The 60,948-nt window shown below is 38.7% G+C and overlaps 1 protein-coding gene across 1 annotated transcript; it reads left to right on the forward strand.

Moving 5' to 3' along the window:
• The first annotated feature begins 13,480 nt into the window (after positions 1–13,480).
• LOC128663435 (dual specificity protein phosphatase 26-like) lies at positions 13,481–55,279 on the forward strand. The gene is made up of 4 exons (XM_053717754.1): positions 13,481–13,595; positions 39,604–39,786; positions 47,099–47,313; positions 54,857–55,279. The coding sequence occupies exons 2-4, from the start codon at positions 39,620–39,622 to the stop codon at positions 55,048–55,050; spliced, it is 576 nt and encodes a 191-aa protein (XP_053573729.1). The 5' UTR covers positions 13,481–13,595; positions 39,604–39,619; the 3' UTR covers positions 55,051–55,279.
• Positions 55,280–60,948: the final 5,669 nt, after the last annotated feature.

The following is a 60,948-nucleotide window of genomic DNA, read 5'->3' on the forward strand; positions in this document are numbered from 1 at the left end:
ATGGGATGTATACCCGGTCCAGTCTGGATGTGCTGTCCTTTTTCCTGATTTCGCTTATGCCCAGGGTGACTACATAAGTCTGTGAACCCTGACGTGTTCCCAGTTTGTTTGATATTTGTTTGATTATTAGCTTGCATTTGTTTGCTTGGCTGCAGTTCTGTGGCTGTATTAGTTACCCAGGTATGTGGAAGAGACCTTGACGTGGTACCCAGGGCCGGATTTACATCTCAGGTGCCTGTAGGCACAAAAACCTGAAGCGCCCCCCCCACCCCCCCACCCCCCCTAGAAAAAAGTGGAAAAAATGAGGACTTTTTTTTATTATTATTTAGGACAACTAAAAATAAATATTAGATGTAAAATTACATTTTCCCTTTTATGGAGATACACAAATACACACACCAATTGCAATATTTGTTGTAATGGAAGCTACACCAAAAATCAATATTCACTTGACTCAAATGGCCATACAATTTCTATTATGTATAACAAAAACAAATCATGTTAAACTTTTAATGCAAAATATTCTAAAGAAAACCCTATTTAAAGGGACATCAAATGTGACAGTTTGCTGGGCATTTTATTATTGCACTAGTGCTTGCAGAGAAGTGTGTTAGCCTCTTGCAAAAGAGTTAAACACATAGTCAATGTCAGTTCTGAGACAGCAATACACATCTGTGCAGACCCAGATGGGCTCATAGGACATGTTTATTGACAAGCCATTAGTGTATTGCTTTTCTGGAGATGACTTTGACTATGTGCTTAACATTTTGTTGGAGTCAAACACAGTTTTGTGTAAACAATAGCAATATTAAAACTAGCAGCATGCAAGCTCATCACCATCAACAACCTGTGCAGCCAGTGGAAGAAAATATAAAATGTAGGGAAAAAAATCTTGTAAACTCTGATATTTTTGGTACAAACACACACAGATGTTACATTTATTTTGTTCTGAAATATAAATATCATATGATGTTGCTCTCAAAGGAAAACATGGAATGTTGTAGATTATATGTAATCCAGGGGTCAACAAATGTGTTTAAAATTAGAATTTAGAAATTCAATGGGAGGGGTTTAGTTTTAATCTTTGCCCCTCTCTCCTTCATGGCTCCCTCAACTGCTGTAACATATTCCCAATGAAACACTCGACTTTGTAGGCACCTGGCAGCACAATTCTTACTAAAATAAATGCCCTCATAAAAAAAAAAAAAAAAAAAAAAAATTTTTTTTTTTTTTTTTTTTTTTTTTTTTATTATTGACAGGCAGGCGCCCCTCACTGCAAGGCGCCTGTAGGCACATGCCTACTGTGCCTAATGGGAAATCCGGCCCTGGTGGTACCTGGGCTTGTCCCATTTGGCCAAATAGTAACTAACTCTTCCAGTTTTGCTTTTTTTTAAAAAAAAATGTATAATTTTTATTGAGGACAAGAGATATACATAATACAATAGCTTAGATAAAACAAATCTTCAAATAAACATATCATATTAGGTCATATGTTTGCAGTTGATTACAGTCCTCTTTTTCTTTTCCCCTTTTAGCAAAGTAATAGATCACTCTTGGACCTGGTGGTATAGTCTGAGTTAAATCCAGGGGTTTATACATATCATTATTGAAAAATAAAGAAAAGCTTTAGCAGAAACAAAACAACAAAGAAAAACAACATAATTGCATCCTATTAGATCCTAATGCTAAGGTAGTTATTCTATATAACAACTATTTGATGCAAATGCCTAATTTGGGTATTCAAGTAAAGGGTATTCCCAGACCATGGAATTCAAATTAAATATAGAACAACAGTAGAACAACAACATCAACAACACTTGACAAATCTAATAAGCCGATGTACTGTATTTAAGTAAAGATATGTTAGCAATTGGATATAGATATATAATTACTCTATGAAAATATCTGAGAGTGCTAGGCACCGTTCTTGTATATCGAACTAGTACGCTACTTTAAGGCTGTTTTAGTTTATCCACATGGTCCTATTTTGGGTAGTAAGTAAGTCATGAACAATAAGGTCCATGTGGCTAGGAACTCCCTGAGGTTTCATTATAAGAGGGTAGCAATACTGTCACTTTAACAGTACGTGCCTGTTTTCTTGGCATTAAGTATACAAACTTATAAAGATTCAAAAGGCTCTCCATATTGCCATAAAAGCATCATACTCCTTTCACATAGAACTCTGCACTCCTCTAGAAATTAAATTTATTTATAACGCTTTTTGCATATTTATTTAGTTATGAATAAAACCTGGCAGTACAGATAAAAACTTTCTGCCCAGTCTGCGGTGTCGGCGGCAAGCCGCAGGGCATGGGCTCAACTAGTGGGATAGCAGGTTAGGTAACTGTCTGATCATTATTAATTAAGACCTATTGCCTTTCAAAAGAGAATAATATGACACATCACTAACACACAAGCATAAGTTGTACAAGGGCCTCTAAATATGATAACAATGGCTGAAGAAAAAAAACATGTTGAAAATACAAATAAACTTAACCAAATGTAGAACCAGAGAACGGACTGTAAGTCCAATTTTCAATTTAAGGCCTTAGTGGACCGTGTATGTAAAGGGAGAGCTGGCAGGTAACTTCAAACACCCAGAGTTAGTCTTTAATGGGCGCAGTGTCTTAGTGATTTTTTCCGCAAAGTCCGATGTATTGGTTGGCCACTCAGGATATTCCAAGTAGAGACCGTCTGGTTTAATGGGAGCAGGTGAGATGCAATCTGTCTTGGAGGTCCAAACTACACGGGAGCACCCCCCGAACTCCCGCTGCAGCACGGAACCTAGCGACTTCCTAACTGAGAGCATTTTCTCACAAGCTCCGTTGCCTGGTGTCCGCAGCTCTGCTACAGTTGTATGCGGATCTAATACAGCGTCCGGTAGGTTTCCAGCAATCAGATTCATATAGTTGGTGTAGGTAGTACAATGCCCCTTCTCAGAAGTCGTCTTGTAGTAAGCCTGCTTGTTAGGTAGTGATTGTTTCTGCAGGTGAAAAGGCTTTATCAGGGTATGTCTGTTTTCATCCTGATCCTGCATGGAGTCAGCTTCTGAAGTACCAATAGAGGTGTTACGATCACTGTGCTTATCGCAAATCTCCATCAGGCGATCCCAGGGAGCTTTATCAATCAAGCTCTGAAAAACACAGTCGAGTCTCGCCATGCAGTAATCTAATCTGCTCAGAAGGCCTGCTTCTCTATCAGCGGCCATCTTAGTGGGTCTGTGACGTGCCTTGCCGGTCAAGTTTTCTCTTGCTTGGGTAGCGATCCACTGTTATTCCATCCAGATAAGTAGTGCAGGGATTGTTTTAAGTTTTTAACACCCAAATTAGGACAAAAAACCTCGGCGTGCCAAGGGGGGTAGCGCTGCCTGTTATGAGCCGCCGCTCCAGGCCTCAAATTGCCCGATCTTGCCCTCCTGCCTCAAAAGCACAGCTAATATCCTGGCGTACAGTGTGCCTCTCTATAGCACAGAGATATATATTGTTACTGTGGTGTATATACTGTAAAATTATTCCGTTGCCGGCGGTTTTTCAGAACTTCAGCTGGAGAGCTAAGAAAATGCGACCATTTCTGATCGCTGCACGGACACGCCCCCCCCCCCCCCCCCGGTTTTGCTTTTTAATCCTAGCTGAGAGCTTGTAAGTGAGTACTGGACTTTATCAGGCCCATTTATCAAGCTCCGTATGGAGCTTGAAGGGCCGTGTTTCTGGCGAGTCTTCAGACTCGCCAGAAACACAAGTTATGAAGCAGCGGTCTAAAGACTGCTGCTTCATAACCCTGTCCGCCTGCTCTGAGCAGGCGGACAGGAACCGCCGGAAATCAACCCGATCGAATACGATCGGGTTGATTGACAGCTCCCTGCTGGCGGCCGATTGGCCGCGAGTCAGCAGGGGGCGGCGTTGCACCAGCAGCTCTTGTGAGCTGCTGGTGCAATGTTAAATGTGGAGAGCGTATTGCTCTCCGCATTTAGCGAGGTCTTGCGGACCTGATCCCCAGTGTCGGATCAGGTCCGCAAGCCCTTTGATAAATGGGCCCCCATGTGTGTTGTATTATATATATATATATATATATATATATTTACAGTATATATATATATATATATATATATATATATACACATACACACACATACATTAAAGCCTTTTCTAGTCAAATACCTTGTCATATACCATATACATTTTAACCTGTAAAAATGTTTTTATTAATATTTGTATTAAATAATTTTTATCAGAAAGTATATATATGAGTGCAATTCTTTACATTAATGTATTTATGTTATGTTTTGTGCACATTTTTTTTAACCCTTACACTTTACAGTTTTCATGCATTTTGTTTGCGCTAGAGCACTACCATTTACTTTCAACTTGTAATATGCACGTAAATTAGTGTAGTCTCAATATTGCCTATTGTGACCCATGCTAACTTTAGTACACCGCTTGTAATCTAGCCCCTAGTTATTTAAAAGAGATGACACAGAGATTCACACTTAAATGGATAGTCCAGTCAAGATTAAACTTTCATGATTCAGATAAAGCACTGGTTTTCAAACTTGTCCTCAGGCCTCCCCAATAGTCCAGGTTTTCAAGATTACCTAGTGTGAGAGCAGGTAAAATAGCCATGTTTAGTAATCATCTGATTATTTCACCTGTGCTCCAGTTCAAATAGGGAGACTTGAGAACAGGTTTGAAAACCAGTGAGATAGAGCGGGCAATTTTAAGCAACTATCTTATTTACTCCTATTATCATTTTTTTCCTCATTCTCTTGGTATCTTTATTTGAAAAAGCAAGAATGTAAGCTTAGGAGCCGGCCCATTTTTTCTCCAGCACCTGGGTAGCGCTTGCTAATTGGTTTGAAAAAGGCCAGTGTAACGCATCACTGTTTTTCTTTATTTTGTCCTTTTCACTTTTGGGACCTCTGGGGGTCTGTGAGAGATGTCCCCACACGATGCTGATGTCTCCTGCTATTGACCGGGAAAGTGGGGGCATCCGTCTCAGTCTTTTCCTGTGGTATTGGTGTTTTTCTATACCTATAAATGTGTGCAACCAAATCTCCTTTTCCGTTTTTTTTTTTTTTTTAAATACCATAGTGTATGTTTGGAGCAGGTTAGCACCAGGTGGGGAATAGGTACATACCTACCTGAAGTTTCTATGTAAATACACAGTATTAACCCTAGAATTCATACTAGATAGTGCCAACTTCAATATCTAATTAGATATTGTTATAAGTTAAGTCTGTCTTGGTTTCTAGGAACTTTCGCCTCCACCCACAACACTACAACTCCAGCCAATCACACCCCTGTCACCCACTGTCCTACCCTTAGTACACCCATAGCTCCCTCCTGACCCCTATTGGCATGGCTCTGCTCATCAAACACTGGCGAGCCACTACCCTTAAAGGGACATTGTACACTAGATTCTGCTTTGCATAACTGATTTGTAGATGATCCATTTATATAGCCCATCTGGGAGTGTTTTTGTAACAATGTATAGTTTTGCTTATTTTTTAGTAACATTGTGCTGATTTTCCGACTCCTAACCAACCACAAAGTGTCATATGTATACAGGCATTTACAGACTCCTGCTGGCTCCTCTCTATGTAATCTGTCTTTTCATATGCAGGGAAAGCGGGGATGTCTGCTGTTTTTGTTTCCCCAGCCCCTTTCACTTGCTTCCCCAACCTACCCTCATCAACAGTGCTAAACTGGAGCTTCTAAGTACGTTTTGAAAAGGTTTAAAACTGGATTTTTATATCAGTATCTGTGCATTTTCTTCTTTATAGTAGTGTCTATTACATGCAGTTATATGAAAATTGGTGTATTGGTGTATACTGTCCCTTTAAGTCCCCCATAGCCAGAGGCGTAACTAGAAACCACAGGGCCCAGGTGCAAGAATCTAAGAAGGGGACACCCCCCCTCCAAAAAAAAAGGTGAATTTGATACATATCATTTTTTATTATTATTATTATTATTATTTTACATTTAACACAGAGAAAAAAAATATGAATCAGATTACATGATTACATGTCTGCAAAAGGAGGTACCCTGTGCCCACAGTCTGTAAAATGGTCTGACCCCCTATTACTGTTTTTTCCACTTGGATGTGAGTGAGTATAGTTCCCCCAGGCACTTCTCATTTTTGAGCATATGCCACAAAATATTTATAGATTTTAATTTATATAGTAAAAGTTTAAGTTGAAGAAATGTGTGCAACCAAATCTCCTTTTTTGTTTGTTTTTTAAAAAATACCATAGTGTACGTTTGGAGCAGGTTAGCACCAGGTAGGCGCTTCGGAACCGATAATAATAATAATATATAGTGACACTGTTTAACCCACCAGTACTGTATATAGTGAGTTAGTGACACAGTCTGTAATCTGCTGGTGAGATGGCTGGCCTGACCCTACCCGCCCAGTACTTTATAGAGTGACCACAGTAGTCTGTGACATGGTGCAGCCCCCCGTACTGTATATAGTGGTACTGTATAGTGACACTGTTTACCCCCCGCCCCCACATGCTGTAGTAACAAGGTCTGTAATTTGCTGGTTCCACAAACATACACACACACACATACATGCATACATACTCACACAGTCAAATACATACATACACACATGCACATAAAAACCAATGGGTAAAACAGAAAGACTAACCCCTGTAGTCAGAGACACTAGTGAGGCATCATGTCACACTCACATGATATCAGTGCAGGCAGTGGCAGGTCAACATTTTTTATTGGAAAAAAAATATTATGTTGTTTTTTTTTTAAGCTGGGCCCCCACTCTCAGGGGCCCAGTTGCAGTTGCCACCTCTGCACCCCCTGTAGGGGGCTTTTGCTTGACAACATATCAGAAACGCTTATGGCTTGGATTATGAAGTTGTGGACACAGATTTGGAGCATTTGTGGTGAAAGCTCAGTCATAAAAACTTACAACCACAAGTTAAGGAGCAGTGACCACTGTTTCTTAAAGGGATGCTAAAGTCAAATTGAAACTTTAATGATTCACATAGAGCAGGCAGTTTTAAGAATCTTTACAATTTCCCTTCAAATTGTGCACAGTCTTTTTATATGCACACTTTCTGAGGTATCAGCTACTACTAATCATGTGCAAGAGCTCACAATATATTTATGTATATGAGTCTATAATTGGCTGATGGCTGTCACATTATAAGGTAATATACATGCTGAGATGCCGAACTTGTGGAGTGCAATACATAGGCCTCACCTCAAGAGACATAAAATCACGTATGAGGGAGCACTTTTCCACCATCTCCAGAGGAAGGTCCACCACACCATTAGTCCGCCATTTTGTAGAAAAACATCAAGGAGAGATACCCTCTTTAAGATGATGTGCTATAGAGAAAGTCAGACTACCCAAAAGAGGTAGGGACTTAGACAAACTATTAGATAAACGCGAGGCCTACTGGATGTTTAGGCTTCGAACCAGACATCCAGAGGGCCTCAATTCCAGATATGACCTAATCAACTTTTGGGAATAGGCAGACAGTAATTTTTAGGTTTATTTTGAATATATTCTCCGACAGACCTTTTTTCACTAGTTTCTTAGGCATATTAATATTTCCTATTCTCCAGATTTATCTGGTTAAACTATATACACATGTTGTTATTCTAATTATATAGCCTGGTCCTCAGGACCTATTTTCATAATATTACTATATTTTAATAGGAATCGTTATTAATCTGCCTAGGGACAGTCCACTCATGGGGATATGGTATTATTACATACAAATCATTATTATATACAGCCATAACATAGAGTTATTTTTTACCTAGTTATGTGTTACCTATTTATCTTAGCCCCCATAGTGGTATTATGTTAGTCATAAAGTGTTTTCTCAATATGGGTATTGTTTATTATTTTTCTAGCGATATTGTGGGCACATTTTTCTGTGTATCACTCATTTGAAACACATGTTTATTGGCAGGTAAGGGTATACCACAGTGCATACATTAATGTGTCTCCGTATAATGTACTAATTTACTCTAAGGTACTGTTTGTCAATAATATTATTTATGTTTATTGCACAGATTTTTGTTAATGTATCAACTTTTGGGAACTTTGAATATGTTTATTTCCTGTATCTTATTGAATCTTTTATATCAGGTGTCTTAACCATGTAAATGGCAGGCTATATTGGCACTTTACCTTTACTGGCATTTGTAAACAGCAATGGGAGGAGTTATTTTGATTATCCAATCATTTTACCTCTTTGAGCCTTTGTAAACACTGCATCTAATCAGGCTATGACTACAGCTTTCAGCCGAAACGCGTAAGCCTGCTTGCAACGCTTCTTTCACTACTAATAGTTTCAGTGTTTGGTGTTTATAAATACTTTTTTAACTTTTTTGGAATAAAGTCTTGATTTTATCTTAAGAGCGTTGGTATCCTTCTGTTCTTTTGCATTAATACATTATAAGGGGGCCAGCAAAAATAAAATACATTTTGCAATTGTTTAGGAAAAAATCTATTGTTCATTTAAAATTTGACGTGTTAATTATGTTGTCTTTTTTTAACTATGAACTCTTTGATTATGAAAATCTGCTGTTTAGTGTTCTTTTAAACCATTCACAACCTCAGAGGTGGGGGACTTGAAGTATCCAAGACATTCCTTTCTGAATACAATATAAAAAAAGAGGTAAATCTGTCCCTGTCAGTTGCTTCCCATAAAAACTCATGGGACTGTAAGGAAAAGCAACATTTTGGGGGAGCTGCAAGTGCAAGATTTTCACATATTAGCACTACAACATCTCTGACTGATACAAATAGGGTTGCCACCTTCAGCTCAGGCCAAACCCGAACACTCTAGCATTGTGTACAGCACAGAAAAACATAATCAAGCCGTCAACCGCAAATACGCTGGAATTACGCAGCGTAATTGTGGCGAGCTTGATTCGACCTAGTTATCAAAGCCTACAGACCGGCAAAAGTTGAAATCTGTGACGTAACTTACGATCCACCGGTCTCAATGCTTAGGTCATTACAGATGTTGCGAATACACATTCGGCACTATTTGACCCTTTTTAAAAGTTATCAAATAGTTAACAGGTACGGTCGCGGCTATTCCAGCCCAGCATACCTGGTTTTCAATCCGCCTCCCTGGAGGCCGCGGATGCCATAGGAATCAATGGGAGTCTGAAAGCAGCAAAAGTGTTATGTTCGATGCTGCCAGATATCTCAATGATTTATATGGTAGAAAACCAGTAACGTTTACACCTAACACCCTAACATAAAACCAGAGTCTAAACACCCCTAATCTGCCACCCCGACATCACCGCAACCTAAATAAAATGTATTAACCTCTATTCCGCCTCACCCGGACCCCGCCGCCACCTAAATAAAGTTATGATCCCCTATCCCGCCGCTCCTAGACCCCGCCACCACCTAAATAAAAGTATTAACCCCTAAACCTCTGGCCTCCCACATCACTACCATTAACTAAACCTATTAACCCCTAGCAATTATATTAACTATATTACATATTAAAAAACCCTAACCCTACTCAAACTATTTAAACTTTATGTGACCTTTATGGGACCTTTCAGGTCACGTAAAGAGTTTGAGTGTTAAATGTGATTGTGTTTGATCGATTTTACGTTCAACCTGCAATATGAGCGGACATTGCTGCTCAACGCCGCCCATAGAAAATATGGGTAATGTAAATTACAGCTTTTTTGTGCAAATTAATTTGTGGTAATTTAAATAGCGTTCCACTCATCATATAGATTTGGGCGTAAAGAACATTGAGATCTGGTTTACGTTCCTCGTGCTCCACTTGTAATCTGGCCCTTAATAAATTAAATACTGAAATATTATATACTAGTCCTAAAGCCCGTTCACACGGGCCATTTTTTGTAGTACAGCGGTCCCACCCCTTGCACTCTCTCCCTCCCCCTCTCTTTTGCTCTCTCTCCCCCCTCTCTTTTGCTCTCTCTCTCTCCCTCTCTTTTGCTCTCTCTCTCTCCCCCCTCTCTTTTGCTCTCTCTCCCCCCTCTCTTTTGAGCTCTCTCTCCCCCTTCTCTTTTGCGCTCTCTCTCTCCCCCTTTCTTTTGCGCTCTCTCTCTCCCCCCTCTCTTTTGCGCTCTCTCTCCCCCTCTCTTTTGCTCTCTCTCTCTCCCCTCTCTTTTGAGCTCTCTCTCTCCCCCTCTCTTTTGCGCTCTCTCTCCCATCTCTCTTTTGCGCTCTCTCTCCCCCTCTCTTTTGCGCTCTCTCTCTCCCCCTCTCTTTTGTGCACTCTCTCTCCCCCTCTCTATTGCGTTCTCTCTCTCCCCTCTATTTTGCTCTCTCTCCCCCATCTCTTTTGCGCTCTCTCCCCCATCTCTTTTGCGCTCTCTCCCCCTCTCTCCCCTCTCTTTTGCGCTCTCTCTCCCCCTCTCTTTTGCACTCTCTCTCTCCCCCACTCTTTTGTGCTCTCTCTCCCCTCTCTTTTGCGCTCTCTCTCCCCCCTCTCTTTTGCACTCTCTCCCCCCCTCTTTTGTGCTCTCTCCCGCCTCTCTTTTGCGCTCTCTCTCCCCCTCTCTTTTGCGCTCTCTCTCCCCCCTCTCTTTTGCGATCTCTCTCCACCCCTCTCTTTTGCGCTCTCCCCCCTCTCTTCTGCGCTCTCTCTCCCCCCTCTCTTCTGCGCTCTCTCTCCCCCCTCTCTTTTGCGCTCTTCCCCCCTCTCTTTTGTGCTCTCTCTCTCCCCCCTCTTTTGCGCTCTCTAATCTTCCCTCTCTTTTGCGCTCTTTCTCCCCCCTCTCTTTTGTGCTCTCTCCCCCCTCTCTTTTGCGCTCTCTCTCCCCCCCCTTTTGCTCTCTCTCTCTCTCTTCCCCCTCTCTCCCCCTCTCTCTCCCCCCTCTCTCTCTCTCCCCCCTCTCTCTTTCTCTCTCCCCTCCTCTCTCTCTCCTCTCTCTCTCCCCCCCCTCTCTCTCTCCCCCCCCTCTCTCTCTCTCCCCCCCTCTCTCTCTCCCCCCTCTCTCTCTCTCCCCCCTTTCTCTCACCTATCTCTCCCCCTCTCTCTCCCCCCCTTTCTCTCACCTATCTCCCCCCCCTCTCTCTCCCCCCTCTCGATCTATCTCCCCTCTCTATTTCTCGCCCCTCTCTATCTCTCTCCCCTCTCTATCTCTCTCCCCTCTCTATCTCTCTATCTCTCTCCCCTCTCTATCTCTCTCCCCTCTATTGCGCGTCCGCGCCCGACCACGCCCCCTTCACGACCGGACACGCCCCATTCACGATCATTCATGTTCGACTATGCCCCCTTCATGTCGGTCACGCCCCCGCTCACGCCCGGCCACGCCCACTTCTGCCACAGAGCGCAGATCAGCTAGGGACTCAAGGGCCAGGTGTGTTTGTCCGCGTGCTGTCTCTACTGCACATGACAGCTTCGGACAAACACACTTGGCCTTTTATTATATAGGATAAATGTATTGTTTAAATCTAGGAGTCTAACATAGATCTAAATTAATTAGTTTAGTACACATTTAAAAATATATGTTTATGTCTGTTACGGTTGAGTCTGCTGAGTCGACCACGGGTGAAGATTGCAAGTGAAAAACCTTTTACACATCTTGTTACTGTTGCTAGATAACATCCCCAGTCTCTGAGACACTAGAGAGTTAAATATAAAGTGATGGAGGGTTATATTACAAAATGTTCAAGTAGTTGTTAAACAGAATGATAAAGTATGTAACCTGCGTGAAAAACAAAAGCCAAAAGCACGTTACACCTGTCTATGCTTAAAGGGACACTGAACCCAAAGTTTTTCTTTTGTGATTCAGATAGAGCATGCAATTTTAAGCAACTTTCTAATTTACTCCTATTATCAATTTTTCTTCGTTCTCTTGCTATCTTTATTTGAAAAAGAAGGCATCTATGCTTTTTTGGTTCAGACCTCTGGACAGCACTTTTTTATTGGTGGATGAATGTATCCACCAATCAGCAAGGACAACCCAGGTTGTTCACCAAAAAAGGGCCGGCATCTAAACTTACATTCTTGCATTTCAAATAAAGATACCAAGAGAATAAAGAAAATTTGATAATAGGAGTAAAATAGAAAGTTGCTTAAAATTTCATGCTCAATCTGAATCGTGAAAGAAAAAAATTTGGGCTCAGTGTCCATTTAAGAATAATTTTTGCTCTGGGCACTTCATCTGCACTGGAATGAGGTAAACTGTGACTCTGAAGCGCTCTTGTGACTCACTGCTATATTTATGTCATTTAATGCTGCCTGTGTAGCAGGGTGCAGGAGTATGTGCTATTATTTCTCAGTGGGACAGGCAGTCCATCTTCTGACTGGTTAAAATAGTGACCATGAGGTAAAAGTACATTAATCCAGTTTGCTAATGAGAAGCTACTAGGATTGCCACTTCAGCCATGTTTTCCTGGACAGATATGAGCTATACATGTTACAGGGTAGCACATAGTGCTGCTGGACAACACCATTAATGTTCCTCCCTGCACACCTTGCACCATGTGTAACTCATAACTGTCCAGGAAAGCATAGTGAATACGGAAATGTATTAATTTATTAATACTTGTTCTGTTTTACAATACAGGTGGCCCTCGTTTTACAGGGGTTCAGTTTACACCGTTTCAGAATAACAACTCTTTTTTCCAGTCATGTGACTGCTATTGAAAAGCATTGAGAAGCAGTGCATTTATTAAAATAGCCAGTAGGTGGAGCTGTCCGCTTGTGTTGCAGCAAAGCCAAGCAAGCTGAAATTAATCAGTTTAACAAGACATGAGCTATCAAGCAGATTTAAAAGGAACAAGATCTTCCTGTCTATAAATCAGTCCAGATTGGAATGCATAGAAAGAACTGTTTGCAGAAAAATACAAGTGAAGTCTGTGTTGTGTGATTATTTTATTAGGTTTATAATGCTGTTTAGCAAATGTTTTTGTTCATTTAACTTAGTTTAATTATATATTCTGTGTTGTGTGATTATTTTATTAGGTTTATAATGCTGTTTAGCATTTAAAGTCTTCATTTCAAAGCTTTAAAAATAATGTATTAGGTGTTACTTATGACAATTTTAAGAGGGGCCTGGAACCTATCTCCCTCACTTCCCATTGACTTACATTATAAACTGGGTTTCAATTTACAGCGGTTTCGATTTACAACCATTCCTTCTGGAACCTAACCCCGGCGTAAACTGAGGGCTACCTGTATATACTTATATCATATATTGTATTTAAATGTTAGTTATTTGATCTACTGCTATAAAACAATAAAACACAGAAATACATTTGAGAATAAAGGTTTATTAAAGGCCATTTGACCAAGAATAGTATTGAAACATGTTGTCTGAATCACAAATAAAAAACGTATGCAGCAATAGGAATACAAGTTTAAAGCACAGTTTGATTCAAACCTTTAAAAAAAAAAAGTGTCTGCAATGACATTTCTCTTTTATCAGAACTGTTCTCTCCAATTCATGTCTCACATGAAGCCAAATAAATTCTAAACTTGTCATAGCTTAAAATAGATGTTTACAGAGCTGTCTGTGAGAGTTGCAAAGCGGCAAAGGGGGGCAGACTCAATTAAAGCCACACACAAGCACATAATAAACACCAAAACGTGAACTGGTCCTTAATTCACAAAGGTAAGTGATTATTTATGATTAGCCTACATATTTTACTAAGGAAAATGATGTATATTGTCTGACTAACAAAATGAAAACTGAAAATACATTTGCTATTAAACAGATTTAAGTTCAAATCGTATGGGTTAACATGATGACAAATTTATATTATGTGGTACTGTAGAGAAACTCTGTTAACATCAAATTTAATAAATGTGGTGCAATTTTTCAGGCCATTACAAAAGCAGACATACATAGAAAGGGGGAATGAAGGTGGCCATAACTGTTCAATTATGAATGTGTACAAATAAATACATGTTTTAAAATGAATGATAATAGAATAAGAAAAAAATCAACTAAGATTTACAGCCTTTCTATTTTTCAGTTTACTATTTTGTTGGATTATTGTTGAAGAAAAAGTTTTGAAATAAAGAAATGCAAAGTACATCTGTAAAAATTGGAATTAGTGTTGTAAATAATGTTAGAAAGAAAGGGAATAATTGTTCATATGACCTCACAATACAGTACAGTCGTAAATGCTAATAAAATGCTCTAATTTGCATGATCCTTTTTTTAACTGTGCTACTACTTAAACAGAACTATGCGTCTAAACGCTACTAAGGGGGGGAAAACGCATATTTTGATTTAACTCCAGAATAGTGATGCACTGCATAGCCTGAGCTCAGCCAGTGATTGGTCATTAGACATGTATGCCAACCCTGATTGGCTCAGTGGCCATTCTCAAATCTGGACTACACACATGACATGATTCCTAGTGTTGTCTCAACACCATAAAGCCAAATATTTATTAGGGATTCCTTTTAGCATTATAATAACAGTTTCTATGATACAATAAGTCTTTCAAGGAAAGACCTTTATCTTATTCACTGATATCATGGTAATTGGAAATTATACTTGTAAATAATAGCTTATATGGCCATATTAGTCTTTGAATTTTAATTGGGTTGAGGAATTGGAAAAAATCTGACATGATTTAAATGGCATAGCTTTTCTTAAAATAATTCTTAATAAACAATAATTAAGAAACTAGTTTTTCTTCTCAACCACCAAGCCCACAAGATACATATGGATTATTGGAAACTGGAGAGTGGGATCCATGTTTAATCACTTAATACAAAATAAAGAACCTACAATGGTTTAAAATGTGTATATGTTTGTAATGCAAGACTCATATTTAGCCATGCAAATGGATTATCCTATTTTGTATGATCCAAATAGGAGACATTACTGGTGCTTAACATGGGTAAAGAATGTGCATGCTAAAGGTCCAAAATAATAAGTCTGTGTATACAAAGTTAAAGGGACATAAAACACTTGTTTTTTTCTTTGCATAAATGTTTTGTAGATTATCTATTTATTTAGCCCATAAAGTTTTTTTTTGTGTTTTTTAAACGGATAGTTTTGCTTATTTTTAAATAACATTGCTCTGATTTTCAGACTCCTAACCAAGCCCCAAAGTTTTAGAACAATACCCACGTATACCTACTCCAGTTTGCTTCTGTTTGTGTAAAGGGTCTTTTCATATGCAAAGGAAGGGGGAGGGGGGCAGTGTCTGATATTTCCCACTTGCAGTGGATGTTTCAGAAATGATAAATCTACCTGTCTTGTAAATGTTATCTCCTAAAAAATGTACGCTGTATTGAGGAAGGTTTAGTACTAAATTAATCGAATTATCACAATGAAAGGAAATTATTGCATAACAAGGCAAAAAAAAAAATATAATATTAAACTTTTTGTGACAAAAAAAAAGAAAGAAAACAATTCATTTTGGTGATGTCTTGTAATTTAATTTAAAATAAATGACTAGATTAATAGATTTAAATGTATATAAATTATTTTCAGTATGAGAACTAAAAATTGCTTTCAAATTGCAATTATGTTCATGAAATAGAATTTACTGTCAAATAGATATACTTCTTTCTATACTTTATTTAACCCTGTAAAACCTGTACTTTACAATAGAAAACATTTCCTGCTACCTTTAATACAAAAGCAAACTATTCCACATTGTGTTTTTGTTAGGAGTTAAAAGTCTTTTTTATTTTCATCCTTTTTTTCCAACATATTTTATTGTAGTTATAGAAAATAACACAGTACAGAAAAGTGCACATAAGAAATTGAAAATTAAAACTCCATGTTCGCAAAATTTAAATAATATAGATACACCCACAATCTGTAAGAGAGAACTGTACATTCATCCTCAATATACCTTGTTTTCTATAGTAAATAATATTTAAACATGGAGTACATTTATGTTAACTTCAGATTAAAAAGATTTATAAACAGCATCCCCTATCTCAATAAGTATATGACAAATATATAATTAGGAGGAGTACAGTTTAATAAGGGGCCACTCTTGGGCCCCAGGAAATGCAGGGTCTAAGTCGTCAATTAAAAGCCTATTATATATTGCGGCCTCAGGCAATTAGGATATTGCGTTGCTCGCAATTTACTGCATCATGTGATTAATTGCATACTTATTGCCTATATCTAGACTCATAACCTAGAAGCAATGCACAAGCATAAAAGGAACAAGTAGATGCATAGTTTAATTACATATGAGGTCTAATAATAGTGAAAGCTTTTGACAACATATTAGCAAATATGTCCATGTTCATATTGCTCTTGTATGTTGGATTGTCCTGCAATAAACTGTTGTCTATGCATATATGAAATTATATAGTGCCCCCATGTTTCTAAACCACTAGTCTTCATAAGGGGATATATAATTCAATAAAAAGGCATATTAGCAAACAAGTACATGGTTCAAGGACATAGATATACATTGCTTTGCCTGCTGCAATGGCTACATCAAAAACCTAATTTACTGAAATGGGCTGCATGGCAACCATCTTGCTACCATAGCACATGAGGTCTGTTGTTTAGAAAATAATTGATGAAGTATCTGCAACAGCGTAGCCCTGCAAAGTTATCAAAACTGACAACGGACTTCACACAGGTTTTGAAATGGAACTAAAGTTAGCCAAAGGATACGAGAAGCATAAGGGGAAGGGGCTCATGTCCCCATGGGAGGAGTCAGCCCTCTAGGTGTAAGTGAAAGGGTGTTGCATGGGAAGGCGACCTCTTAAGGGGAGGAGTGGCAGCCATATTAGGAGAAATCTTTACGAAGCAGCAGCAAGTTTTTTCACTCCTCCACTGTTCTCATAAGTTTTGTTATGGACATGGAGGAGTTACTTAGAAAGGTTCGGGCTCTTGCAGAGGAGAAAAGAGCCAGTTGGATCAGTGAACAGCTTGCTGATGTCCTCCCAGCTCCCACAGATTCAACCCGGCAATTTGAGGAGCAGGCTGGCAGACGGACCATGCAGCGATCTAACCCGCCAAAAAGGCTCAGTCCTGAGATGAGCCGTGGTCCTGCCAGCAAGAGGAAGAGTAAGAGCAGTGATCCGACCAGCAAACTCAGCCGGAACCCTGGAGTAGAGACCATCAGTGAAGAAGTGCCGTGTGTGAGCCTGGAGGGGGTCCCGGTTGTTCCGGATACTCAGAGGGAATTCCAGGACATCAATCCGGACATGCTGGAAGGTGAGGTTGGGGAGCAGGTTGTTATTCACCTGGTCTGAGCAGAGTCACGTGGTATCTTCTCAAAGGGAGTGTGTTGACGGCTTAGTAGAGCCTGAGGGGGGAAGGGATGAAAGGGACATAATTTTTTGCATTGATGATGTGGGTGAGGGTGGTCCGGTTGTATTGTCTGGGCCCCAAGGGGACATCTTAGATGTTGAGTCAATTTTGCCTGTACGGGGGTGCTGTTCAGGTTCCTATTGTGATTTCCCCTAGCACAGTTACTGATAGGCCTGGCCCTCCTAAGCATAATTTAGCTACATATCAAAAATTTTCAAGGGGTGCACCAAAAGCAGTTTTTTCTAGGGTCCCTAGGCCTGGCAGTCATGCAGTCAATACATAGTCTGGCCATTCCAGGGTTAGAGCCCAGTATAGGAGGAGTACGAGGGGCAGAGGTTCTGTGTATTATGGGGTTGAAGAAGGTAGAATTTAGTCTTTTTTTAGCCCCTCAGATGGGGAAGATGTTATCCCTCCCTCCCCTAGGCATAGGAGTGCTGGTCCTAATTTTAGACAATTAAGGTCTGGAACTGGTGCTAACAATGGTGCAATTGTGCAGCTTCATCAGGCTCCTTATGTGGTGGATTCAGAGCCGGGTACAGTGGGTCAGGGCCATGTTATGTCTGTTACTAATGTTTCTCCCCCAACAGATGTGCCCACAAGAAATATTATGCTTTTAGCACCATCAAGGGTCATTGTTGATGAGGAGGATGACACCTTTTAAATTGGTGGATTCCTGGACTGAATCAATTCACTTGGATGCAGATGACGGCGTAGATTTGGGTTGGGCCGAAGACTCAGCTGGTGTGGTAGGTTTTTCTGTAGGAAGAACAGGGGAAACGTTAGGCTTGACCAAGGGTGCTGCTAAAGGGTTACAGCAGTATCCCATAAGGGTCCCTGTCAAAAAGGGAAGGATTCAGGATCCTAAGGTTAAGGGTAGTGTTAAACGGTGAGGTGGAGTGCCTAACTCATTAACAAGGGCGAAACAATCGGTTGTTAAATATGCCAATGGGCGTTCCTTGGTTGGGGCAGCCCTGCCAAAAGGAGGTGTTCAGAATACAATGTTTATGCAGAGCAAGATTTTGCAGGTGTTACAGGATCTATCATGGTCTGTGGAGAATGACCTGAATGTCAGAGTACCAGTTCGTGTGCAGCCAACTCAAAGGGAGGAGCTGGATGTGGCATCAACTGCTGCTAAGCAAAACCCTGTGGGTCATTGTGGGGAGAGTGGAAGAGTTGTTGGTTTGGGAGGGGTTTCTAGTGACTCCGCTTCATTGCAGATATTGGAGGGGATTAAGGAGTTGCTTTAAAGGTTAGAGTCACCAGCGTCTGTCCCTTCCCCATCCTCTACAGCAATTCGAGCATGGGTTCCTGCATTGGGATAGGGTACAATTCCCACAGCTGGGTCCAGTGATCTAGCACAAACTACAGATGTGTCAGGTGTTGGGGCAACCAGTGAGCAGTCCTCGCAACCTAGCCAGGTTGCACCTTTGTTAGTGGGTGTTGATAAGACTAAAGAGGGCCCTGACTTGTGGGTGGCGGACACGGCCATGTCCAGATCTTCGATTGGTCCATTGGGACTGCATTTGTCAAAGGACACTAGGGAAAAAATCTAGAAGAGGGAGTACTTGGAGTTGTTTTCTTTGTTACCCTTAGAGCAGTCGTTTGAGTTGCCTGAGGACTCTAAAAAGGAGACATCAAAAAAGGAGGAGGAGGAGTGCAAGAAGCACTATAGGAAACCCCCTACGACATTTACCAATTGGTCTCAGGCGTTTGTCATCTACGCTAGTGTGTTGGCGGAAAAGTTCCCGGGTCATGGTGCCCCCCATTTTTGTTACCTTGATGAGATTGCTGCAGCACAGCGTACATATGGGGGCATGGCCTGGTGAATGTATGATGAACATTTCCATCAGTGCCTGGCCGTTAAGCTTGATATGAAGTGGGATGATAGGGATATGGGTCTATGGCTTAAAGTCATGTCACCACTTTGTGCTTTGCAGCCTTTTCGAGGGGGAGCCGGCGGATCAGCATCTGCAGGTTCGTCAGCCCCCTTTAAAAAAGGTTTATGTTTTGCCTTTAATGAAGGTCAGTGCAAGTGGGGGTCCTCTTGCAAATTCCGGCATGAATGTTCAGGATGTGGGGGCGTACTCTAAATGTTTTAAGAAAGGAAAGCCGCCCAGTAGGACTGAATGGCCTGGCAAGGGGAACAACTCCAGTACGGGTGGAAAAGATGGAGAAGTGGCTAGGCCGGTATGACAATAGGCGCAGGTTTTTGGATAGAGCAGCTGTGCTTTTGCATGGTTTTACCTACAGTTTTGTCATATCGTCAATTGGGGGTTTGGAGTGTTTTTCTGGTAACCTTAAGTCGGCGAGGGTATGGTCATCGGTGGTTAGAGATAAACTTAAATGTGAAGTGGAATTGGGTCGAATGGCTGGTCCATTTATCTCCCCTCCATTGGCTGATTTGAGGGTTTCTCCCCTGGGAGTGGTACCCAAAAAGGAAATTTGTACTGTAAATTCGGGCTTAGTCACCATCTCTCTTATCCCGACGGTCTATCAGTTAATGATGGCATTCCAACTGAGTTAGTGTTGGTTAAATACGCTTCCTTTGACCAAGCTTTAGACTTGGTCAGGAACACTGGCAGGCATGCATTAATGGCAAAAGTAGATATTGCGGCCGCATTTCGTTTGTTGCCCTATTATAATTATTATTATTATTATCAGTTATTTGTAGAGTGCCAACAGATTCACATTCACCCTGTTTCTCACAAACTGCTGGAGTGTTTCTTTGATGGGGTTTTTTATGTGGACTTGTGTCTCCCCATGTGGTGCTCTATTTCTTGTTCGTTGTTCAAGAGTTTTATTTCATTCCTGGAATTGGTTTTGGGTGAGCAGTCTGGCCTGTTTTCCATGGTCCATTATTTGGAAGACTTTCTTTTTGTTGGGCCTGCCGATTCCAACATTTGTATAAGTTTAAGGGATAATGTTTACAGACTGGCAGAAGATTTTGGTGTGCCCATAGCTTTCAAAAAGTCTGAAGGTCCAGGTACGGTTCTCTGTTTCCTGGGAATTATGATTGATTCCGACAGGTTGGAATGTAGCCTTCCTGAATCCAAGGTTTTGGATTTACAAGAGGAAATAAGCATGTTTTTGAGGTCTAAAAAGGTAAAGCTCAAAGTCATACAATCTCTGTTGGGCAAACTCAACTTTGCCTGCCGAATTATCCGGGTGGGGAGAATTTTCTGTAGGCGCTTGGCAAGGGCCATGGCTGGAGTAAAATGGCCTCATCATTTTGTGAGGCTTTCGAAGGAACTAAAGAGTGACCTTCGGATTTGGGCGGATTTCCTGGTCGATTTCAACTGATCAACGTTGATTCAGTCGCCCAGAGTTTCCTGTGAGGAGTTGGGATTGGCCACTGATGCTGCAGGGAATACAGGTTTTGGTGCTATTTTTCGGAATGAGTGGTGTGCTGTGGAATGGCCGGTCACATGGAAGGAAGGAGGTCTGGTTAATAACCTGGTCCATCTGATGACCAAAATCAGTGGCTCACACATACACAGTTTTGTACAAAATTCAATATCCCCCCCTCTCTATATTTTGAAGCTTTTCGTCTCCGCACGTGGTTGAAATCATGGGGATATCCGGGGAAAAATCTAAGATCACCTTCAAAATGGGAGACTTCATGGCTCCAAGGAGAAGGCCTTATGCATGCCCTATCTTTTCACTACAATCTCCTTCTTGAACCCACCACACTCCATAAAATCGCTCAACACAGAGCCTGGAAGCTACAGTACAAAATACTTGTTAGATGGCACTTGATGCCCTCTACCCTACACAGGATTTACGGCACTCAATCTCCTCTGTGCTGGAGAGAATGCGGGCAATTAGGGACCTACCTGCATGTGTGGTGGTCTTGCCCCAAGATCCAGCCACTCTGGTGGAAGCTGTTCAGAATATTTCACTCATTAAACACTGCCCTTCCATATATGCCAGAGATATCTCTGCTTCACATGCATATACCAAGCTTGACACAGTCTAGAGAAGCCCTAGTTTATGGCTACAAAATTAATGATTGCCAGAATGTGGAAGCATAAGGACCCACCCCTCATATCTCAAGTTCTTGCTATGGTTCATTATATTAAACAGATGGAACTATACTCCCATAGAATTTTAGATAAAGTGGACTTCCATCAAGAGACCTGGTCCCCATGGATTGAGAAATACCCTGACTGACTTAGACTCCTATGTGCTGCCTCTGAGATAAAGTGGTCTTCCACTAAGAGACCTGGTCCCTAAGGATCGGGACTTGTCCTGACTGATCCAGACCCCTAGTTGCTGCATCTGAGACTTTCCCCTCCCCCCCCTTTTTTTTTTCTCTCTTCTCATTATCCCTTCCCATATACCCTATTCCTTACACTACACACTGACCTCTATTGATAGTTTTGGAACTGTTTCTGTTAATGAAGCTTTTGTTCTCTCTTAGATTTAGCTGCATACGATACGATATTTCTTTTTTCTAATAGCCTACATTGAAAAACCTTGAGGTGCAGAGTTCTGGACACAGATAATAAGATATGAAAAAACTTATAGTTTACTCTACTTCACACTGTGCTAGTTCTATGTTTGGTTCTCCCACCAGTTCTTGTTGTTTAACTAGCTAATACTTGTGTACAGTGTTGTGTACTATGTCCTTGTTTTGTTCTTTTATAGATGTTTATCTGAACCTGCTCTTCAACAAAATAAAAATTTATAAAAAAGAAAAAAAAAAAAAAAAGAACCTGGTCCATCTGGAATTGTTTCCAGTGTTGGTGGCTATGTTTGTGTGGGCGGGATCTTTTGAAAACAGGGCTGTGCTGTTGCACACGGACAACATGGGGGTCGTGTCGGCAGTCAACACCTTATCCACTTCATCCCCTCCAGTCATCCGGCTGTTGTGGGTGTTTGTGTTGCAATGCTTGAGATTGAATGCAGTAGTCAGGGCGAAGCACATAGCGAGAGTCAGTAATTCATTGGCTGATGCGCTCTCTCATTTTCAGTGGCAACGCTTTTGGGAGCTGGCGCCTCATGCAGACAGAGTGGCAAGGACCTTCCCAGCATGGTTGTGGACCCTTGGCACAGAGGATTAGTGGATTTTATGAGGTCCTCCTTGGCAACAAAGACTTGGTCTGCTTAAGCAAAGGTGTGGTCGGAGTGGGAATGCCTGCTGTCACTTAATGGCATTTCAGATTGTGATGAGGCATGTATGGCAGTATGGTTGCAGTGGTTGTGGACATGGGGCACCTGTGGTTGGTCACCGTTTACAATAGATAAGAGACTTGTGGCCATGACGTTTTGCTTTAAATTACTAAATGTAGTGGATTTAACTAACACATTTTGTGTTTGTCAGGTCATTAAGGGTATTAAGAAGGGGGCGGGGCGTTCAACAGATGTACGGCACCCAGTTTCCTTTTCCTTACTGGTTTAAAGGGACAGTCTACACCAGAATTTTTATTGTTTTAAAAGATAGATAATCCCTTTATTACCCATTCCCCAGTTTTGCATAACCAACACAGTTATATTAATATACTTTTAACCTCTGTGATTATCTTGTATCTAAGCCTCTGCAAACTGCCCCTTTATTTCAGTTCTTTTGACAGACTTGCAGTTTAGCCAATCAGTCCCTGCTCCCAGATAACTTCACGTGCACGAGCACAGTGTTATCTATATGAAATACATGAACTAACACCCTCTAGTGGTGAAAAACTGTTAAAATGCATTCTGAAAAGAGGTGGCCTTCAAGTTCTAATAAGTTAGCATATGAACGTCCTAGGTTAAGCTTTCAACTAAGAATATCAAGAGAACAAAGCAAAATTGGTGATAAAAGTAAATTGGAAAATTGTTTAAAATTACATGCTCTGTCTGAATCATGAAAGTTTATTTTGGCCTAGACTGTCCCTTTAACTGATTGCCTGCGGTATGTTCATCTAGCTATGAGGTCTCACTATTTACGACTGCTTTTGTGTTGGCCTTTTTTGGGGCCTTTAGGATTTCTGAATTAATCAGTCGGAACAAATGGTGTCAGGGACGTGGTGGTCATGGACTTGCAAGTGTCCATTTTCCTCAGGCAATCTAAAACTGATCAATTAAGAAAGGGACGGTCTATATCTTTGTTCCTGACTGGGGTTGCTGCTTGTCCATGTGTGGCTTTTAGTAGTTTCTTGCAATGGAGACCTAAGATTGGGGATCTTTGTTGTTGCATCAGGATGGGGGGTCTCTGTCACAGTTTCAGTTTAGGGCTGTGTTGGCTAAAATGTTGGTGGTATTGGATTTGAATTCGGCTGAGTTTGGGTCCCATTCTTTCCAGATTGGGGCAGCCACTGAAGCTGCAGTTTCGGGGATGGGTCAGGAGGTTATCAAGGGTGTGGGTAGATGGAGTTTGAACAGGTTTCGGACATATGTTCGTCCTCACTTGACAGTTTAATATGCGGCAGCAGTCAAGTCGGATGGTCTTCAGTTGGTGTTTGATTGGTTAAAAGTTCTATTAAAGTGGTTTGGAGTCAGGGTGATTGAATAGGTTAACCTCCCCACAGGGTGGGAGAGCAGTTTAAGTATCTCTTCGGGCATGGGGTCCTGTTGAGCTTGGGTTAAAAAAATGAGTAACGGACTTATTTAAGTCCATGTGAATCTAAATACGGCCTGGTCAATGAGAAGAGGAAAGTTAAGATTTATGTTGGGGGCTAGCATATTTGTTTTGGTTGCACGTTAAAATTTTCTATTTAATAAAGGTTTATAATTCAAAGAGTTATTTATTAAGTTTGTTTTTCATATGTTATTTAATAAACAGGCTGTGGCCAAGTTTTTATACCAAATTAAGTGTCTATGTCTTATTTATATTTATAAGTATGTAATTCTATTAAAGGTTTAGGGGTCATTACTTGATGACTCAGGGGGTCAAGTTAGCCACAGGACACACGAAGCATAGGGGGAGGGGGCTCATGACCCCATGGGAGGAGTCAGCCCTCTAGGTATCAGTGAAAGGGTGGTGCATGGGAAGGCAGCCTCTTAAGGGGAGGAGTGGTGGCCATTTTAGGAGAAATCTTTACGAAGCAGCAGCAAGTTTCCCTCCCTCCCTTTTTGTTTATATTTTGTTTTGTCACACCTGATGGCGGGTGCTAGTCCCCTTACATCAGTAACTGGACTATGGCCTTAATTGAATAGGTTAACCTCCCCACAGGGTGGGAGAGCAGTTTAAGTAGCTCTTCGGGCATGGGGTCCCATTGAGCTTGGGGTAAAAAATGAGTAACAGACTTATTTAAGTCCATGTGAATCTAAATATGGCCTGGTCAACGAGAAGAGGAAAGTTAAGATTTATGTTGGGGGCTAGCATCTTTGTTTTGGTTGCACTTTAACATTTTCTATTTAATAAAAGTTTCTAATTCAAAGAGTTGTTTATTAAGTTTGTTTTTCAAATGTTATTTAATAAACAGGCTGTAGCCAAGTTTCTATACCAAATTAAGTGTCTGTGTCTTATTTATATTTATAAGTATGTAATTCTATTAAAGGTTTAGGGGTTGTTACTTGACGACTCAGGGGGTTAAGGGAGTTTAATAATAATAATTTATTAAACGCCAGCAAATTATTGTTGGTGGACGCTGAGGCCTGAAGTTCTTTTATTGAGCTGTGTCTACAAATACGAGACACTGGATCAATCCCTACAGCAACTCTTCAAGTACGTAAGTATTGGGGAACTTCAGAGCCCCCTATCTTCAGATATTTCCAACATCTTCTTACATCTCTCATTGACGATTGGGCTTCACCATATCAGTCACCTTCTCTTCAGGACCCACAGCAAGGGCAAGTAGAGTCACTATAATCAGAGCCAGCTCACTCTCTAGCTCAAAGAAATGGCGCTGTTGGAGGTGATCTACCTCCAGCTCCCAGACTACGACTAGACCCATAGTGAGTTTTGGGCAAATAAAACAGGCTTGTACATTCCAAGTTACTTAAAACTTTAGTAGAAGATGCTTCAAGGTAATGATTTATGACTGCCACAACAGAACAGCAAACATCCACTGCATACACAGTGTTACTAAGGGGTTGGGTGAATGCCACATGAGCGCTGACATTGTCGCTAGAGGCCCATTGTTATTGTACTTCTTAAGTCTGAATGATCAAATGTGGTCACCATTTACACAATGTATTTAGTGTGGTCAGCATTCGGGGGGCTTTTAGATCTCATTACAGCCACCCTGCCCTTAACCTGCATCCCTGGTGTTCTAGGGCTCTGGCATCACCATGGGAATGCAGGGAAGCCAATAAGGTCACTACACATGTGTGTGGTGACATCACCAAGTCCTGGAAACGGAAGCGTATTAAGGACCACAGGGCTTAAGGTAGCTGGATGGGGAGTTTGTATTCAAACCCCTCAGTCTCAACTACCTTAAGCCCTGGCAACCCCTAAGAACCACTGTTTAAAAGCTAATCATCTGCTTCTGTATTTCAGGGGTTAAGGTGTAAGCATGTTTTTTATTAAGAAAAAATTAAAATGCACCAGTGTTAATACCCTTAACATATATATACCCTTATATCAGGCCATCAAAAAGGCTTAGCGACCCCCAAGACCCCTTGCTTTAAAGCCCCTAAGTCCCTCTTTAAAATAAAGTCAATCTATATGTTTTAATAGTAGGGTGACCATATTGCCGCTTTAAAAAGGGACACATATGAAAAATACATATGTCAGGGCTGTTTTCAGGGCTATTTAAAGAAATGTTTTGTATAAGAACAATGACATATGTATTTTTCCAGCAATATGGTCAGCCTATTTAATAGCCAGATGCAAACTGTGGTAATAGTGATTACCTTGCGTGAATAAATGTCCATTATTATCATTATTTGCATATATCGAAAGGCCCTTATTTATATGATGGCAACCTCTTCTTATAGCGTTTAAGGGGGGGGGGGGAACACACACACTCTTATAATAATATAATAAAATGCAAGATAATGTATTTGCTTCAGATTCAACCTTACTAATTTAATTCATTTTTGGTGAAAACTTGCAAGAAAAAACAGTGAGAACTATAGTGCGAACATGTTTATAGAATGACACTGGGATTTGAGAGAATATTTCAAATGCACCCATGGAACGCCCATGTTCAACTCATTTTACTAAAGAACAATTACGCTTTGTATTTTTGGTGAACAATTTTGTTGAGATTTTTGATGCACCTTAATTCATTCCCGCTGTTAGGACGTTCCATGCTGTCCTAACTACGCTGGGCTTTAGCATCGTTAGGACGGCATGGAATATCCTAACCTTTTGGCTGTCCTGAAGCCATAGCTGCTTGCTAAATGGGATTGCGGGCTGTAGGGCGTACCTAGAGTCATAGGCACGAGTGCATTGCAAAAATCACTAAGCATAATTCAGTAAATTTTCATACCTTTACAAAATAATGTAAAAGTGAGGTTCAAGGGACATTTTTTTATATATCCAGCAGAAATTTATTGGATTGCAAAAAATCTGCTTCTCAAATATATAATTTACATGCATTTAAAACTGTAATTTTGTAAGTAAAATATATATTATTTTTAGCCCTAGGACTCATCCCTTGGAATGCATGTTGTGTGTTTTAAATATTTTCCCATTTGCTGTGGACAATTATGGACATATATAAATGAGCTCCTGCATCTATCAATCAATCACTGTGCAGCATGTAGGAAGGTCAAGAGTCTGTATTCCACAGAATGCACTTCAGCCGTTTTGTGGAAAAACTACAACTTTCCCATTTAAATTACAGGGAAACAGGCAAAAAAATTTATGAAAATACAGTGCAATTTATTTTCTTTACTAGCAATATTTAAAAATTGTATGAGAAATTTCATTTTGAATTTAATTTGAATTTTAACAAAATGAATATCCGAATTAATGAACCAACAAAATGTAAAGAAAACGTTTTCTTTAAATTACTTTTAAGGAGTTAATAACTTATGCACTCTGGAGAGCCGCATTAACCCGGTCCTCTTCTTCTTCAAAGAACCCTAGCCGCACTAACAGGAGGCTTAGAGTGGCGGCTCCCAGGGCCTGCACTAAAGGAAGCATCTTCTCTGCAGTGCAGCCTTAATTGCATCATAGTCCGGATCAAACTTTAGAGGCAGTTCTGCAAAAACCTCCAGACCAGGGGTGAGATACTGTGCCCACTGGTCCCTTGGCAGTGTCACCTCTATACGACCTCAGGTTAGTGTCTCGATAGGGACACTGTTGTCTGTCACTCTGTGTTGACAGGTTGGGCCATATAAAATCACTCTCCTCAGAAGAGCAGATTGCACCTGATATCTGGTTCTACAGATGTAGGTAATAAAAACCATTCTTCCCAAAAACCTTGCCTTTTTTTATATAGTTCTGATAAGAAACTGTAAACATCAGACATAAAAATATGTCTGAAAAAAGAAAGAAAGAAAGAAAGAAAGAAAGAAAGAAAGAAAGAAAGAAAGAAAGAAAGAAAGAAAGAAAGAAAGAAAGAAAGAAAGAAAGAAAGAAAGAAAGAAAGAAAGAAAGAAAAATGAACTGCTTGTCCCGGGCGAAAACTACCTGCCAGCCAGTCAGTCAGCAGTGGTATTTACAGCATCAGTTTCTGATCAGGACCAGCTGTGCTCCACAGCTTACGGGTGGTACTTTAACTATGTATTTAACCCCTTTGTGGAGGTTAAACACACAGAGTTGAGGAATTGCTAGTGTTAAGTAGGTGATACTCTGTGACAGAGGAGGAGTCTGGAATTCTATCAGACATGAAGGTCTTAGCCAGCCCTGGAAAGGAAGGAGAGAGGAGGAAGGAGGGTGTGAGGAACTCAAGCTAAGCTGGCAATGCACCAAGTGAGTTAAAAACAAAGTATGGACACCCTGGATCTTGACGTTAAACAACAGGCGTTCATGTGTGTCTAGTTTAGTTATTATAAAGTTGTTTTTAAAAAAAAGTTCAGTGTTTCACCAAAGAAAAAACAAGCTTATCAATCAGCGAAGATTCCCTGCCCTTCCAGGTTGCATGTTTGCAAGAGAAATACATGTGTTCACACAAAGGAAAATAGTTCTTGCAATTAAAAGTGTTTGTAAAACATCTTGGCAGTAGGATAAGCCCAATTACTTTATTTTATACACCAAAAGTATTGCAGTCTGTTTATCTATATTGGTGCCTGTATGTCTATCGATTTATGGTCAGCTGGCAATATTCTCTGCAGAATGCTGACCTGTGCAAGATAATGTATTTGCTAAAGATTGAACCTTACCAATTTAATTCATTTTTTGGGGAAAACTTGCGAGAAAAAACTGTGAGAACTGTAGTGCGAACATGTTTATAGAATTACACTGGGATTTGAGAGAAGATTTCATATGCACACATGGAATGCCCATGTTCAGCTCATTTTACTAAAGAACAACAATTACGCTTTGTACTTTTGGTGAACAATTTTGTTGCGATTTTTGATGCACCTTAACCCCTTCCCGCTGTTAGGACGTTCCATGCTGTCCGAACTTTGTTGGGCTTTAGCGCCATTAGGACGGCATGGAATGTCCTAGACGTTTGGCTGTGCTGAAGCCATAGCGGCTCGCTAAATCAGATTGCTGGCTGTAGGGCGTGCCAGGAGTCATTACCCCTGACCTGCTCCCATCATTCAAATCACACGATTGCAAGAACGATCGCATGATTTAAATTTTTACTTATTATTTTACATCAGAACTTTGTTCCAATATAGACAAATAAGTCTGGGAACACAGAGTTGAGGAATCGCTAGTGTTAAAATGACATGCTCTAGCAAATTAGAGTATATATTTTTTCATTATTATGACCCTTTAAATTTGTAGAATTTCTTGGACAGCTATGAACAAAATATTGCAGTGTGGTGATGATTGTAAAGGTTTAAATATGTTATTCACATATTAATCAATATGAAATAATTGCATGTGCCATTCATTAGTACTATTAGTCAAATGAGAACTCCACTCAAAAACATCAGGCAATCATCATTATTATTATTATCATCATCTTCAATACTGAATTTATTATATGTCATATTTTACTTTCACCTTGGACACAGACCTTTTCCTTTCATAAAGGTCTTGAAAAAATCCTTTTAAAAAACTTATCTAAAAAATATATATAATGCAAGTTTCTTTTATTTATTTTTTTGGTGGTGTGTTTCAATACATTTTTTTATGTTGTAATAAAATTAAGTTGATATACAATTGTTTGTAATAAGTAACATATTTTGGAATCTAGCCCTATTGTTAATAAAGAGAAAAAGTAGCATTACAAGTGCCTTGTAATCTGTGGCATTACAGCCACATCATACTATTGACTTTCATGCAAATATTACCCAGATAATAATATTTATTTAAAAAAAAAAAAAACATTAATTATTTCGATACTGAAAACAATAGTGTAATTTTCTAGTTTCTAAAAATTACTTTTTAGTTTCTATAAACTAATGGGTGCTGCCATGTTGAAACCTAAGTCACCCTTATCTAATCTCTTCTGCTGTAGATATATTGAAAAAAAAATTGACTACTCATACTTAAACATTTTGGGTCTAGATTACAAATTTAGCACAAAATATTGCTTCTTCGAAAGCAATATTTGCTCTCAACTTAGTAATACCAGCAAACGCAAATGTGCGCTGGTATTACAACTGAGGTGCAATGCGAACGCGACCTCACGCTTGCGTTGCACAGAAGCATTGTGCTCACGAGAGCACGCGTCCATAAGCTCCAATTGGAGCCTCGTTCTCCTCCTGTGAAACACGGCATGAGAACTAGCGCAGGGAAGGGGGTAATGGCTAGTTATTTATCTCTCGCCCATAAACAGGTGACTTTGCCCGTTTGCTGGCACAAGATAAATTAGCACTCCACTTGTAATCTAGCCCTTTATATTACAATCTCAATGTGTTTAATGTCCCTTTACAGATTATAGGCTCACAAAAAAAAAACTACATTTGTATTTTTTTTTATTTTTATGAAAAATGTTTGACAGTTATCTTAAGTTTAGCAAACATGCATTTCACCAGATGGCCTGCACTTTCTTTTTATTTAGTAATTTAAAACATATTTGATACTACTGAACAAACTGCTAACAGAGTGGTAGGGGCCCTTTTTATTTTTAAATTGTGGACCTAGAGACCAGCAATTGACAGCCAAAAGGCATGACTGTAAATAAAGCTGGAATTTTCATTTGGCAATACTGAAAACTAACAGGCCCAAGGGATATTTGCATCACTAATCAGTAATACAACTTTGCAATTTTCTTCCCGGTTTCTTACTTTATACAAAGTGCAAATTTGCCTGTACAGTATAGCTAATAAAAAAAACTAGAGAATATATAGGCTTTTCTTAAACAAGGATATGTGTGTGTGCGTACTAGCAGCACTGGTAATCAGTAAAGTCCGAAGATGTATCCAGCACCAAAGTGACTTGCAATTGTGCACGCCAACAGGTCACTACAGACTCTACAGACCTTAAACGTAAAGTCCAAATAGGCAGCACCACCAAAAACTGGAAATAAACTTTTATTCCATCATATGGAAGCAGGTACAAAAAAGCAGACTACGTTTCAGATTACATACCCTTAGTCATGTGATGTCATGTACTGGTAATCAGTGTTCCCTCTAAACCCTGTTTTGTTAGCAGCCCAGCAGTAAAACAGTTAATAAGGGAACCACACCTTGCAGTCTGCATTGTGTAGTGTTTGCTAATTGCTCTAATTAACAGTTTCACTGCTGGGCAACTCATAAAACTGGTCTTAGAGGGAACACTGCTGGTAATACCTTTAAGGACTACCTTTAAGGACTCAAAAGGACATTTTTATTTTATATAAGGCGTTAAGGACTGAATTGCAATAGCAAAAGCAAGCCAATTTTATAGCTAAAGCAAGCAAAATAAATCATCAATGCATATTGTAATGTTGACTCATTCTAATTAATTAGTTACTTAATCTGAAGGGGCAATTGTGTTTTGTTATTAATTAAAGGGACATGAAACCCAAATTTTTCTTTCAAAATCAGATCGAGCATACAATTTTAAAAAGTTTCCAATTTACTTCTGTTGTCAATTATATTTTGTTCTCTTGGTATACTTTTTTTTTTTAAAAAAAAGCAGGTAGGCTCAGGAGCGGACATGTGTCTAGTGAATTCTATGGCAGCAGTTTTGTAAAAATGCTACCTTTATATATTCATTTTTTTCAAATGTTTTATATAGATTATTATATTTCTTTATTCACTCAGGATGCTTATACAATTGTCACAATAAAAAGTATTATTCTGGAGTTCTCTTATCTTACTTATCACAATGTTTATACTTTTTAATGCTCTTGTCTAACTTCTCCCTCTCTTCTAAAGTACAAAAACAAATTGTTTTAAAGCCTGTATGGCAGCCAAAAGGTTAATATGGCAGTCTTTGTTTTTGCATAAAAAGTCTTGATACTAGTACTGTTCTACAGCAGTGAATTGCTATAATTCCACTTATGTCCCCCTTGCAGTTGCAAAGAGTACTTGCTATAATTAACCTCAATTAATGGAATACTTCCAGCACTGTGTGACTGAATTCTGTCCAAAGAAAACACCTGTTCATGCAAGATTAGCAATGTTATGTGAAAACCTTAAATGTAAATGAAAGGCAATTGCTTAATTTCTTCTAAATAAGGATACTTAAAATGATATAAAAAATGTACTCATGTATCCTTATAAATGTTTGTCACTATCCACCAATACAACTGTGGGAGTTGTCACCCTAAGCTAATGAGCATGTATACTGCAGTATCAGTGAAGTGCATACATCTTCAGCTTGTTTCAATATAAACCATTTTTAAATAGAAAAATAATCTAAGCTGTTGCTCATTTATATACATTATCTATTACATTAGAACCATGCAAATTATTTATGTAGTGATCCACTGCACCAAGGTCTGCTGCAAATTCATTGAATGCAACCAGAAAGGGCAAAAGGGGCTATAATTCCCATACTGCAGTGGGGTGCTGGCTGTGGCGATTTATAACTAAATTATTGTCCCAGAACTATGCAGGAAACCAGCTGCACTAAAAGAAGCTTTACATTAAAACTTGTTCATATTAATTTGTTATTAAAACAAAAACATTTTATACATGTTAATGTTATTTTGGTCTTCACATAAAAATATTGATTTTGACAGTAGATAAAGAACCAGAAGCCCCATTGAGCATGCCCTTATTTCATTGAGGAATTTAGGTTTAATTCATTCTTATAATTTTATATATATTTCAGGAATTTTTTAAATTCACCTTATCAGGGCATAAGTTTAAAGGGACATGAAACACAAAATGTTTCTTTCATGATTCAGATAAAGAATACAATTTATTTAAAGTTTCCAATTTACTTCTATGATCAAATGTGCTTCATTGTCTTGTTAGTCTTTGCTGAAGAGATATCTAGGTAGGAAGCGTGCACGTGTCTGGAGCACCACATAACAGGAAACAGTGCTGCCATCTAGTGCTCTTGCTAATGTAAAACATTGTTACAAAACTTAGTGCCATACAGTGCTGCAGGTGACACTGTAGGTATTTGCATTACTGCACATGTGCAAACAGGTCAGCACTGGAATGTAGTGAAAGACAGATATAGCAGCACCCATGACTAGAGGGAGGTGGGGAATAACCTCAATACTAAACTTATAAAGGGCTAGATAACAAGTGGAGGACTAATTTATTGTGCGCCTGCAAACGGGCAAATTCGTCCATTTGCAGGCGCATGATTAATAACCAGCCATAATGTGAGATCCCTTTTAAAGACAAAATATTTAGCTATTTTTAAAAAAAAAAAAATGCACTATGCAGTTTTTGGGTGCTAAAGTTGGCATGTGTGGGATGTTAGAAAGAAAAATGGCACTGAAAAGTGACTTTACATTGCGGTCTATGGGGACTATGTTATTACTATAATAAATGTATATGTGTATGCTTATATACATATATATTTAAATTTGCTGACCATCACTGCGTGACTTACCCCCTTCGCTGCACTAGGTTTTCCACTGGAGCCTATGGAAGAGCCTTTGCATTGCACCTAACTCGTAATACCAGCGCACATTAACGTACGCTGGTATTACTGAGTTGAGTGCAAATATCGCTTTTGCGGAAGCGATATTTTGCGCTCGACTTGTAATCTGGCACTAAATGTTTTTAGTGTTTAATGTCTCTTTAACCCCTTAAGGACCAACGATGTACAGGGTACGTCCTACAAAAAAATGTCCTTAACGACCAAGGACGTACCCTGTACGTCGTTGGTGTTTAAAAGCGGTGGAAGCGATTCTGATTGCTTCCAGCCACTTTCATGTTATTGCAGTGATGCCTGCAATCCTGCAATAAATGTTTTTATCTATCCGATGCAGAGAGAGCCACTCTGTGGCCCTCTCTGCATCGGACATCGATGGCCATGATCGCTGGTGGGAGCCTATCTGGGAGGCGGGTGGGCGGCCATCAATGCGAGGAGGTCATCACAGGGGGGTGGGATCACGTGCGGGGGTGCGCGCACACAGGGGGACTCGCAGGGGTGCGCACATGCATGGGGGGACACGAGCATGCACGGGGCGGGAGTGGATGGGAAGCTACACTATGGGACAATGTGTTTGTAGTTAAGGGTAATATGGGATAGAGGAGAGAAGGGGGTTATCTAAGTGATTGGGGAGGGGGTGGGGGGTTGGCTATTAGGGGGGGCAGCTACACTACAGAAAAAAAATTAATTTTTTTTTTAAAAAAACATTATTTGTGACAAACAGGGTACTGGCAGACAGCTGCCAGTACCCAAGATGGCACACTATAAGGTAGAGGGGGAGGGTTAGAGAGCTGTTTGGGGGGATCAGGGATGTTAGGGGCTAAGGGGGATCCTACACAGCAGAATAGATATTTTTTTAATAATTAAAAAAAAACTTTTATTTTAGGACTGGCAGACTTTCTGTCAGTACTTAAAGGGACAGTTAACTCATTTAAATTGTTCCCAATGATCCATTTTACCTGCTGGAGTGTATAAAATTGTTTACAAGTAGCTCCTTTACCCCTATTTTGACCTTTGAAATAGCTGATTTAGCCTGTGGATTCCAATCAGCCAATAGAATGCGAGCTCAATCCTATTGGCTGATTGCATCAGCCAATAGGATTTTTTCAACCTTAATTCAGATTGGCTGATAGAATTCTATCAGCCAATCGTAATCTAAGGGACGCCATCTTGGATGACGTCACTTAAAGGTACCTTCATTCGTCGGGTAGTCATCGTTGGAAGAGGATGCTCCGCGGCGGATGTCTTGAAGATGTACCCACTCCGTGCCGGATGGATGAAGATAGAAGATGCCGTCTGGATGCAGACTTCTGCCCGTCTGGAGGACTGCTTCTTGGATGAAGACGTCTCCCGGCTTCGTTGAGGACTTCTTGCCGCTTTGATGAGGACTTCTCACGGCTTCGTTGAGGATGGATGTTGGATCTTCAAAACTGTAAGTTGATCTTCAGGGGGTTAGTGTTAGGTTTTTTAAGGGTTTATTGGGTGGGTTTTATTTTTAGGTTAGGGCTTTGGGCCGCAATAGAGCTAAATGCCCTTTTAAGGGCAATGCCCATCCAAATGCCCTTTTCAGGGCAATGGGGAGCTTAGGTTTTTTTAGTTAGGGTTTTATTTGGGGGGTTGGTTGTGTGGGTGGTGGGTTTTACTGTTGAGGGGGTTGTTTGTATTTTTTTTTCAGGTAAAAGAGCTGATTTCTTTGGGGCAATGCTCAGCAAAAGGCCCTTTTAAGGGCTATTGGTAGTTTAGTTTAGGCTAGGGTTTTTTTTTATTTTGGGTGGGCTTTTTTTACTTTGATAAGCTATTAGATTAGGTGTAATTAGTTTAAAGATCTTGTAATTTGTTTTTTATTTTCTGTAATTTAGTGTTTGTTTTTTGCAATTTAGCTAATTGTATTTAATTTAGTTAATTGTATTTAATTTTAGTAATTTATTTAATTGTAGTGTAAGGTTAGGTGTTAGTGTAACTTAGGTTAGGTTTTATTTTACAGGTAAATTTGTATTTATTTTAGCTAGATAGTTAGTAAATAGTTAATAACTATTTAGTAACTATTATACCTAGTTAAAATAAATACAAACTTGCCTGTAAAATAAAAATAAACCCTAAGCTAGCTACAATGTAACTATTAGTTATATTGTAGATATCTTAGGGTTTATTTTGCAGGTATTTAGTTTTAAATAGGAATAATTTAGGTAATAATTATAGGTGTTATTTATATTTATTTTAATTATACTTGTTAGGGGGTGTTAGGGTTAGGGCTAGACTTAGGTTTAGGGGTTAATACATTTAGTATAGTGGCTGCGTTGTTAGGGGCGGCAGATTAGGGGTTAATAATATTTAACTAGTGTTTGTGATGCGGGAGAACGGCGGTTTAGGGGTTAATATGTTTATTATAATGGCGGCGTCATTGGGGACGGCAGATTAGGGGTTAATAACATTATGTAGGTGTCGGCGATGTTGGGGGCAGCAGATTAGGGGTTCATAAGTATAATGTAGGTGGCGGCGATGTCCGGAGCAGCAGATTAGGGGTTAATAATAAGTATAATGTAGGTGTCAGCAATGTCGGGGGCGGCAGATTAGGGGTTAATAAGTGTACGATTAGGGGTGTTTAGACTCGGGGTTCATGTTAGGGTGTTAGGTGTAAACATAAAATGTGTTTCCCCATAGGAATTAATGAGGCTGCGTTACTGAGCTTTACGCTGCTTTTTTGCAGGTGTTAGACTTTTTTTCAGCCGACTCTCCCCATTGATGTCTATGGGGAAATCGTGCACGAGCACGTACAACCAGCTCACCGCTGACTTAAGCAGTGCTGGTATTGGAGTGCGGTATGGAGCACAATTTTGCTCTACGCTCACTTCTTGTCTTTTAATGCCCGGTTTATGAAAACCTGTAATACCAGCGCTGTAGGTAAGTGAGGGGTGACAATAACGTGCAAGTTAGTTCCGCACCCCTCATAACGCTAGACTCGTAATCTGTCCGAAAATTATTTGAAGTTTATCCACACATACATTAGCATAAGCTGAAATTAAAAACACTTGAACCCAGTCGTGTCATTAACCTTCCTTATTGATTATGGTTAAATTGATGACAATATCAAAGCCAGCAGTATTAAAATAAATATAAGCTAAGCCCTTACAATCCGAGGGCTAATTATAGTTATTATTACTGTTATAAATATACTGCTGGACAGATAAAAATAAGAAATAGGTTTTTTTAAATATTTTGTTACAACATGGGTAAGCAGTTAAAAAGTGGGAGAGACAGAATTTCTCTCAAAGGACCCCTGACACGCGTTTCGCAAAAAACGCTTCCTCAGAGGGGGTGAGGAAGCGTTTTTTTGCGAAACCCTCATGTCTTTCTCCTCTCTGTCTATATGGCTCAACCCATTGATATTGCAACGTATTACAAATGTATTAAAGGGACACAAAATCCAACATACAATTTTAAACAGTAATTTACTTCTATTATCTCATTTCCTTCATTCTCTTGGTATCCTTTGTTAAAGGAGCAACAATGCACTACTGGGAGCTAGCTGGAAGCCAATTAAAAGAGGAATATATGTGCAGCCACCAATCAGCAGCTTCTGAGCCTACCTAGGTATTCTTTTTAACAAAGGATACACAAAGAACAAAACAAATTAGATAATTGAAATAAATTGGAAATTTAATTTAAAATTGCATGCTCTATCTGAATCATAAAAGAAAAAAAATGGGTTTCATGTCCCTTTAACACAATTTTTGTAAACTTTGTGTATTTCAGCTAACCGTTTTCTGCTCTAAATATCATGCAGGTATTTAATCAATTAAAAATTTAATTATTTAGCTATGGCTAAACAAACACCCATCATTTGCCTTATTTGGATGAGCCAATTTGGGCTTTAGTGAATGACTTAAAGTGACATAAAACCCATTTTTTTTTCTTTCATGATTCAGTGAGAACATACAATTTTTAACAACTTTCCAATTGACTTCTATTAATTCTTTTTAGTTTTCTTGTTATAGTTTGTTGAAAACAGAAAGATAAGTTCAGGAGTGTGTCTGCACTGGTTCCATAATGGCTGCTCCCATGATTAGTGGGAGGTACAAGATATGTATTTCGTGTTTAGTGTCCCTTTCATTTACCTCACCTTACTTACTCATTTTCCAGAGCGTTTTCGGGACAGATAGATGAAAGGCACTTGTGGGCAGTGGCCCACCAATGTTTAAATGTGGAGCCAGAACAGGAGGGGCAGAGCTGTGGGTGTGCCATGGGTGGGGGTGTCATGGGCAAAGGCTGCAGTAAGGGCACTGGGTAAACCTCCCAACAAGTATTGTTTCTTTCTGCTCTACACAGTAAGTAATCCTTTTTCTCCCCACCCCCCACCCCCACCCCTCCAATGGCTTACAGCTCTCTTACTCTGCTCATTCACTCACATACAGTCCTTATACTCATACTTCATTCTCTCACTACCTATTTTTCACTCCTTTCTCTCACCCCCATTCTTTTTTACTCTGTCTTCATCTATCACTTTCTCCTTCACTCATGCTCTCTCCCTTTCACTCAGTCTATCACTCTTCCTCTCTCTCCCCGTCTGTGTGTGAGATTTGTATTATGTAATGCTGTTAGTTTTCTTTATGTTTCTATGTACTTTATGTATGTAGTGTGTATTAAATAAAATATGTTAAAACATATAGAACATCTTTTTTTAAATTTTGGAGCTCTAGACTGCATGTCCCTCTAACGCCAGTGTAAATGATGCTGATCAATTTACCTAAGAGAACACCTGACACATAAGGGCACCTTACTGACTGTTAAAACTCCACACAAATAATAGCAATACATAACCTTAAAATTATTTGTTTACCATAAACTATGATCCAGCATGATATATCTTTACCTTCTTCTAGTCCATAAACGAGGTCCTTTACAATTGTTCCACACCATCAACACCTTGCACCTAGGTCAGTGTTTCAATCTATTTCCATTACCTTGCACAGCAATCCTGACTCAATAAAAGATTAGCCAGCCATGATTGAGGCCGGAGAGCTCAATTATGACATTGATGGAACACAGATCTATGTTAAGACTGATGTCAAACAATATGAATACATGGGACCCTCTTTTTTGGCTAGAAGAGCATAAAGAGAGACCACAATAGAACATTATTATAGGTGAAGAAGTGTAATTGTATTTATTTATTTTTGAGGTTGTCTAGCAAAGAAAGGAGAACCTAAGGTATTGTAGAAGGTACCTTGGGTGTTCAGGGGTTTCTTGTGGGGGTTGTCAAGTAGAGTGCTCCCTTTGGGAATGGTGTAGAAGGGGTCCTTTGGATGTTTGAAGGTTTGAGCTGGACAGCTGTCTAGGGTGTTAAGGTGGATTGTAGCGGGTCAACATTACATGTAGGGTCAGAATTTTGACGTTTTGTGGAGGGGTAAGTTGTGGCTACTGTAACTGTGGTCAGGAGTCACCAATGGCATGAGTATGGTCAATGAGGTTAGTTTTATTGTGGTCCCTATATCACCAATATTATTTCAGTATGAATGATAATTTATGTTTTATCTTTTTGAATGACATGCAGCTAGCTTAAGGACTTTACACCATGTCAAGGCAAGCATAATGTACAAGCAATAGGCCACAAATAATTAACTCAGGTTTGAGATCCTGTAAACATTAGTAGCTCCAATAGAAATTAAAGTTGAATTATACAATGTTGTTGAAAACTAACAAATTGCAATTAGGAGTTTCATCATAACTAGGACAAAATAATTTTCACATCTGATAGATAAGAATGGGCATTCATATTTTTTTGTTTTGTTTACTTTTTAACATATTTTTTAAATAATTTTGGTGTTTATTTAAGGCTATTTTTCTGTCTTTACAAAATTAAGGATTGAGATTATATACAGGTGACCCTAGTTTTACACCAGTTCTATTAATACCAATTTGAGAGGAACCTGGAATGTAAATCATTCACTTCCCATTGGCTTACATTTTCTTATTGGGTTAAGTATACATCATTTGTACAACCATCCATCAGAACAGAACCACTATGTAAATTGAGGGCTAATATTACAATGCTAGTTTGCCTAATGCAAATGCAAAGAAATTTAAATTATACTAATCTTCTTAACTTAGTATAGTGAAATAACTAGAAAAGCTCACACAGTTTGTAAATAAGAGATTAAAGTGACTGAAATGAAACTGTTCTCTTACATGCCAATAGGCTGAACTCATGAGCTACACAGATTTGTTTTGCAAATAATGCAAATGCTTTATGACCAAGATCTCAGAGCCAAAATAATTTTGTGCCATTTAATCCAATGCTGACAGTATTATAACTATCCAAATATATTTCATGTGTAAACTATTTACTAACATAAATCTTTAACCCAGACTGAATTATTTCCTTTTCTGTTATAGATTCTTTTGAAAAAGTATGGCAACATCTCGCTTTACTTCAATTGATCTACTTCTCAGGGGACCTTTGCAGAGGAATAGCCGCCCTGTGCTAAATGTATTTGAGCTGGAGAAACTCCTGTACACAGGGAAAGCAGGATGGCGTCATGTAGATGAAGTTTGGCCTGGACTGTATTTGGGAGATCAGTAAGTTGTTTTATGTAAATTGGTATGCTCTTAATCATGGCTTCTTTGTCTCAGCTATGTCATCAATACCTTAAGTGACCACCATATGGAACATTATTGTATGTGTAGCTTAAGAGTCCAACCATGTGAATCCATGAATTTTAAGCACAAAATTCTTCAGGGGACAACCACCCCTTTTGCCCCCTCCTCTGGATACCCACGAGTCAAACATTCCTCTCATAGTAGAAAGTACTTTCTAACAGATAAGTGAAAATTAAGAAAGAGATAACAAAACTGGAGTAAATAAGTTATGTTTTTTTTATTTAGGACCCTTATTTCAATCAATTAGAAGAGCTGTTCAGCAAGACAGTATATATGCTCTGGAGATATTTATGCTTCATTTGTAAACCATTCTAGTCAAACACGCCTGTTTGAATTAGTAATACTGCTAAGTTATGTATACAAAATAACAGGAAAAGCTGATTACATATGCAAAAAATGGAAACATGCATTTCACGTTATTTAAGTTTTTTTTATGGGTTAAAGACAATTTAACATACCTTCATGGAATTAAATGTTGCACGGCAAATGCATAAATAAAATATAAAAGCTATTTTATTTAATAACCAAGAAAATTAGATTAGTGACTAGCTAAGCTTTAGTCTAGGTTATTGAGGAGAACTTCATCTATCTGCCAGGGCCTGACACTGAATGAAAAACTGCCCAAAAGCATAATTAGATGAATTTGAGCACACATGTATTCATATGACAAGTTGGAATATACTCAGGCAAACCATACACACAGGGTAGTTATAGCTGCAGGAAACTAAGACAGAATCTACACAGAGGGCTCAAGTTATCAGATGGAGAGACATGTGACAAGCTCAGCTTAGCTATGTTCACTATAAGGGGCTCAGATGAGGAACGTATTTTGGGGTAGACCCTGGTCAATAGAAGAGGCTGGAGAGGCGCACGTTTTAGAGTTATCAGCATTCTTAGGCATAGTAAAGGGTTCAGTTCCCCATGAGAACAGGTCCAGCTTCACTATGCCACACTTTAGGGCATGGTCATGGTTCTCAGCTAAGGAACCTGTCTGCCTGTCTTCATTGCAAGAATATCTCTGTTTGTGCGTGTGCTGAGGGGCCTTGTTGTAAAGGTGACCTTGGGGTCACAATATATCAGCTGAAGCCTTTTCAGCCAGAAAAAGAGTGATCATCTATGTCACGCACACACAATTGCATTTTCAGCTCCCCAATAAAAGCTCTGTTTTTATGAAGGTGCTGAAAAGTTCTCAACAATCACAATCCATTTCAAGAGACTTTTCATCACCTTTTTTAGACCAGTTTTGCCTTTTTTAATTCAACACCTCAAGGCACTTGATAAACTCCAGAAATGGCATCTTTGCAAGAACTCCAAGACAATTTGGAAACATTCTATTATGTTGCACATATGCAAAATACTCTGAAATGGCCACAGGAGACATTTTAGAGGTGTGTTTGCATACTTAGTATTTATTCATTAAAGCTCTATTTATCACTATTGTATAATCCTTCAGCAGTGGCCATGGCCCATATTTACATATGTATAGGTTGATTTAAATATGTATATTTTTTGAGAACATGACTTACTATTCAGCTAAGGGATCTGCGAGAAAGGTTAAATCAGGGCCCCACAACTAGAAATGGTGTACAGCAATCTCTTTTTGTTAATGTTTGTTTCTAAGTCACACTGTAGTGACTGTCACCATTAGTACAGGCTTCTTCATAACCGGGTTTTATAATGAGATTGCACAACTGGGAGTTCAAAAGGAACCTATTGCGATCCATTTCCATCCTCACCACTGCTAGACCATCTGAATGCCAATTGTATGTAGGCATGATGGGCATACTGATTATGTTTGCTCAATAACTATATTGTTACTTTTAATTTTTTTAAAGTATTACTTTTTTACAATATTTACATTTATTGATTGTAAAAGTACAGTTTCTGGTTTGACATGATCTAGAAAACAAGGAGAAGACTATTGGTTGCTATTAGAAGGACTTATGGTATCTTCTTATACTAGATTGTCACAGTACTGAAACAGTATTATAGCTGCAAAGAAGATGAATGTTCAAACAAGATTGTGCATGTTTTTATAAGGAATGCGCCTTTGTGAGCACAAAGTGTAAACACGTTCACAGGCACGTTCCACCAACACAATGTATTTCTTTAGAACCATTCTCTCTCGCGGGCATCAAGAACTCAGCAGGGATATCCAAGAAGAAAGCAGCAGCGTGAAAGTGTTAGGCTATAGTAATACATAAGGCTAGATAACAAGTGGAGCACAACCGATGGCGCAGGGTGTGCTATCCTTATTGCAACCTTACCCTAAGAATAGTGCGCAACCTGGTATTTCAAGTGAATGGTAAAAAAATTTTTTTATCGGGGCAGTCAGTTTTTTTAGAGGGCCCTATACTTTAAAAAGATAGCACAGAGTGCTTTATTATTGCTCAAATATATGCATAACAAAACACATGCAAAATGTATGGAAATAAAGTATGTCATATATATATATTTAATGTAAAATAAAGGTTTTTGAAACACATGTTTTAACAGTCATTTAAAGTTATATGGTATATTATACAATGACAAAGATTTGTGATAAAATACAAAACTAAACAAATCTAGTACAGGAGGAAGAGGGTCCTGCTCCGGAGAGCTCACAGTCTACAGGTTTAGGGTGCAGAGACATAAGATTGGGGGTAGCTTGTTACATTAGTTGTAGTTGCAGAAAAGATGAAGGCAGTTAATGTATTAGTTTGGTTAGGATGAGAGATGGAGGAGAGATGGTAAGCCTCTCTGAATAGGTGGGTTTCAAGGAGCGTCTGAAGCTTTACAAGGTTGGAGACAGTCTTATGGATGAAGCGGGGTAGAGAGTTCCAGAGGACAGGAGCAGCACATGCAAAGTCTTGGAGACAGGAGTGGGACGTAGAGATAACAGGAGTGGAGAGACGTAGGTCAGAGGTTGATCGAAGAGGACGGGATGGAGAATATTTCACGATGAGAGAGGAAATATAGTTGGGAGTTAGACTGTTGAGTGCTTTGTACGTTAGGGTTAATACTTTAAATTGTATTCTGGAGTGTATGGGGAGCCAGTGTAGAGACTGGCAGAGCGGAGCAACTGATGTAGATCAGCGACATAGGTAGATGAGTCTAGCAGAAGCATTTATAATAGATAGGAGGGAAGAGAGGCGGTGTTTTGGAAGGCCATTTAGAAGTAGATTGCAATAATCAATGCATGACAAAATGATGGAATGAATAAGTATTTTTGTAGTTTTTTGAGTAAGGAAGGGACGAATTTTGGAAATGTTGGGTAGGTGTGAACGGCAGGATTTGGTAAGCACTTGGACATTTCTATTGCTTTTTTTTCCAGTATGCTGGGACTTTGTTTTACCATAATTTTATTGCACGGTTTTTCTCTGATTTAATAAACTTTATAAGAATAATACGCCTGGGAGGTTTGCTGGATTTTGTTTTGCTACTTGTATATGTGGGTTGAATGTGAGTTCTGAGTCAAGTGTAACCCCAAGACAGCGTACCTGGGGTGAGGTGTTGAGAATAGAGTCTCCAACCGTCAGAGAAATGTCAGGTGTTAGATGTCTCAAAGAGGGGGGAATAAGAAGCAGCTCAGTTTTGGAGAGATTGAGTTGGAGGTAGTGTGAATACATCCAAGAGGAAATTGCAGAGAGGCTGTTGGAAATCTAGTTGAGTAAAGAGGGAGAGATATCAGGAGAGGAAAGATAGATTTGGGTATCATCAGCATATAAGTGGTACTGGAATCCAAAGGAGACTATGGCCTCTATTTAACAAAGTCTGGTGGACCTGATCCGACAGAGCGGATCAGGTCCGCCAGAGCTCGCTGAACACGGAGAGCAATACGCTCTCCGTATTCAGCATTGCACCAGCAGCTCACAAAAGCTGCTGGTGCAACGCCGCCCCCTGCAGAATCGCGGCCAACCGGCCGCCAGCAGGGAGGTGTCAGTCAACCCGATTGTACTCGATCGGGTTGAATTCCGGCAATGTCTGTCCGCCTGCTCTGAGCCGCTCTTTGTGACCGCTGCTTCATAACTGCTGTTTCTGGCGAGTCTGCAGGCTCGCCAGAAACACGGGGCATCAAGCTCCATTCGGAGCTTGATAGATAGGCCCCTATAAGTTTTCCAAGGTAGGATGTATAGAGAGAGAAAAGCAAGGGTGATCACTGTGGTAATAGTGAATATGTGCTGTGAAAGAATTGCATTTATTTAGTACAGACTCATAGAAGTCCCAAAATGTACAAAGTCACATAACTATTCCAAAAGGCCCTTATTTATATGATAACAACCTTCTTTTTACTGTAGAGTTTAGGGTAAAAACACACACACAATTGTTTTTAACCATGTTTATTAAATTGTAATTAAAAATAAAGTTTTCCACATTTATGTTGCAGGTTTCTGACATGTTATGATATATACATAACATAATGATAAAGTTTAAATCTTCTAGGTCTCATTAAAAAAAGTATAGAATGTGTGGGTTTCTCACTGAAAAATAGCTTACAGTAGACCTTAAATGTTAGCAGCATCTAAAAACTGCAAAACAGTTCAGCACAGGGGCAAAAAATGGCTCAGCAGCAAAAGGATTAAATTATCTGGTTGCCTGTCATAATATTTTTAACCTTTATCAATTGATGAATGCTAAACTAGGAATAAAATATAGGTAAGATTATTTTTCCTGCATTAACTATGTATCAATTTTATTACAGAAAACATAAAAAGGAAGAAATACATTTACACGCTTCTTCAGCAGTCTACAATCTATGAAATATATTTGTCACTGACCATAAATAACCACTAGATGGTAGTGTTTTCATAAAAATACAGACCTAAATAAGAACTACATCTGAATGACACACAACCCTGCCCAATGCTGTTTCTATCCCCTAGTATTTGCTGAAAGAGCTGCAGTTTTACATACAGTGTATACTAAAATATACAGACACCTTTATTTAAATACAAATTACAGCTCTTACCTGTGTCAGTAATGCAGTCTCTCTTGAATACAGGACACATTTTGAGGGTTGGCTCCCTGATTTTACAACTACACTAACTAATTTGGTTTTCAAAAGGGGCTATTTATCTAGCTAGCAAGCCTACATATTCTATTCCCCCTGCAGAAAAATAAAGGGGATTTCTGTCATTTTTTCTAATATATGCCTATTAAGCGCTGAATTGCAAAATATCTGAATACAAAAGAAATGTTTTAACCCTTTGGGTGCTAACAACGGCTCTGAGCAGTCGCAAATTGTCCCAGTCAGGTGCTGACGACGGCTCAGAGCCGTCGCTAGCACTCACCCACCTTGAGGGCAATCTGGGGACTACCACTGACTCACACCCCGGCGATCTGGCCTGTATAATGTCAGGCATCGCCAGGGCTTCACGTTTTGGTGCAGTGACATCACGCGCAATGACGTGATGATGTCACTGTGCAACTTTATTTAAAAATTACAATGGACAGTATAGGGAAAATGGGGGCATGCTACTTAGAAGCCTGTATCTCAGGCATCTAAGCAGCTACAGACCCCCAAGACCCACCGTTGGAAAGGTAATGACCTAACCCTTTCAACAGTATAAATCTGGAACAAAAAGGATCTGGAACAAAAAGTAAAAAAAATATATATTTTAAAAAAATAAAAAACCTCAAATAAAAGTATTGCATTCAGTAATATATATGTGATTTGTACCTTATCATTTGTAAGAATATACATGTTTAATAATTCAGCAGTCATTAAAGGGACACTGAACCCAATTTTTTTCTTTCATGATTCAGATAGAGCATGAAAATTTAAGCAACTTTCTAATTTACTCCCATTATCAATTTTTCTTCATTCTCTTGCTTTCTTTATTTGAAAAAGAAGGCATCTAAGCTATATTTTTGGTTCAGAACCATGGAAAGCACTTGTTTATTGGTGGATGAATTTATCCACCAATCAGCAAGAACAACACAGTGTGTTCACCAAAAATGGGCCGGCATCTAAACTTACATTCTTGCATTGCAAATAAAGATACCAAGAGAATGAAGAAAAATTGATAATAGGAGTAAATTAGAAAGTTGCTTAAAATTGCATGCTCTATCTGAATCACGAAAGAAAAAAGTTGGGTTCAGTGTCCCTTTAAGCATTTGGACTCATTGTGCCACTTGTAGAAATGGACACAAATTCCTTTAACCTTGTCTGCATTGACCTCTGTCAGTCACAAAGAAGACTGCTTATAGATTATATAGGAACTTAAAGGGATAGAATGTCAGGATATGTGCGTATGCTGCAGAAAAACTGTAATATCTTTTACTAGAAGCATTTTTGCTAATGGAAGTATAATGCAAGAATACTTTAATTTAAAATTGAAATGCACCTATATACATTTCATTTTTACCTTTCTATCCCTTTAAGAAAAAACTGCTCTTTAAAAAAGCATGCAATACTGGTATGGAAAAAGGCAAAGAGGAGGCATTAATTGAAAGTGAAAAGCTTATTTTATTGTTACTCCATAAAAAATAAAAATAATAATATACATACACCTCATTACACACTAACCAATCACCTGACACTTTTAAGGGAGCACAAAATGTTTTTTTGTTTTGTTTTGTTGTTTTTTTTTTTTTTAAAGGGATATGAAACCCAAATGTTTCTTTTATGATTAAGATAAAGCATGTGATTTTAAACAACTTTCTAATTTACTTCTATTATACATTTTTCTTTGTTGAAAAGCAGGGATGTAAGCTTAGGAGCCGACCCATTTCTGGAGCACTATATGGCAGAAGTTTTGCAAGAACACTAGATGTGAGCTCTATTTCCTGCCATGTAGTGCTCCGGATGCCTACCTAGGTATCTCTTCAACACAGAATATCATGGGAACAAAACAAATTTGATAATAGAAGTAAATTGAAAACTTTCTTTAAATGGTACGTAATGTCTGAAAGAAAATTTTGGGTTTCATATCCCTTTAAGTCTGCTGGTCGTATTTAGCCAAAATGGGAGCTAGAAATATTTGTTTTATTAAAAAAAAGTTATAATGGAATTTTTTAACAAATGGAGCATAATACTAGTTCAGCAAAATATTTTTAAAGCATTGTAAATGTTTTAAAGTGAGTAAGGGAGCACAATGTAAGAAACAGGTAAATCTAGGTCTATCACTGAGATAGAAAAATAAAAATGATAACAGAGAATCTAATATAAAAAGTTACAATTAGGGCAAATATTTATAATGCCAATAAACATGTATTTTTTATTGAAAGATGTCTTTTTTTCTGAGTCCAGGGAAATTGCTGCAAACAAAAGTGAGCTACTTCATCTGGGCATCACGCACATCCTTAATGTGACACATAGTAAATGGAGAGGCGGCGAAGAGTACTACAAAGGAATGAATATTTCCTATAAGGGTATAGAAGCTCAGGATTCGCCCTCATTTGATATGAGCGTCTACTTCTATCCTGCATCAGAATTCATCCATGGTGCTCTGAGACTCAGGGGAGGTGAGCAGACACTATACAGGAGTAAATACGAGTGCTAATAAAAAAACAGGCACTGAGCTTTATTTCTATTATCAAATTTGTTTCATTCTTTATGGGAACTAACTTAACACAAATTCAAAAGCTCGCCCGGCATGGAGAGAAATCGTGCAAAATGTTTGGGATTTTTTTTTAGACCTTATATTGTAATGTAGGTGTCTCTCCTTCACATCAAGAACCCTGCGTAGTGAGATAAATATCTTTCAAATTCAAATTTGTGTTTCTGACCTTTTTTAAGGTACCTCTCTGTACTGACGAGACGTCTTAGAAAATCTCGCATGCACGGAGAGGTTTTGAATATCAGGCCCATAAGGTGACCCAATGAAAAAAGGCATCTAGAGTCATATGAAAAAGAAAGTACACCCTCTTTGAATTCTATGGTTTATTGTATCAGGACATAATAACAATCATCTGGCCCTGCAGGTCTTAAGATTAGGTAAATACAACCTCAGATGAACAACACATGACACATTACAGATTTATTTAACAAAAATAAAGCCAAAACGGAGGAACCATGTGTGAAAAACGAAGTACACCTTATGATTCAATAGCTTATAGAACCACCTTTAGCAGCAATAACTGTAAGTAGTCGTTTTCTGTATGACTTTATCAGTCTCTCATATCGCTGATGTTCATCTGAGGTTGTATTTACCTCATTTTAAGACCTGCTTAGAATTGTTATTATGTCCTGATACGTAAAACCATAGATATCAAAGAGGGTGTACTTTCTTTTTCGCATGACTGTATATATGCAACCACCAATCAGCAGCTGGCTACCAGTAGTGCATTGCGGCTCCTGAGCTAACCTATGTATGATTTTCAACAAGGAATATCTAAAGAACAAAGCAAATTAGATAATAGAAGTAAATTGAAATTTGTATAAAATTGTATGCTCTGCTTGATTTATGAAAGAAAAATCTAGGTTGAAAGTATTCAAAACTGGAAAATCATAGGTGTCCGCAGATATTTTTCCAGGGCAGGTCAGTAATATATTACTACTTTTATTATATTTGAATATAAAGAACAAATTCCAGGGGACATGTGACCCCTTCTTTTGACGTGCAGTGTGATAGGAGCGCCTAAAGGTGGATTCCTGCTGCTAAAAAAGTTCTTCCCTCAAAGAGAACTAAATGGTGGATAAGAAGAAAAAATGGGGTTTATTTAGCAGCGCTAAAAAAAGCTAGGAAATGATGATACCAATCTAATTTATGTTTTATACAATCTAGTTTATTTAAAAATTCTTATAACACATAAAAACAACAGCAAATGCTTTTCCTAATTAATAAAGGGACGTCTCCCTTATACAATACTTATAAAAACAGACTAGAACCATATAATCCTAGAATTCCAGGTATAAAGGAATTAATTCTATAGATAACATATGGCAAGCAACAAATTTCTAAGATAAATGGTGAATTGAATATTTAAAAGGCACAAATGTATCAATCCTAACAGCTTTACAGTTCTTCAGTAACAAATACCGTTATAAAGTTACACAGTTACTTTCCTTGGACATATAATTGGCTCAGGTGTGCTGGATAGTTAAAAAGGCAAAAAACAGCCGTTATTCTGATTTAGGTGCCAAAGCAATCGTGGTTAATGGAAATGGTTAATTTAACAGATGAATACCTTGATGTCTTTAAAGTTCAGTTTGCGTGTTTTAAAAAACGTAGTGCAAATTAGTGTAGAGGTACCTTAATCTGTCCTGGTTGCAACCGCTGATATTCTTCACTGTGAGGGATTCACAGACTGTTTGTTCCTGGTGCTTCTGATAAGTCACCTGACCTTCTCTTTGATTCAGAGGTCAGGGGTGATGATCCGTTCTGGTGATGTAGTTATCCTTTTTTTTGTTTTCCTTTCTTCTTATAGCCCAAATATTGTTTTCATCTGGGTTCCCTCAGACTTCTTAAGGTTTGAAGAGATCTTTGGTCAGTGTTTAGCAGTAACACCGTATTCCCTGAAGTTACCAAATGTAGGCCTAGATTTGGAGTTCGGCGGTAAAAGGGCTGTTAACGCTCCGCGGGCTTTTTTCTGGCCGCACCATAAAATTAACTCTGGTATCGAGAGTTAAAACAAATGCTGCGTTAGGCTCCAAAAAAGGAGCGTAGAGCATTTTTACCGCAAATGCAACTCTCGATACCAGAGTTGCTTACGGACGCGGCCGGCCTCAAAAACGTGCTCGTGCACGATTCTCCCATAGGAAACAATGGGACTGTTTGAGCTGAAAAAAAACCTAACACCTGCAAAAAAGCAGCGTTCAGCTCCTAACGCAGCCCCATTGTTTCCTATGGGGAAACACTTCCTACGTCTGCACCTAACACCCTAACATGAACCCCGAGTCTAAACCCCTAACCTTACACTAATTAACCCCTAATCTGCCGCCCCCGCTATCGCTGACCCCTGCATTACACTTTTAACCCCTAATCTGCCGCTCCGTAAAACGCCGCCACCTACGTTATCCCTATGTACCCCTAATCTGCTGCCCTAACATCGCCGACCCCTATGTTATATTTATTAACCCCTAATCTGCCCCCCACAACGTCGCCGACACCTACCTACACTTATTAACCCCTAATCTGCCGAGCGGACCTGAGCGCTACTATAATAAAGTTATTAACCCCTAATCCGCCTCACTAACCCTATCATAAATAGTATTAACCCCTAATCTGCCCTCCCTAACATCGCCGACACCTAACTTCAATTATTAACCCCTAATCTGCCGACCGGAGCTCACCGCTATTCTAATAAATGTATTAACCCCTAAAGCTAAGTCTAACCCTAACACTAACACCCCCCTAAGTTAAATATAATTTTTATCTAACGAAATAAATTAACTCTTATTAAATAAATTATTCCTATTTAAAGCTAAATACTTACCTGTAAAATAAATCCTAATATAGCTACAATATAAATTATAATTATATTATAGCTATTTTAGGATTAATATTTATTTTACAGGCAACTTTGTAATTATTTTAACCAGGTACAATAGCTATTAAATAGTTAAGAACTATTTAATAGTTACCTAGTTAAAATAATAACAAATTTACCTGTAAAATAAATCCTAACCTAAGTTATAATTAAACCTAACACTACCCTATCAATAAAATAATTAAATAAACTACCTACAATTACCTACAATTAACCTAACACTACACTATCAATAAATTAATTAAACACAATTGCTACAAATAAATACAATTAAATAAACTAGCTAAAGTACAAAAAATAAAAAAGAACTAAGTTACAGAAAATAAAAAAATATTTACAAACATAAGAAAAATATTACAACAATTTTAAACTAATTACACCTACTCTAAGCCCCCTAATAAAATAACAAAGCCCCCCAAAATAAAAAATTCCCTACCCTATTCTAAATTAAAAAAGTTACAAGCTCTTTTACCTTACCAGCCCTGAACAGGGCCCTTTGCGGGGCATGCCCCAAGAATTTCAGCTCTTTTGCCTGTAAAAAAAAACATACAATACCCCCCCCCCAACATTACAACCCACCACCCACATACCCCTAATCTAACCCAAACCCCCCTTAAATAAACCTAACACTAATCCCCTGAAGATCTTCCTACCTTGTCTTCACCATCCAGGTATCACCGATCCGTCCTGGCTCCAAGATCTTCATCCAACCCAAGCGGGGGTTGGCGATCCATAATCCGGTGCTCCAAAGTCTTCCTCCTATCCGGCAAGAAGAGGACATCCGGACCGGCAAACATCTTCTCCAAGCGGCATCTTCGATCTTCTTCCATCCGGTGCGGAGCGGGTCCATCTTGAAGCAGGCGACGCGGATCCATCCTCTTCTTCCGATGTCTCCCGACTAATGACGGTTCCTTTAAGGGACGTCATCCAAGATGGCGTCCCTCGAATTCCGATTGGCTGATAGGATTCTATCAGCCAATCGGAATTAAGGTAGGAATTTTCTGATTGGCTGATGGAATCAGCCAATCAGAATCAAGTTCAATCCGATTGGCTGATCCAATCAGCCAATCAGATTGAGCTCGCATTCTATTGGCTGATCGGAACAGCCAATAGAATGCGAGCTCAATCTGATTGGCTGATTGGATCAGCCAATCGGATTGAACTTGATTCTGATTGGCTGATTCCATCAGCCAATCAGAAAATTCCTACCTTAATTCCGATTGGCTGATAGAATCCTATCAGCCAATCGGAATTCGAGGGACGCCATCTTGGATGACGTCCCTTAAAGGAACCGTCATTAGTCGGGAGACATCGGAAGAAGAGGATGGATCCGCGTCGCCTGCTTCAAGATGGACCCGCTCCGCACCGGATGGAAGAAGATCGAAGATGCCGCTTGGAGAAGATGTTTGCCGGTCTGGATGTCCTCTTCTTGCCGGATAGGAGGAAGACTTTGGAGCACCGGATTATGGATCGCCAACCCCCGCTTGGGTTGGATGAAGATCTTGGAGCCAGGACGGATCGGTGATACCTGGATGGTGAAGACAAGGTAGGAAGATCTTCAGGGGATTAGTGTTAGGTTTATTTAAGGGGGGTTTGGGTTAGATTAGGGGTATGTGGGTGGTGGGTTGTAATGTTGGGGGGGGGGTATTGTATGTTTTTTTTTACAGGCAAAAGAGCTGAAATTCTTGGGGCATGCCCCGCAAAGGGCCCTGTTCAGGGCTGGTAAGGTAAAAGAGCTTGTAACTTTTTTAATTTAGAATAGGGTAGGGAATTTTTTATTTTGGGGGGCTTTGTTATTTTATTAGGGGGCTTAGAGTAGGTGTAATTAGTTTAAAATTGTTGTAATATTTTTCTTATGTTTGTAAATATTTTTTTATTTTCTGTAACTTAGTTCTTTTTTATTTTTTGTACTTTAGCTAGTTTATTTAATTGTATTTATTTGTAGCAATTGTGTTTAATTAATTTATTGATAGTGTAGTGTTAGGTTAATTGTAGGTAATTGTAGGTAGTTTATTTAATTATTTTATTGATAGGGTAGTGTTAGGTTTAATTATAACTTAGGTTAGGATTTATTTTACAGGTAAATTTGTTATTATTTTAACTAGGTAACTATTAAATAGTTCTTAACTATTTAATAGCTATTGTACCTGGTTAAAATAATTACAAAGTTGCCTGTAAAATAAATATTAATCCTAAAATAGCTATAATATAATTATAATTTATATTGTAGCTATATTAGGATTTATTTTACAGGTAAGTATTTAGCTTTAAATAGGAATAATTTATTTAATAAGAGTTAATTTATTTCGTTAGATAAAAATTATATTTAACTTAGGGGGGTGTTAGTGTTAGGGTTAGACTTAGCTTTAGGGGTTAATACATTTATTAGAATAGCGGTGAGCTCCGGTCGGAAGATTAGGGGTTAATAATTGAAGTTAGGTGTCGGCGATGTTAGGGAGGGCAGATTAGGGGTTAATACTATTTATGATAGGGTTAGTGAGGCGGATTAGGGGTTAATAACTTTATTATAGTAGCGCTCAGGTCCGCTCGGCAGATTAGGGGTTAATAAGTGTAGGCAGGTGTCGGCGACGTTGAGGGGGGCAGATTAGGGGTTAATAAATATAATATAGGGGTCGGCGATGTTAGGGGCAGCAGATTAGGGGTACATAGGGATAACGTAGGTGGCGGCGATTTGCGGTCGGAAGATTAGGGGTTAATTATTGTAAGTAGCTGGCGGCGACGTTGTGGGGGGCAAGTTAGGGGTTAATAAATATAATACAGGGGTCGGCGGGGTTAGGGGCAGCAGATTAGGGGTACATAAATATAACGTAGGTGGCGGTCGGCAGATTAGGGGTTAAAAATTTTAATCGAGTGGCGGCGGTGTGGGGGGACCTCGGTTTAGGGGTACATAGGTAGTTTATGGGTGTTAGTGTACTTTAGGGTACAGTAGTTAAGAGCTTTATGAACCGGCGTTAGCCAGAAAGCTCTTAACTCCTGCTATTTTCAGGCGGCTGGAGTTTTGTCGTTAGAGCTCTAACGCTCACTTCAGAAACGACTCTAAATACCGGCGTTAGAAAGATCCCATTGAAAAGATAGGCTACGCAAATGGCGTAGGGGGATCTGCGGTATGGAAAAGTCGCGGCTGGAAAGTGAGCGTTAGACCCTTTAATCACTGACTCCAAATACCAGCGGGCGGCCAAAACCAGCGTTAGGAGCCTCTAAAGCTGGTTTTGACGGCTACCGCCGAACTCCAAATCTAGGCCGTAGATTTTAACTTGCAGGGTCAGGAGAAAAGTTTAAAGTTGCAGGGTCACACAGCTTTGTGACAGTAGTAAATGAAGTTTAGTAGAGTGTAGCAGGTCCCATTCAACGCGTTTCACCCTTCTGGGCTTTATCAAGAATCTTCTTTTGACGCTCACATGTCCTTGCTTTGAATATTTGTATTTTTGTTTGAAATAATGTAAATTGTATATTTGTATTTTACAATCACCTACTCTAGCTGAATCAATACTAATGAAATCTATGCTATAAAATTACATTTATTTTTTCAAGTTTATTAGACTTATTTTCATGGTTTTTTTTTTTTTTTTTTAAATTGTAGCCCCCCCCCCCCGGGTAAGGTTTGGTCTATCGGCTTTACAGTTAATGGCGCAGTAAACACCTTGAGAAATATAATATACTAAGTTTTGTATAATGAAACAATTTTGCAATATATTTTTATTACATTTTTCCACTCTTTTTTATATTATTTAGCTTTGAAAATTGAGCATTTTCAAATTCCCAGAACTAGAAATGCACCCTGCTGACTTCTCAAGGTTAACTCTATTTTTAAAGGGATATGAAACCCAAACGTTTTATTCTATGATTCAGATACAGCATGTGATTTTAAACAACCTTATAATTTACTTCCATTATCAATTTTTCTTCGTTCTCTTGGTATCTTTTGTTGAGAAACTGGGACATAAGCTCAGGTGCCTGAGCATTTCTGGAGCTCTAAATGGCAGCAGTTTTGCAAGAATGTTATCTATTTACAAGAGCACTAGATGTGAGCACTATTTCCTGCCATATAGAGCTCCAGACACCTACCTAGGTATCTCTTCAACAAAAAATAGCATGGGAACAAAGCAAATTTTATAATAGAGGTGAATTGGAAACTCTTTTTAAATTGAATGCTCTGTTTGAATCACAAAAGAACATTATTTGGTTTCATATCCCTTTAACTCTCTTGTCTTTAACTGATAAGAACTGTAAAACAATGCACCCTATACTAACTTTATGTCAGTGGCTAGTTTTGTTGCCTGTGGACTATTGAAAACTAATTGTAGTAAAAAGGGTGTTAATTTGTTTTAAAAACAGTAAGATTTGGCTGATATTTTATTCTATAGCAACACAACAGAAATGTTTTGTAATTACAAGGTGTTTACTGTCCCTTTACGCAATATAGTTTTATATGTCACATTTTCTTCCTATATTCTAAATATATACAAAGGACCATTCTGTAATGAAACAAAGCAAATGTAAAAATGATCTACCACAGCTCTGAGCATCAGTAATGTACATCGTTTTCTAATCCTAGGTAAAATACTGGTACATTGTGCAGTGGGAGTTAGTCGATCTGCGACGCTCGTCCTTGCTTACCTCATGATACACCACAACATGACCTTGGTTGAAGCCATTACAACTGTGAAAGAACAAAGAGGAATTATTCCTAACCGGGGTTTTCTGGGACAACTGGTGAATTTGGACAATCAGTTAAGAAGGAATCGTTAGATCAGCATATACAGTATATACATATTTGTGTTTGGGTTCCAGGATAGATATGAATAGCTAGATTGTAAGTTCCCATGGAAATAGGGCCCTCAATTCCTCTTGTATTTGTTTGATAAATTTTGTCCTGTCTCTAAAATATATTGTATCATCGCGGTACTTTATCTTTTGTACCCATGGACAGCTCTGTGGAATTTGTTGGTGCTTTATAAATAAAGAATAATAAAGATTATATATATATATATATATATATATATATATATATATATATATATATATATATATATATATATATATATATACATATATAAATATATATATATATATATATCCTGTAATGATTATATTTATTAAATTACATGAAGATTGTGGCTTTTTTCATGATTATATATGCAAATTAAAATATAATGTAGCATACCTATTAAAGAGATATTATACTCAAATATTTTCTTTTTTCTCTCTAAAAGTTGTTTAAAAATGTAATATACATAGTAACATAGTAGATGATTCGGAAGTCCATCGAGTTGAACCTACAATAAAAGTAAATGAAGGTTCCTGTGCTGAATAAATCAACTATTTCTGAGTTGTCCCTATCAGCTAGTGAGCAGTAGAGTCCCATGATTTTCCTTTTATATTCACATTCATTTTTAAACAGCTTTTATTTAACATTTTTTCATGAAATAAAATATTTTAACCATCTAACTGCTGCTCTTTCATATACATAATAGAAACAAATGAGTACCATGTCCCTTTAAACTTGCTATGTGTTTAATAATTCGATCATATATCATGATTTTCTTTTTGTATTCTATGCTTTTCAATAAAAAAGGTTGTGCTGTGAAACTCAGATGTATTTTATTGTATATTGTGCCTTAATACAAAATAATCAGTTTCTATATTATGAAATGCATGATATACAACATATTTTACTAGTAAAGCATTTCCTTATTTTTGTTTATTTTATTTCAAATTATACTTTTACATTTCTATTTTGGCTAACAAGGAATCCTTCACTAATCAGTTAGAGTTTGTGAAACAGTGTGAAAACTTTGTATTTATGTTGGGTGTTTTGGCTCTTTTTCCTATAGAACATCCATTCCTTAGAAGCATGGCTGTTATGAGTTAGCTAAGCTGCCTAAGGTACATACAATTTTAAGATTGGATATCAGAGCGCCAAACAACGTAGGCAGGGTCTATGGGCAGATAGTCAAATACCAAAGGTAACAATAGGTTGAAATAATATGATTTAATACATAAGATAAAAAAGTTGGTACATTTAAAATTATACAACAATTAGTCATGAATCCATGTTACACTTTTAAAATATATATTGAAACAATAGGAACAATTTAAAAATGCTTGTAGAACAATAAATAACAAAAAAAAATAAAAAAAAATCTAACAAATAATGTCTATCGCTTAAAACTTAAATTCTAATATGTGAATGCTAGGAGCGCTTATGCACACTCTATTTATAAAAACAATGGGTTACAATGCACAGGTGGATAGATTCCAGGTTGCTTGAAACCGGTGGATGTGAAATGTAAGTGGCTCCAAATTGGGGTTTTGCCTATGTGTTTATCCAAAATTGTGTAACTCCTAACAGGTGGCCAAAAAATGTTACAGGAATGTCTAGAACCTGAATTCAAAATATAAGACCTGAGGTTGTGCCTATGTGTTTATCCAAAAAGGGTGTAAATCCTAACAAGTGAAAAAATGTGAGAAAAATATTGCAGGGGTGTCTGAACCTTATTTTCAAAATAAACAATGAATTCAAAATAAAACGATATACAAGTGAATTTTTGACAAATCAACTAATGCAAACATAAAGCATAAATAGAACCAAAAAAAAAACAAAAAACAACAGCACAACTTTAACGTGTGTTCAAATGTGTTTCTGCTTGCAAACTGTGATGTGATGTGAACAAATATCTGTTATAAACACTGAATAGTGGCAAAACTTTGTGATTGGATTAAAATTGAACACAGGCTCTAAATTGATACCCTAAAATACAAATCTAAAGGGCTCAGAGTTGCTGAGCTAGATATAAGGGACTTGCTCAAAGAGCCTCGAGATGTTAATTAAAAGAGACCATATAACAACAGTGGGTTTAAAAAATGGATGATATAACATAAAATACTTAAAAGTCCAAATAAATATTCAAATTGGATAATAAGAATCTTGCTATAGTCTGTCTCAATATGGATCCCAACTGCTGATTATGTAGAAATCTTCTTGGGCAGTAGTTAACAAATAATTCCAACTTGCAATGTTGTCCCTTACCTGCCAAAAAAGGAAAGGCAAACAATAGTGCAGATGGCTTCTTAATGTGATCACAATTAAAATACTCCTTACCAGTCAACCGGTTTCGGTCTCCACTGACCTTTCTCAAGCCCAGTCTTGAGTTAGGATTTACACCCTTTTTGGATAAACACATAGGCACAACCTCAGGTCTTACATTTTGAATTCAGGTTCTAGACATTCCTGTAACATTTTTTGGCCACCTGTTAGGAGTTACACAATTTTGGATAAACACATAGGCAAAACCCCAATTTGGAGCCACTTACATTTCACATCCACCGGTTTCAAGCAACCTGGAATCTATCCACCTGTGCATTGTAACCCATTGTTTTTATAAATAGAGTGTGCATAAGCGCTCCTAGCATTCACATATTAGAATTTAAGTTTTAAGCGATAGACATTATTTGTTAGATTTTTTTTTTTTTGTTATTTATTGTTCTACAAGCATTTTTAAATTGTTCCTATTGTTTCAATATATATTTTAAAGTGTAACATGGATCCATGACTAATTGTTGTATAATTTTAAATGTGCCAACTTTTTTATCTTATGTATTAAATCATATTATTTCAACCTATTGTTACCTTTGGTATTTGACTATCTGCCCATAGACCCTGCCTACGTTGTTTGGCGCTCTGATATCCAATCTTAAAATTGAATCCACCCTTGGCAACTAGGTGCCAATTTATTAGAGCTGGAGGTCTGTTAAGGTACATACATACCTCCCAACATTTAGACTGGAAGGCTTAGACTGAATCAGGAAGACTCGGAACAAAGCCTTAGACATAGGACCCATTTTATTAATGGCTGGCTGGACAAGGTTCACTGCCGTGAACATGCTCGCCTGACCTCAGCTACTTAACTAGTGTTTCAAGTGAGCCTGAAACACTGGGAGCGCCAAAGCTACTTTTGTAGCTTCATAAATGGGGCTTATGGTTGGGATGTGGCTAAACTGTTTCTTTTGGGAAACGAGGAGATTTAATTGGCAATGGATTGCTGCAGGAGGGACAGAAGGAAGAGCTCCAAAACCACAGCTGTTTTTGAATGACACTCTATTTGCCTGATTTGGAGGAGCCAATTTGAGCTGCAAAGGTAACATGAGGATTTGCTATTCAGCTGTCAGGATTCCATACTTTCAGATTGGGTAAACATGCAAACACATTTAAAAGCACATGGAAGCCAAAATGTTATCATTATATGACATTTCTGTTATGATGCTATAGAATAACATGAAATGGGGCAAAATAAAAAAAAGTATATTGCAACGTTGTTTTACTACGCATGACTAAACAGTACTTTTTATAAAATCTGTTCATTGACCCTTTAACGGTCCTGTATCTGTTTTGCCTTTTGTTGGACTCTGGTTTCCTCTGCAATAGCCCTCTGCTTTATGAGTTGCATTTTCTTCCTGGCATCATAAAATGTCTCTTTTCTGGGCCTCCCTATTCTTTCACTAAAAGAATTAGAAGAAAAAGCCTGCTTTTGACTATTCTTGGATTTCAGCTCTGCCATTCTCCTTTATGAGTCATATTCAATTCCTGCCATAATTAAATGGTTACTTAAATAGAAAACTCCCTGGATGCTGCCATGTTAAATCTGCACAACTTTTCCAGTCTCTAGAACACCGGTGATTTCAACTACCATGTACACAGTTTTTGTTATGCTAGCTGATTCCTATTAACACAAAGCAGCTAGAGACAGTCTTAGCAAAAAAAAAGGAAATGGCACCAGCATTCTATCCTATGGCAAGATAGCCTAATTTTGTTTAGTTCTTTAGGTAAATAGAGAGAGGAAATATTATGGTGGGATCTCTTCTACATCTTCAGGAGTTGAAGCTAGAGGAGGAGATGTTGGTGTCTAAGCCTGACACCTGACCTTTCCTGGAACAGAGCTCTATGCCTAGCACTCCTCAGAAGACTTACGTAAGAAGCTGCTCTGTTTCATGGCTCATTTTTTCTCTGTTCCTCTTCCCCACCTTCTTGTATTCCGTTTTAGTTCCACCAACTGTTAACTCATTGTCACTGTTAAAGTCCTCAGATTCTAAAGTTCCAACAGGGTTCCTCATCATTTGCTTTTTTCATTTGAATCTGCTCTCTTGTGATTTTGTGGTTGAAAATATAAAGCAGCTACTTGTTCTCTGTATCCAAATCTATACAATCCTCAACTCTTCTGCCTTTGTTTCTTTAGCATAGCAGCTTTCAAGCAAAAAAAAATAATAAATATATATATATATATATATATATATATTATATATACACACACTCACCGGCCACTTTATTAGGTACACCTTGCTAGTACCGGGTTGGACCCCCTTTTGCCTTCAGAACTGCCTTAATTATCCATGGTATAGATTCAACGAGGTGTTGGAAACATTCCTCAGAGATATTGGTCCATATTGACATGATAGCATCACGCAGTTGCTGCAGATTTGTCAGCTGCACATCCATAATGTGAATCTCCCATTCCACCACATCCCAAAGGTGCTTTATTTGACTCATTATTGATTTATTGCAGTTTTATATCCTCTGACATCAACAAGGCATTTTTGTCCACACAACTACCACTCACTGGATATTTTATCTTTTTCGGACAATTCTCTGTAAACCCTAAAGATGGTTGTGCGTTAAAATCCCAGTAGATCAAGCAGTTTTTTTAAATACTCAGACAAGCCCGTCTGGCACCAACAACCATACCATGCTCAAAGTCACTTAAATCCCCTTTCTTCCCCATTCTGATGCTCGGTTTGACCTTCAGCAAGCCATCTGCCTAAATTCATTGAGTTGCTGTCATGTGATTGGCTAATTAGCAATTTCCGCTACTAAGCAATTGAACAGGTGTACCTGATAAAGTGGCCGGTGAGTGTATGTATTCGCTGCAACACAATAAACATAGGTTTGATATGCAAGGTAGCATTTATAGAGAACAAATGGGTAGAGGGCCCTGCCAAGAGTTGTACTGCTGTAAATCAGCTCTCATGAAGGTGATCTAAAAACAGCTGGGCTTGTAGATTTACAAGCTAAGGGGGAGCAAGAATATAACAAAGGAGGAAAAACTGAGGTTAGAAAAGAATTAGCATATATTGTATACATCCCTGTAAAGTAGAGTCTTTAAAGAGCAATTGAAACTTCCCAAACTAGGAGAGAGTCTTGTGGAGCAAGGCAGAGGGTTCCACAAAATAGGAGCCAGTCTGAAGAAGAATTAGAACAAAGGGGACGGGAGGGAGAGTATATGGGGAGAGCAGTGTTATTGAGGGTCTTGAATGTCAGAGTAAGAATTTTGTGTTTAATTCTGGAGGCTAGAGGAAGCCAGTGAAGGGATTGCCAAAGAGGTGCAGCAGACGAAGAGCAATGTGTTAGGATGGTATTACTGGCAGAGGCATTCATTATGGATTGTAGAGGAGATAGATGGCAGCAGCTAAGGAGACAAGAAAAGATGGAGCTGTAATAGTCAAGGTGGGAAATCTTAGTTGTGTCTTGTGTGAGTAAATTTGAAGATGTTTTTAAGGTGGGAATGGCATGAGTTGGCCATAGAATGGATGTGAGGAGGGAAAAAGAGATCTGAATCAAGTGTGACCCCAATATATTGGGCATGCAAGGATGGG

Source organism: Bombina bombina, chromosome 6 (genome assembly GCF_027579735.1).
Source record: "Bombina bombina isolate aBomBom1 chromosome 6, aBomBom1.pri, whole genome shotgun sequence".
NCBI classification, from domain to species: Eukaryota; Metazoa; Chordata; class Amphibia; order Anura; family Bombinatoridae; genus Bombina; species Bombina bombina.

What these genes read in the sequence shown, in the direction of transcription:
- LOC128663435 (XM_053717754.1), top strand. Translation starts at nt 39,620, where the DNA reads ATGGCAACATCTCGCTTTACTTCAATTGATCTACTTCTCAGGGGACCT. An exon ending in GGACTGTATTTGGGAGATCA is followed by an intron (nt 39,787 to 47,098) that starts GTAAGTTGTTTT and finishes TTCTGAGTCCAG; the next exon opens with GGAAATTGCTGCAAACAAAA. An exon ending in TGCTCTGAGACTCAGGGGAG is followed by an intron (nt 47,314 to 54,856) that starts GTGAGCAGACAC and finishes TTCTAATCCTAG; the next exon opens with GTAAAATACTGGTACATTGT.